This window comes from Stegostoma tigrinum, unplaced genomic scaffold (assembly GCF_030684315.1).
Source record: "Stegostoma tigrinum isolate sSteTig4 unplaced genomic scaffold, sSteTig4.hap1 scaffold_275, whole genome shotgun sequence".
NCBI lineage: Eukaryota > Metazoa > Chordata > Chondrichthyes > Orectolobiformes > Stegostomatidae > Stegostoma > Stegostoma tigrinum.
Window position 1 is genome coordinate 159486 of NW_026728203.1, and position 71438 is coordinate 230923.

The 71438-nt window shown below is 45.2% G+C and overlaps 4 protein-coding genes and 3 pseudogenes across 4 annotated transcripts in view; all 7 read right to left on the reverse strand.

Annotated features, from left to right (window-relative positions):
• LOC132208066 (ferritin, middle subunit-like) overlaps positions 1 to 482 on the reverse strand; it is a 2892-nt gene extending 2410 nt beyond the window's left edge. Inside the window, exon 1 of the mRNA XM_059643814.1 lies at positions 381 to 482. Coding sequence (XP_059499797.1) covers positions 381 to 482 — 102 coding nt within the window. The remainder of the gene's footprint in view (positions 1 to 380) is intronic.
• A 10857-nt stretch (positions 483 to 11339) lies between these two features.
• Positions 11340 to 13625, reverse strand: LOC132208064 (ferritin, middle subunit-like). Its single transcript, XM_059643812.1, has 4 exons — positions 13524 to 13625; positions 12408 to 12554; positions 11713 to 11838; positions 11340 to 11486 (listed from the first exon to the last, which is right to left on the reverse strand). Exons 1-4 carry the CDS (start codon positions 13623 to 13625, stop codon positions 11340 to 11342), a joined length of 522 nt encoding a protein of 173 aa, XP_059499795.1.
• Positions 13626 to 19276: 5651 nt separating this feature from the next.
• LOC132208067 (ferritin light chain-like) lies at positions 19277 to 22624 on the reverse strand. The gene is made up of 3 exons (XM_059643815.1): positions 22481 to 22624; positions 19647 to 19766; positions 19277 to 19423 (listed from the first exon to the last, which is right to left on the reverse strand). Exons 1-3 carry the CDS (start codon positions 22622 to 22624, stop codon positions 19277 to 19279), a joined length of 411 nt encoding a protein of 136 aa, XP_059499798.1.
• Positions 22625 to 24352: 1728 nt separating this feature from the next.
• Positions 24353 to 26555, reverse strand: LOC132208068 (ferritin heavy chain A-like; annotated as a pseudogene).
• Positions 26556 to 38700: 12145 nt separating this feature from the next.
• On the reverse strand, positions 38701 to 41669 carry LOC132208069 (ferritin, heavy subunit-like; annotated as a pseudogene).
• Positions 41670 to 45667: 3998 nt separating this feature from the next.
• Positions 45668 to 47574, reverse strand: LOC132208072 (ferritin, middle subunit-like; the record flags this gene model as incomplete). Its single annotated transcript, XM_059643816.1, has 3 exons — positions 47473 to 47574; positions 46357 to 46503; positions 45668 to 45787 (listed from the first exon to the last, which is right to left on the reverse strand). Coding segments are annotated over exons 1-3 (369 nt in total), but the record flags the coding sequence as incomplete, so codon positions are not given.
• Positions 47575 to 58302: 10728 nt separating this feature from the next.
• LOC132208070 (ferritin heavy chain A-like) lies at positions 58303 to 60506 on the reverse strand (annotated as a pseudogene).
• Positions 60507 to 71438: the final 10932 nt, after the last annotated feature.

Here is a 71438-nt window from a genome sequence, read left to right on the forward strand (position 1 = left end):
CCAGTCTGGCAAATGGGGCAAGGTTTAAACAAAAGGATACATTTGTGTCCTACCAGGGAAGGTTTTCTGAAGAAAAGGGATATAACCAAGTTAAATTTATCAGCAAAACCAGCTCAACCCTCCAGAGTTCAATGAAAACAATCACCAAGGGCTACACTGTCCCGAGATGGACAACTGGGGATCCACACCCAGGAGCCAGTTGTATATTGAGACAGTGTTCAAAACCTGAACAGAGAGTCAGTGTTAGGACTTGCACGAGATTGCATCAGGGGAAGGGCCACAGAAAACAATACATGCTACAGCTAAGTCATTAACCCAGCATAAAAACCCCAAACAGGTCAACACTGTTATCACACAGGCTTCAATTCCACAAAGCTCACCATGGAGAGGTAAACATAGGAGGAACAGAGCTCCAGGTTGATCTGCTTGTTAACAGCATCCTCACAGTCCTTGTGGTAGTTCTGACACACTTGGGAAACCATCTTCACTATTCCTGCTCACAATCACAAGGACAACTCTGGAACAAAGGCCTCAATCCCCAAAGCTGTTGTGTTTCTACTCCTGAGACAACCGGCACTCACCCAGAGGGAGACCGAACTGATGATGACTGACAGTTGCTGCTAGCCAATCAGGAACCACCCATGCATACAGGCACCAATTAGAGAGAGGGGGAGGGTGTGTTAAGCAGAGCTGATCAGAGGTGGAGATGAGAGCCAGGTCTGGATGGTTATTCTGTGATTGGAACAGCAGGAGGCCATTCGGCATCTCAAACCTTCTGCACCACTCACTCAGGTCATAGGTCATTTGGTTCTTTTTTAAAAGAAGTAAATATGGTTTGAGAAAAGATTGCTCGTTTTGTTTTTAAATTATGGTGGTTGTGATCAACTGCACAAGGGACTCATTGAGGAAGGGGAGTGTCAGTTTCTCAGCTTGTTGTGCTGGGATTTGGGAAAGAAAGGTGGGAAATTGGCTCGGGGTCATCGAAAATTGTCATAGTGTCAACTGTGGAAAAGACAGGAAGGATGTTCCTGATGATGGAAAAGTTTAGGACCAGGGGTCACAGCCTAAGTACACATTTAGGCCTGAGATGAGGAGAAATCTCTTCCCCAACAGAGTGGGGGGCCTGTGGAATTCTGTGCCACAGAAAACATTTGAGGCCAAAACTTTGAATGTTTTCCAGGAGCAGTTGGGTGTAGCTTTGAGGGCTGCAGGGATCAAAGAGTATGGAGAGAGAGAGTGAAGATGGGACTGAGTTAGGGGATCAGCCACAATCACATGGAATGGCAGAGCAGTCTGGAGGGGGCTGAATGGCCGAATCCAACAATTTTTTTTCGATGATTCTAAGTTTGTACAACCAGTGCAGCCAGGGTATTGTGATGCAGGGGTAATGTCCCTAGCTGTGGACCAGGAAGCCTTGGTCCAAGTCCATACCAGATCCAGAGATTTTGTAACATCTTTACAGGCAGAATTAGAAAACAACCAGAACAGGTGCAGGCACAAAGGACCGAATGGCCGCCTGCTGTGCCACAACAATTCTCCGATTCTGTGATGGGTCTGTACCTGAGCAGCATCTCCCTGCCTCCAGCTCCTGCCTGTGGATTGTCACCTCGCAGTGATGGAGAGCCTTGAGTGTTCTGTTGGTTCTGAGAGTGATACCTGAAGAGGATTTCACCTCCTGGCAGGGCCACCCAGGACGGTACGATCGAGGGGAGGGTCCTGGTAAAGTGCAATGCAAAACAAGTTCCCAACGGCCATCCAGGTGGAAGATAGGCGTGTGCTATCGTTGGCTGTGACAGTGGGTGAAGGTCAGCAGTGGGGGGATCCCCAGTCAACATTTCTTTGCCAGTGGAATTGGGCCTACCTTGTGTAAAGGACCATGTCTCTGCTGATGTGTAACAGCTTTCCCACATTAAAGGTGCCTTGTACAGGTGGAATTCAAACCCTGTCCCCAAACTCTCAGAATTTCCTGGGTGGAAATTCAGAGTGTTTTTCACAACAGGATGCCATTCAGCCCACCGTCCTGTAATAGCTTCTGAACGAGCTACCTGATTAGTCCCACTTTCCAGCCCTATTGCTGTCACTCTCTAAATTCGTCACTTCCAAGGACATATCCAACTCTTGTTTTGAAACCACCCATGGAATCGACCTCCGTCACTCTCCCAGGCAGCACATTCCAAATCCGAACAACTTTCTGAGCAAAGAGGTTTCTTCCCATTTCACTCTGATCTCCCCTACTGACAAACTATGACCCCTCGTGACTGACAAGTCAACTGCTGAAATCAGAATATCGTGTTTACTCTATTAAAATTGTTCATAGTTTTGATCACGTCAACAAGGTCGCCTCTCAATAAGGTCACCTGCCAGGAGATTTACCCCATTTTCCTGAATCTTTCCGTGTATCTAAAATTCCTCATTCCTGGGGTCATTCTAATAAATCTCCTTAAGTGGCTCAATCTCCATTAATAACAGCTTCATCCTGCCTGACCACTTTCAGATAACCACATACTTGAAACCGAAAGTCTCTGAGCTCCTGTACTCACATCAGATTTGTAACATTGAGCCTGTTTTGTCTTTCTGTGTTTCTTCGACGAAAATGCATTACTCACTTTTTTTTTTATGTCTTGAAATTGGAAAGTGATTGGCAACATCAAACCTTGTGCAGTAAATATCTGTGCGTGCAGATATTGTCCTTTCCACAAAGTAACTGTTTTTGACATGATCCTGGATGATGTAGTTCTCACGTGAAGATTGTCATCCCATTCTACGCACAGTCCAAGATGATCATTGAGAAGAAATGGGTTCTTTCCTCTCTACCCTGTCAAATCCGTTAGTCCTCTGAACAATATCAGTTACAGCCATCCCTTAACCTTCTACACAGAGGGACTGGACAAGCCATTATGATGAATTAACCATCTCTCTGTCCAGGTTACTTCCAGAAATTCTGTGCATAACCATTTTTGGGGTCATACCTGGCAGAACCGTGCACTCCGGCTGTGGTTGAACTGGAACTTGACAATTTCACCAAAACCTCTCCATTTGTTATTTGAACCCCTCAGAGATCAGGGCTAACATTAGTTTCGAGAATGTGGTAACTTGCCTTCTTGCATTACTGTTGTCCATTTGGTGTAGGCAAATCCATACTGCTGTTAGGGAGGGAATGTGGGGCTATGTTTCCAACGCCAGAGGAGCGGTGGCTTAGTGTAGCACGTGGAGAGGCATGGTGTTCCCACATATCCGCGGCCCTTGTCTGATGGAAAGTAGTTATGGTTTTAAGAAGTTGTCTGAGGAGCTTTGGTGGATTCCTACAGCATTTGGTAGATGGTATATAGTGCAGTCTCTGCATATGTCAGTGGTGGAAGGATTGACTAAAGTGGCTGCTCGTTTGCTGGAGGCTGTCAACATTCTGGAGTGTTAGACTGCTACCTGTTTTCCTGATTCTGTCTGACATCACTGAATTTCCTGCACATCATTCTCATTCCAGAAGAGATGGTCCAAACAAGCCTCTTCTGGTTCACTACTATCCTTGTTTGTAAGAAACTGCCATCCTTACCTGCTCTGGCTTATGTGTAACCCTACGGCCACAGCAAAGGGGTTTAATTTGAATTACTCATGGGCTGGGTGGGTAATCAGGGATGGATAATAAATGCTGCCTGTCAGTGATAGCCTGATCCTGTTAAAAGCCCTTGCACAAAGCAGTCACAATGTAATTCAGGGCTGATTGATAGTGATTAGGCCCCCAGCGTGCACTGTGTGGAGTCACAGATCAGCCAGTTGACAGCAGGAGATCTGATCTGCTTGAAAATTGAAACTGCTGATTTCTGCATTTGCTCTTTGCATTTTTGCTTGATTTTGCACCAGGCATCCTCTGTATTTGTCACCTCTTTGTGGCAGGGTAATAATAGAAATTGTCACACAGGGAACAAGGTGGGCACTGCTTCATTCCCAAAGCATTCCTCATCTTTCGCATTGTAAGACAAGGTAGATGTTTCCTTTCTCTTACATGTATAAAAAGGAGATACTGAAGAAACTAATTCCCTAGCTCAGGGAAGAGTGCAATAACCAATTGCTTCAGTCAAAAGAAAAAAAACTGTCGAACAGCATTGTATCTTACTCTTTGGGAGGAGGAATTTTACGATCTACAAAAATGATTAACACCTAGGCATTAGAACAAATTGCTGGAAAACACCTCACTGTCAGGCAACAAAATCAAACAAGAGATGATCACGTGTCTCATGGCCAGGTTCTGTTCAACCCTTCTCCCTCCCAATGCTGCCAAACCTGAGATTTCCCAGCAGGTTGTGTTCCTGGTTTCCAGAATCTCCTTATTTAAAAAAAGAGACCCAAACACATGGCCAAGGGCAGTGCATTGGATCAGTGCCAACCCTTTAGGCAAAGGACTGATTTCAGTCAGTGTATTGATTAGAAGCTGGTCCTGCAAACTTGTCCCTGTGAGTAGAGGTCAGTAATGCTGATTTATCTGTCAACAACCTTACCAGTTATGGAATTTCCAATAAAAGGATTGCCCACTCAATCCCCAGACACAGCAGAAAAATCAAACACTGAGCAAGTTACTGGGGCAGGCATTGAATCAAAGGATGTCACAAAAGAACAAAGGATTGATGATCAGACATGAAAACACAAAAAGCTCCAAGAACCAGAAGCTATGGAAATTACACACTGTACTCAGTTCCATGGTGAACACTATTTTAATTTGCTCAGAGCACAACTAGTCATTTAGTAGAATGAGGTCACCTTGTACAACAGATATAGATATTGACCCCTTTCAGCTGAGTGAGAGCCCGTCAAACAGGTACTCTCCCATGCCATTGTCAGGGGCTCCCAATCTCTTCAGGTTGGTGATGTGATCTCCCAACTTCTTGATCATCTTCACTTGCTCATTCAAGTCGTGCCTCTCCAGGAAGTCACACAGCTGGAAAGCAAAGAGGGGAACTGGTTAAATCTGACCAAATACAGCTTGGGAGACCTAACAGTGAAGTGATGTCATGGAGATTGCCAAATACACGTGAGCAAGTGCTCAGTTTTAGAAACTGGAGGATCTTGGTATAACCCAAGAAAACCCTCCACAATGTCAAATGAGATCTTGTGGCTAACGAAAAGGTCCAAGTGTCTGATTCCTGGTTTTATACAAAATCCCCGATTTAAATACACCACACTCACATGAGGGTCTGTGTGGCCAGAGGCCAGTTTGTGCAGATCCAGCAGACTCTGGTTCACAACCTTCTCCATCTGCAGAGCTCTGCATTGCCTCCAGACCATTGCCCCACTCATCCTGCTCTGGCTTCTGGAGGGAGGGAAGCAGGAACAGAAAGCACAGCTCAGCAGGCAGTTGTATCATTAGTCTACATCTGATCAGTTAGTTACCCCTCATCATTGTAGGGGAGGTACTACAGGCCAACTTGACCTTGGCAAAACACCTGCTGTATTTGGTACTGTTCTTGAAGGGGACATTTCTAAACAGATCCTGCTATGCTGTGATCAGAATGATCTCAAGGCATCAGAAACATCTTTAGATGTATAAAGGCTTCATACTGATGGTTTCAGCACCTGAAAGATTTCTGTTTTCCCTTTTGACACCTCATCTTGTCCAAAGCAACGGTGGACACTGATATTTGCTCACCATCCAGAATACTGGATGATCTCAATTGTCAACTGTTGTTCAATCACAAGTGCAAAAGTATTTCCTTTTAGTGAAGGGAATCTTATTGTGTGATCAACCCCCCATTCATACAGCATTTGTTCAGTCCTGAAGCTAAACTGATTGAGCTAGCCACAATTGAGTGGTATTTCACAAAAAGCAGAAAAAGAAAGCTTTGGAATCCAACCTTGATGTCCTGCAGGAGGATTCGGCCTCCACGTTTATTCTGGAAAGCCATCAGTTTCTCAGTGTGTTCCTGCTCCTCATGGGACTGCTCCTTGAAGAACTCAGCAAAGTGACGCAGGGCAACATCATCCTGGTCAAAGTAAGAGAACTGTGGGGAGAGAGAGAGAGAAAGGCAGGAAAGGGAAACATATCTGAAGTCAATCAGTGGCACTCCTCAAACAGAAACTAACCTGGTCACCATCTTGTTTCCACATTTAAGAACAAAGAAAATCACAGCACAGGAACAGGCCCTTTGGCCCTCCAAGCCTGCACCGATTGAGATCCTGTTTACGTCTGTCATCTCTTTTCTGCAGTCAGTATCCCTTTGCTCCCTGCCCATCCATGTACCTGTCCAGCTGGATCTTAACACACTAGCGTGACTTCGTCTACCACCTCCACAGGTTATGTGTGCCAGGCTCCCTCCAACCTCTGCGTAAAGAGCTTTCCAAGCATATCCACATGCTAAATTGCCCATAGCATTCAGAAGTATGGGGGATATAGGGGAATGTGTCTGGGTGGGATGCTTCAAGGGCCAGTGTGGACTTGGAGCTAACGGGCCTGTTTCCATACTGAAAGGAATCTAACCCAATCTCCCCTAAAAACATTGCTGCTCTTACTTTGAGCTCATGACCCCTGTAATTGAGTCCCCCACTCTAGGAAAAAGCTTCTTGCTATCCACCTTGTCTACACCCCTCATGAATTTGAGGGGATCAATCAGGACCACACCCCCAAATCTCCCACCTTCTCGTGAAAATAAGCCTCATCTACTCAACCTTGCTTTCTAGCTCACACCCTCCATACCAGACAACATCCTGGTGAACCTCCTCTGTACCCCTTCCAAAGCATTCACATCCTTTTGTTAGTGTGGCAACCAGAACTGGACATTTAATTACTGGAACATGATAGACAGGCAGAAACAAGAGGTCTTCTCCCATGGATTATAGCCAAAAGAGAGGACATAGAACCAGCCAATCAGGAACACTGCAGTGAATGAAGGGACACATGGATGAACAGAACCATGAATCGCAGTGAGCTCCAGCATTATCAACATCACCCACCTGAATAACCCCACTCTGTCCTACCTTCTCCCCAGCACTAAGTTCTAACTTGTTTCTTCAGTATTTCACATGTGGAGTGTGAGAACATACCACACTTGTCTTTCCTCCTGCTGAATAGCTAGGAGGATGTCTTCTGAGGAAGGGTCACTGGACCCAAAACATGAACTGATTTCTCTATAAGTCCTGCCAGATCTGTAAAGCTATTCCAGCTCTTTATGCTGTTCCTAATTTCCAGGAGTTGCTGTTCTTTTAGAACAGAAAAACTCATTTAGGGCCAGAGCAGAGGACAGCCTGGCAAATGGAGCAACATTTTAATAGTGCAAGTACATTTTGCACAGAAACATTCACACTAGGGAAAAGTGTTTCTTTCAAAAATTGCAACCAAATTTAAAGGAAAATATAGGTTTATCAGCAACACCAGCTCATCCCTTCAGAGCAAGGAGAAAAATCACAAAAGGGGTACATTGTCCAGAGATAACAAAGTGGCCATGGTCACCCAGGAGTCAGTTGCAATACAAGACAAACATGAAGTTTCCAACAGAGTCAGTGTGAACCATTTGACTGGATTCAGTCAGGGAAGGGCCACAGACCAAAACATATGCTACAACTAAATCATTAAACTAAGCAAGAAAATAAACCTAAGAGAGTCAATGCAAGTCTATCACAGGCTTCAATTTGAGGTCAGGTCCTCAATGTGACAAAGCTCACCATGGAGAGGTAAACATAGGAGGAATAGAGCTCCAGGTTGATCTGCTTGTTAACAGCATCCTCACAGTCCTTGTGGTAATTCTGACACACTTGGGTGACCATCTTGACTATCCCCACTGACTAAAACCAAAACCACTCAAGAAGTGAGTTGCTCTTCCACAAGCTCTGTATTTATACTCCTGGGGCCATCCTGCACTCACCCATGGAGGGGTAGAACTGATGATGACTGACAGTTGCTGCTAGCCAATCAGGAACCACCCATGCATACAGGCACCAATTAGAGAGAGGGGGTGGGTGTGTTAAGCAGAGCTGATCAGAGGTGGAGATGATAATCAGGTCTGGATGGTTATTCTGTGATTGGAATAGCAGGAGGCCATTCAGCATTTCAAACCTGCTGTCCCACTCAATCAGTTCATGGGTCATTTGTAGAACAAGGTGTTGAGCTGGATGAACACAGCAGGTCAAGCAGCATCAGAGGAACAGGAAAGCTGACGTTTCAGGTCTGGACACTTCTTCATAAATTATTTGGCTCTTTTTTAAAAAGAACTGCATTTGGTTTGAAAAAAGCTTGAACATTTTGTTTCTGAATTAAGGTGGTTGTGACAACTGCATGAGGAAGTCAATGAAGAAGAGGTGTCAGTTTCTCAGCCTGTTGTGCTGGGATATGAGACAGAAAGGTGGGAAATTGGCTCTGGGTCGTAGCAAACTGTGACAGGATCAGACGGGGCAAGGACAGGAAGGATGTTCCCAATGATGGGGGGAGTCCAGGATCAGGGTATCCTGATGTAAGAGGACTGGCTTGGACATTTAAGACAGAGAGGAATACAAACCCAAAATTTACAAAAGTTCCTGGGTGGACATTCAGAGGATTTTTAATGACAGAGACCATTGAGCCCATCATGTCCGTATCGGCTTCCGAAAGAGCTACCCACCTAGTCCCCATCTCCAGCCCTATGCCCTCTTTATTCATCACATCCAAGTATATATCCAGCTCTTGTTTTGAAGCCACCTATGGGATCTACCTCCGCCACTCTCCCAGGCATCACATTTCAAATCCTAACAATCTTCTGAATAGAGACCTTTGTCCTCATCTCAGAGCTCCATTACTGACAAATGGTGACCCCTCATTACTGCCATAATCAACTGGTGAAAACAGAATATCCTTCTTTACCCTGACAGAATTGTTCATTATTTTGATCACTTCAACAGAGTCACCTCTTAAACATTTATGCTCCAAGGAGATTTACCCCAATTTGTTTCATCTTTCCTTGTATCTAAAATCCCTCATTTCTGGTGTCATTCTTGTAAGTGGGCTTTGAACTCTGTCCAGGGCTTTAATGTCCTTCCTTAAATACCACACCCAGAACTGAACACAACACTGCAAATGTGGTCGAACCAATGATTTGTAGAGGTGTAACATCTATTCCTCACTTTTATTCTGTCTGCGTCTGTTTGAAAACACATTTCACAAAATCCTTCTTCATAGCAGCTTAGTCCCGCTCGGTCACTTTCCAATAATCATACACTTGAACCCAAAGTCCCTCTGCTCCTGCACTCACCTCAGATTTGTAACCTCAAGCCTGTTATGTCTTTCCATGTTTCTTCAACCAAAACGCATTCATCTTTTATTTTGAAATTTGAAAGCGATTGGCAACATCAAATCTTACTGAATAAAAAAATCTAACTGCTCATTCACATATTATCCTTTCCAAAGCAAAGCTGTTTTTGGCTTCATCATGGATGATTTACAGCTAATGCTCGGAATGTAATCATATTCCCCACTCGCAATCCTAGATGAGGATTGAAAAGAAGCAGGATCTCTGTCTATCCTCTCAAATTCACTTGGAAACTTCAAGCACAGACATCCTTTACACTTCCACACAGGGTGGGGGGGGGGGTGCGCTTGGGCAAACATTATCGTAATCAATTAAGCAGCTCTCTGCCCAGGTTCATTCTCGAAGTTTTGTGCATAACCAGCTTTGGGTCAAAACTGCTAGACCTGTGGAGTCCCCATGTAATTGAACTTGACAATTTCACCAAAGAACTTCCGTCCAGAGGTATGTGAACCACTCTGAGGTCAGGCTTAACATTAGATTAGAGAACATGGTGGCTTGCCTTCTTGAATTGCTGTTGCCCGTGTGGCGCAGGCAGATCCACAATGTTGCCTTTGAGGGAATTCCAGGATTCTGATCTACCAATGCTGGAGGAATGGGGTTATGTTTCCAACTCAGCACAACAAGTAGCTTGGTGTAGAAATTACAGAGCGTGATGTTCCCATGTATCAGATATCCTTCTCCCATGGCAAGTAATAGGGGCTTTAGAATGCTTTGGTGGATTTGTATAGGAATTGGGAGATGATACCCATTGCAGTCCCCACACATCAGTGTTGGAAAGAGGCAATCCAGTGGCTGCTTGGAGATGAAGCCAATCAAGTTTCTGGAGTGTTGGACTGTTCTCCTGATTCTGTCTGACAACACTCTGGAATTAACTTAATGCTAATCATTAGCTTAAGTGTCAAAAACCCATCCTTAACTGGTCTGCGTATGACCCTACAACTACACTAATTGTTTGACTCTGGCCTGGCCTTGGGACAACCAGACATGGATAATAAACACTATCCTTTTAATAAAAGGAGACCATCACAAATTAGGCAGCCATAGTGCAGCACATGTGCAGTCAGCTGCAGGAGCACTGATTTCATTGTAAATAAGGTAAAAATCTGAACTGCTGTTTTCTGCCAGTGGTAGTTTGGTTCCAGCTTTATTTTCACCATGTGCCCTTGGCATTTGTTATCTCTGCATTGCAGAGCAATGCTAGAAGTTCTACCACATGGGCTCCAAGGTGCGCACTGCTGCATTTCCAAATACAGGTCATTCTAAATGAAGAGAGAGACTGATACAAGGGAAAGCTGATTTTGCCATTCTCCGAGATGCGGCCACTGGACAAAGTCCTTCCACCACTGATAAGGCAGAAAGGGGAAAACGAGAGAGAAACCGATTCCCTACCTGTGGAAGCAATTGCTTATCAATAAAATCTGAAAAAAGCAGTGCATCTTTGATGCTAAATGTATTACTTGGTATTCCTGTTTGAAAGAGTGAATGTATGCACAAATATTAAATTCCAAGTGCAAGAACAAATTGCTGGAAAAACCTCACAGGTCTAGCAACACTTGTCAAAAGATGATGTGTCTCAGGTCCTGGGACCGAGAACAGTTTCCCCTGCGCAGAAGCTGCCAAACTGGAGATTTCCAGTAGCTGATTATCTCAACAAGACCTAAACATTGCACAGGGAAGGGCTGTAGCTCAGAGCCAAACATTTAGACAGGGGGCTGCTCAATCAGGGTATTGACTAGAAGCTGGTCCTGAAAAATTGATTCAGTACAACACTGCTTACTAGCCAAACCCAAAAACACCACAGGCTCAACACTGAATTTCCACTACAAGGATTGACCACTTAATTCCTATAGACAAGAGAAAAAAAGAGCAAACTACTGGGGCAGGCATTGAATCAAAGGTTAATCAGAAATAACAGGAGGATTTAATGATCAGGTGTCAAACAGCAATACCAAGAGCCAGAAGCAGCTGTGAAATTATGCAAAGTACTCAGTTCCATGGTGAACACTATAATTTGCACAGAGCACAACCAAATTATTTGGATTATGTCACCATAAACAAAGATATTATTGACCCCACTCAGCTGAGTGTGAGCCTGTCAAACAGGTACTCTCCCGTGCCATTGGCAGGGGCTCCCAGTCTCTTCAGGTTGGTGATGTGATCTCCCAGCTTCTTGATCATCTTCACTTGCTCATCCAGGTAGTGCCTCTCCAGGAAGTCACACAGCTGGAAGACAAAATTAATCCAGATGATCAAAAAGGTGTCTGAAAGTGACCTCCCATCACAGATGTGACCATCATCACCAAGCGGAGGTGGACTCAGGTGATGCCTTGGAAAGGTTTTGTTTTAACAGCCTGCCGGAGGCTGGGAGAAGGTAATTGGATTTTTAACCCAGAGAGTGCACAAACACACCACTTTCTTCCAAGGAAAGAGAAAGAGTTTACAAACTCACATGAGGGTCAGTGTTGCCAGAGGAGAGTTTGTGCAGATCCAGCAGACTCTGGTTCACACCCTTCTCCATCTGCAGAGCTCTCTGCATTGCCTCCAGACCATTGCCCCACTCATCCTGCTCTGGCTTCTGGAGGGAGGGAAGCAGGAACAGAAAGCACAGCTCAGCAGGCAGTTGTATCATTAGTCTACATCTGATCAGTTAGTTATCCCTCATCATTGTAGGGGAGGTACTGCAAACCAACTTGAATTGGAAGACGACAGCTAGATTTTGTACTGAGGGAATACAAATTTTGTAAACACATTCTACTGTGAATGTAGATTCTCTGAATTCACATGCAGAGAATGGGTACCAATGGAAGTAATTTCTGGCTTGACTATTGTGGCGTTAGAAACATCTTCCAGATTCAGAAAGGCTGGACACTGCTACTTTCCACACTGCAACAATTTCCTGTCTCAGCTTTTGTTACCTCATTCTGTCTAAAGGAGAGTCATTCACATTGATATCTACTCACTATTCTGGTGAGTCTCAATTGCCCTCATAAGTGCAGAGTATTTCCTTTCACCTAAAGGAATCCTATTTTGGTGAACAACCTCCCCTTCACAGTATTTGTTCAAGGCTAAAGCTAAATAGATGGAGATACCAGTAGATTGTAGCTGCTCACAAAAAGCTGTAAACAGAAGGCTTCAGAATCCAACCTTAATGTCCTGCAGGATGACTCGACCTCCACGTTTATTCTGGAATGCCATCAGTTTCTCAGAGTGTTCCCGTTCCTCATGGGACTGCTCCTTGAAGAACTCAGCAAAGTGATGCAGGGCAACATCATCCCGGTCAAAGTAAGAGAACTGTGGGAAGAGAGAGGCTAAAGGAAACTGTCTGAAATTCATGAATGACACTCCTCACTCAGGAACTAACCTGGGCACCATCTTGATTCCACATTTAAGTGGTTAAAAAACAGAAAGCAGGAAGTCACCTTCCATGGATGATGAAGGGGACAGCTGTCTATAGCCATTAGACATCTCTGCTCTGCAGGTTAGAAACACGATTGTTCAGGAGGTGGAGACCAGTTTGGCCCCTGTCCAACTGAATGAAGGGACATGTGTTCATTAACACAATGAGAAAGCTCAGTCAGCAGCCTCATTATCACTATCACCCACCTGAATAACCTCAGTGTCCTACCACCCACTCCACAGAATTTTAACTGCTTTGTTAGAGAGAGAGAAAAAAACCAGTCTGAAAATGTGCCCCTTTCCTCACATTGCATAGCTCAAAGCCACTTCTGAGAAAGGGTCAATGGACCCAGAGCTTGGATTTCTTCCAGCTCTGTAGAGCTTTTCTAGCTATTTTTGTTAGTGTTTAATGTCTCACAGCAGCTGTTCTTTTAGTTCAGGGAACTTTACACCTTGAGCACAAGACAGTCTGGTGAATAGGGCAAGGTTTTAAACAAAAAGGAGTATATTTGTGTCAGGAAAAGTTTCCACCAGGGAAGGCTTTTGTTGAGAAAAGGAATGCAACCAAGTTTAAAAAAGTTAGTTATTGACCAAAACCAGATCATCCTTCCAGAGTCAGATGAAAAATCACCAAAGGTTATATTGTCCAGAGACAGCAAGCTGGGCATCCACATCCAGGAGCCAGTTGGACACAAAGACAATGGTCAAGTTTTGAACAGAGAGTCAGTGTTAAGACCTGCACTAGATTGCAACAGGGGAAGGGCCACAGAAAATAATACATGTTACAGCTAATTCATTAACCCAGCGTAAAAACCAAACAGGTCAACACTATCATAGCACAAGCTTCAGTTCCACAAAGCTCACCATGGAGAGGTAAACATAGGAGGAATAGAGCTCCAGGTTGATCTGCTTGTTAACAGCATCCTCACAGTCCTTGTGGTAGTTCTGACACACTTGGGAAACCATCTTCACTATTCCTGCTCACAAGCACCAAGAAAACTCTAGAACTAAGTCTCTCTCTCCCACAGGCTCTTGTATTTATAGTCCTGGGACCATCCTGCAGTCACACAGAGAGGCAGAACTGATGATGACTGACAGTTGCTGCTAGCCAATCAGGAACCACCCCTGCATACAGGCACCAATGAGAGAGAGGGGGAGGGTGTGTTAAGCAGAGCTGATCAGAGGTGGAGATGAGAGCCAGGTCTGGATGGTTATTCTGTGATTGGAACAGCAGGAGGCCATTCGGCATCTCAAACCTTCTGTACCACTCACTCATGTCAGAGGTCATTTGGTTCTTTTTTAAAAGAAGGTGATTTGGTTTGAGAAAAGTTTTCACATTTTTTTATATTAAGGTGGTTGTGAGCAACTGCATGAGGGATTCAATGAGGAAGAGGGGCATCAGTTTCTCAGCTTGTTGTGCTGGGATTTGGGAAAGAAAGTTGGGAAATTGTCTCTGGGTCATCGAAAATTATAAGTGTCAGCTGTGGAAAAGACAGGAAGGATGTTCCTGATTATGGGGGAGTTCAGGACCAGGGTTTGCAGTCTAAGAATACATTTAGGACTGAGGTGAGGAGAAATCTCTTCACCTCGGGGGGGGGCGAAGCGGTGGAACCTGTGGAATTCTCTGCCACAGAAAAGGATTGAAGCCAAAACAGGAATTGGGGAGAGCTTTGAGGGCTGGATCAAAAGGGTGAGAATATGGTGCTGAGTAATGGAATCAGCCACAATCACATGAATGGCAGAGCAGGCTGCAAGGGATGAATGGCCGACTCAACATTTATTTTCTATGATTCTATGTTTGTGCAACCAGCGCAGCCAGGGTCTTGTGGTTTAGGGGTAATGTCCCTAGCTTTGGACCAGGAGGCCTTGGTACAAGTTCCTACCAGATCCAGAGATCTTAAATCATCTCTACAGGCAGATTTAGAAAACAACCAGAACAGGTACAGGCACAAAGGACCGAATGGCCTCCTGCTGTGCCATAACAATTCTCCGATTCTGTGGTGGGTCTGTACCTGAGCAGAATCTCCCTGCCTCCAGCTCCTGCCTGTGGATTGTCACCTCGCAGTGATGGAGAGCCTCGAGTGTTCTGTTGGTTCTCAGAGTGATACCTGAAGAGGATTTCACCTCGTGGCAGGGCCACCCTGGACGGTACGATCGAGGGGAGGGTCCTGACAAAGTGCAATGCAAAACCAGTCCCCAGCGGCCATCCAGGTAGAAGATTAGGTGTGTGCGATCGTTGGCTGTGACAGTGGGTGAAGGCCAGCAGTGGGGGGATCCCCAGTCAACATTTCTTTGCCAGTGGAACTGGGTCTACCTTATGTAAAGGACCATGTCTCTGCTGATGTGTAACAGCTTTCCCACATTAAAGGTGCCTTCTACAGGTGGAATTCAAACCCTGTCCCCAAACTCTCAGAATTTCCTGGGTGGAAATTCAGAGCGTTCTTCACAACAGGAGGCAGTTCAGCCCACCGTTCCTGTATTAGCTTCTGAAAGAGCTACCTGATTAGTCCCACTTTCCAGCCCTATCTCTGTCACTCTCTAAATTCGTCACTTCTAACGACATATCCAACTCTTGTTTTGAAACCACCCATGGAATCCATCTCTGTCACTCTCCCAGGCAGCACATTCCAAATCCGAACAACTTTCTGAGCAAAGAGGTTTCTTCCCATTTCACTCTGATCTCCCCTACTGACAAACTGTGAACTCTCGTCACTGACAAGTCAACTGCTGAAATCAGAATATCCTGTTTACTCTATCAAAATTGTTCATAGTTTTGATCACGTCAACAAGGTCACCTCTCAATAAGGTCACCTGCAAGGAGATTTACCCCATTTTCCTTAATCTTTCCGTGTCTCTAAAATTCCTCATTCCTGGGCTCATTCTGATAAATCTCCTTTGAACTCTTTTGCAGGTTCTTCTTGTCCTTCCTTGAATGCCACGCCCAGAACTGAGTACATAATTGAAATGTGGTCTAACCAATGATTTGTAGAGGTGTAACATCAATTCATTGCTTTTATACTCGATGCCTCAATTTGAAAACACAAGGTTCATAGAACAATACAGCGCAGAACGGGCCCTTCGGCCCTCGATGTTGCGCCGACCTGTGAGCTAATCCAAGCCCCACCTCCTACACCATCCCGTCATCATCCATATGCTTATCCAAGGACTGTTTAAATGCCCCTAACGTGGCTGAGTTAACTACATTGGCAGGCAGGGCTTTCCACGCCCTTACCACTCTCTGAGTAAAGAACCTGCCTCTGACAAATGTCTTAAATGTACCACCCCGCAATTTGTAGCTATGCCCCCTTGTACAAGTTGAAGTCATCATCCTCGGAAAAAGACTCTCACTGTCCACCCTATCTAATCCTCTGATCATCTTGTATGTCTCTATTAAATCCCCTCTTAGCCTACTTCTCTCCAATGAGAACAGATCCAAGTCCCTCAGCGTTTCTTCATAGGCCCTGCGCTCCAGACCAGGCAACATCCTGGTAAATCTCCTCTGCACCTTTCCCAATGCTTCCACATCCTTCCTGTAATGGGGTGACCAGAACTGCACGCAATATTCCAAATGAGGCCGCACTAGCGTTTTGTACAGTTGCAGCATGACATCACGGCTCCGGAACTCAATCCCTCTACTAATAAAACCTAACACACGGTAAGCCTTCTTATCAGCATCATCAACCTCGGTGACAACTTTCAGGGATCTATGTACATGGACACCAAGAGCCATCTGCACATCCACACTGCCAAGAATCTTTCCATTGACCCGGTATTCTGCCTTCCTGCTATTCCCCCAAAAGTGAATCAACTCACATTTATCTGCATTGAACTCCATTTGCCACCTTTCAGCCCAATTCTGCAGTTTATCCAAGTCTCCCTGCAACGTGCAACATTCTTCCACACCGTCCACCACTCCACCGACTTTAGTGTCATCTGCAAACTTACTAACCCATCCACCTATGCCTGCGTCCAAGTCATTTATAAAAATGACAAACAGCAGTGGTCCTAAAGCAGATCCTTGAGGCACACCACGAGTGACCTGACTCCAGGCTGGATATTTTCCATCAACCACCACTCGTTGCCTTCTCACAGAACGCCAGTTTCTAATACAAACTGCTAAATCTCCCTCAATCCTGTGCCTCTGTATTTTCTCCAATAGCCTACCATGTGTAGCCTTATCAAAGGCTTTACTGAAGTCCATGTACACCATGTCAACTGCCCTTCCCTCATCCACATGCTTGGTTCACCTCAGCCTTCTCAATAACAGCTTCATCTTGGCTGGTCACTTTCAGATAATCACATACTTGAAACCCAAAGTCTCTCTGCTCCTGTACTCACATCAGATTTGTAACATCGAGCCTGTTTTGTCTTTCTATGTTTCTCAAACAAAATGTGTTATTCACATATTTTTAGTGTTGAAATTAGAAAGTGATTGTCAAAGTCAAGCCTTACCCAATAAATATCTAACAGCACGTGCACATATTATCTTCTCCACAAAGAAGCTGTTTTTGACATTATCCTGGATGATTCAGTTGGAATGTGAAAACTATAATCCTATTTTGCACACAGTCCTCAATGACCATAGACAAGAAATAGATTCTGTCTGTTCACTCTGTCAAATCCATTAATCCTCTGAAATTTCAAACACGGCCATCCCTTAACCTTCTACACAGAGGGACTGGGACAAGCCGTTGTCATCAATGAACCAGCTCTCTGTCCAAGTTCATTGCAGAAATTCTGTGCATAACCATCTTTGGGTCGAAGCTGCTAGAACTGAGCACTCCAGCAGTGGTTGAGCTAGAACTTGACAATTTCACAAAAGAACCATCAGCCAGAGGTAGTTGAAACCCTCGGAGATCAGGCCTAACATTAGATGAGAGAATGTGGTGGCTTATGTTCTTGAATTGCTGTTGCCCATTTGGTGTAGGCAGATCCCCAATGCTGTTAGGGAGGGAATTCCAGGATTCTGATCCAGCAACCTAGGGGAATGGGACCATGTTTCCAACTCAGGATGGTGAATGGTTTGGTGTAGAATTTAGAGGCGGTTGTGTTCCATGTATTTGCTGCCCTTGTCCCATGGCAAGTAATGGGGGCTTTGGAAGGTGTTGTCTAAGGAGCTTTGGTGGATTTCTACAACATTTGGTGATAGTACACATTGCAGTCCCTGTGTGTCAGTGGTGGAAGGAGTGAATCTCGTGGCTGCTCTGAGCTGGCAACTCTTAAGCTTCTGGAGTGTTGGACTGATGCCCATTGTCCTGATTCTGTCTGAACAACTCTCTACGGGCATTAAGAACCTAAAAATGAGCATGCAATTCCTCGTCTGAATAAAATATCCTTTTCACTGAAGTCATTCAGGGAAGGGAACTGCCAAACTGCCATCCTTACCTGGTCTGGCCAGTATATGACACCAAGCCTAAAGCACTGTGGTTGACTAATTGTCCCATGGGCAGTTCAGAGAGAGGATAAATGCTGCCTGGTCAGTGACATCCTTATCCTGTCAAGGAATTGTCAGTGGTCACCCATTAGAAACCAGTGACTGATTGTGATTGACAGCAATGAGCTAGACCCAATGCAGCGTGTGTGGAGCCACATGGAGGCCAGATTACATCAGAAAGCTGATTTTCTTCACAATTAAATGTAAAGGAAATTGGAACTACTGACTTCTGCAAGTGGTATTTTGTTTTTAGCTTGATTTTCACCAGGTGTCCTCAGCATTTGTCACCTTTGCATTGCAGAGCAAGGACAGGAGTTACAGCAGATGCTTTAGAAGGTGGGCACTGCTTCATTGCCTAATAGAGGCCATAGTCATTAGCATTGTCAGGGAGAAAGCAGAGCTTTCATTCTACTGAATGGAAAGGACATACTAGAGAAACCAATTCTCTAGCTCAGGAAACATGTAAATGGTAAACAGTTGCAGAAAAGCAGGTGTACCTTGCACGATTGGTCAACTTTATATTCTTCTAATGAGGAATTTTGTGACCTATTAAAGTCAGTAGAATTGAAGCAAGAGAACAAGTAGGTGGAAAACACCTCATGGCCTGCCAACAAAATCAGTCAAGAGATAAACACGTGTCTCGTGTCCCGGTTCTGTTCAACACTTCTCACTACCAAACCTGAGATTTCCCAGCAGCTTTTGTTCCTGGTTTCCAGTGTCAGCTTGGTTTTTCCAAAAATGCTGAAGAGTGAGTGAATGGACAGGCCTTGGCAATGCCAATTGTTTAGGCACAGGACAGATTTCAGTCATGGTTTTGACCAGAAGCTGGTCCTGAAAAATTGTCCTGGGGAAGCGGAGGACAGATTTTGTTGTGGCATTGTCTGCAATGCAGATGTTTGCCAGTTGTGGCATTTCCAAGGTCAAGATTGCCCACTCAATCCCTACAGACAGACGCTCAGCAGAAGCAAACACCGAGCCAATAACTGGGGTAGGCAGTGAATCAAAAGGTTGTCAAAGAACAAAATCCATTTTGTGATCACTTGTTAAAACAGCAACCAGAAGCAGCTATGAAGTGACACAGTACTCAGTTCCATGGTGAACACTACTTTTATTTGCTCAGAGCACAACCAAAGCCATTCACGAGAATGAGGTCACCATGTACAACAGATATTATTGACCCCACTCAGCTGAGTGTGAGCCTGTCAAACAGGTACTCTCCCATGCCATTGGCAGGGGCTCCCAGTCTCTTCAGGTTGGTGATGTGATCTCCCAGCTTCTTGATCATCTTCACTTGCTCATCCAAGTAGTGCCTCTCCAGGAAGTCACACAGCTGGAAGACAAAATTAGTCCAGAGGATCAAAAAGGAGTCTGAAAGTGACCTCCCATGACAGATGTGACCATCACCACCACGTGGAGGTCCACTTAGGTGATGCCTTTGAAAGGTTTTAACAGCCAGCAGGAGGCTGGGAGAAGGTAATTGGATTTTTAACCCAGAGAGTGCACAAACACACCACTTTCTTCCAAGAAAGAGAGAGAAAAGTTTACAAACTAACATGAGGGTCAGTGTGGCTAGAGGAGAGTTTGTGCAGATCCAGCAGACTCTGGTTCACATCCTTCTCCATCTGCAGAGCTCTCTGCATTGCCTCCAGACCATTGCCCCACTCATCCTGCTCTGGCTTCTGGAGGGAGGGAAGCAGGAACAGAAAGCACAGCTCAGCAGGCAGTTGTATCATTAGTCTACATCTGATCAGTTAGTTATCCCTCATCATTGTAGGGGAGGTACTACAGGCCAACTTGACCTTGGTAAAACACATGCTGTATTTGGTACTGTTCTTGAAGGGGACATTTCTAAACAGATCCTGCTATGCTGTGATCAGAATGATATCAAGGCATCAGAAACATCTTCTCGATGTATAAAGGCTTCATACTGATGCTTTCGGCACCTGAAAGATTTCTGTTTTCCCTTTTGACACCTCATCTTGTCCAAAGCAGCGTTAGACACTGATATTTGCTCACCATCCAGAATGCTGGATGATCACAATTGCCAACTGTTGTTCAATCACAAGTGCAAAAGTGTTTCCTTTTAGTGAAGGGAATCTTATTGTGGTGAGCAACCCCCCATTCATACAGCATTTGTTCAGCCCTGAAGCTAAACAGATTGAGCTAGCCACAATTGAGTGGTATTTCACGAAAAGCTGCAAACAGAAGGCTTCAGAATCTAACCTTGATGTCCTGCAGGAGGATTCGGCCCCCACATTTATTCTGGAAAGCCATCAGGTTCTCAGCGTGTTCCTGCTCCTCATGGGACTGCTCCTTGAAGAACTCAGCCAAGTGACGCAGGGCAACATCATCCCGGTCAAAGTAAGAGAACCGTGGGGAAGAGAAAGGCAGGAAAGGGAAACATATCTGATGTTAATCAATGGCACTCCTCAATCAGAAACTAACCTGGTCACCATCTTGATTGCACACTTAAGAACAAAGAAAATCACAGCACAGGAGCAGGCCCTTTGGCCCTCCAAGCCTGCACCGATCGAGATCCTGTGTAAGTCTGTCATCTCTTTTCTAGGGTCAGTATCCCTTTGCTCCCTGCCCATCCATGTACCTGTCCAGATACATCTTAAAAGGACACTTGCGTGACTTCGTCTCCCACCTCCACATGCAACGTGTGCCAGGCACCCTTCAACCTCTGCGTAAAGAGCTTGCCACACATCCACATGATAAATTGCCCGTAGGGTTCAGAAGTGTGGGGGGTTTTGGTGGGATGCTTTAAGGGCCAGTGTGGACATTTTTGGCTAAAAGGGCCTGTTTCCACACTGTAGGCAATCTAACCAAATCCCCTCGAAACTTTGCTCTTATTTTGAACTCATGACGCCGAGTCATTGAATCCCCGACTCTGGGAAAAAGCTTCTTGCTATTCACCTTGTCTATAGTTCTCATGATTTTGTTGACCTCAGTCAGGTTCCCCCCCGACCCCATCACCCTTCTAATGAAAATAATCTTAAATGCATTCATCTTTTATGTTATAGAACAGAGAACATGACAGCACAGTACAGGCCCTTCGGCCCTTGACGTTGTGCCGACCTGTCATACCGATCTGAAGCTCATCTAACCTACACTATTCCATGTACGTCCATATGCTTGTCCAATGACAACTTAAATGTACTTAAAGTTGGTGAATTTACTACCGTTGCAGGCAAAACGTTCCACACCCTTGCTATTCTCTGAGTAAAGAAACTACCTCTGACATCTGTCGTATATCTTTCACCCCTCAATTTAAAGCTATGCCCCTCGTGCTCGCCGTCTCCGTCTTAGGAAAAAGGCTCTCCCTTTCCAACCTGTCTAACTCTTTGATTATCTTATATGCCTCAATTAAGTCACCTCTCAACCTTCTTTTCTCTAACGAAAACAGCCTCAAGTCCCTCAGCCTTTCCTCGTAAGACTTTCCCTCCATACCAGGCAACATCCCAGTAAACCTCCTCTGCACCCTTTCCAAAACTTCCACATCCTTCTTATAATGCGGTGACCAGAACTGTACACAATGCTACAAGTGCGGCCGCACAAGAGTTTTGTACAGCTGCAGCATAACCTCTTGGTTCCGGAACATGATCCCTGTGTTCATAAAAGCTAAAACACTGTATGCCTTCTTAACAACCCTGTCAACCTGGGTGGCAACTTTCAAGGATCTGTGTACATGGTCACCGAGATCTCTCTGCTCATCTACACGACCAAGAATCTTACAGTACTTTGCCTTCCGGTTCCTCCTACCAAAGTACATCACCTCACACTTGTCCGCATTAACCTCCGTTTGCCACCTCTCAGCCCAGCTCTGCAACTTATCTACGTCTCTCTGTAACCTACAACATTCTTCGTCACTATCCACATCTCCACCGACCTTAGTGTCGTCTGCAAATTTACTAACCCATCCTTCTACGTTTATAAAAATGACAAACAGCAGTGGACCCAACACGGACCCTTGCGGTACACCGCGAGTAACCGGTCTCCAGGATGAACATTTCCCATCAACCACCACCCTGTCTTCTTTCAGCAAGCCAATTTCTGATCCAAACTGCTATATCTCCCACAGTCTCATTCCTCCACATTTTGTACAATAGCCTAATCGAACGCCTTGCCGAAATGCATATACACCACATCAACCGGTTTTCTCTCATCTACCTGTTTGGTCATATGTTCTAATGGGAAAGTGATTGGCAACATCAATATCTTACCGAATAAATATCTAACTGCTCATTCACATATTATCCTTTCCAAAAAGCAGCTGTTTTTTGCTTTATCATGGATGATTTACTTCTACTACTAGGAATGTAATCATATTCCCCCCTCTCAGTCCTGGATGCGAATTGAAAAGAAGCAGGATCTCTCTATCTACCCTATCAAATCCATGAATCCACTTGTAAATTTCAAGCACAGACATCCCGTCCACTTCTACATCGAGGGACTTGGGAAAACGATTATCATCGGAGCCAATTAACTTTCTGCCCAGGTTCATTCCAGAAATTCTGTGCGTAAGCATCTTTGGATTGAACCTACTAGAACCGTGCACTCGAGATGGAGTTGAGCTAGAACTTGACAATTTCACAAAAGAAGAAGGCCCAGCCAGAGGTATTTGACCCGCTCTGAGATCATGCCCACCACAAGAGAATGGGGTGGCTTTCCTTCTTTAATTGCTGTTGCCTATTTGCTGTAGTCAGATCCACAATGTTCTTAGTGAGGGAATTCCAGGATTCTGATCCACCGACACTGGAGTGTTATGTTTCCAACTCAGGATGGCAGGTAGCGCGATGGAGAACTTAGAGGGGGTCGTTTTCCCCCGTGTCAGATGCCTTTCTCCCATGGCAACTAATTAGGGCTTTGGAAAGTCTTGTCTCAGGAGCTTTGGTGGATTTCTACAGCTTTTGGGAGGTGGTACACAGTGTACTCCGTGTGTGTCAGTGGTGCAAAGAATGAATCTAGTGGCTGCTGGAGGCCATCAAGTTTCTGGAGTGGTGGACTGATCTCCTAATTCTGTGCGACAACTCTCTGGAGTTCTAGAATTAAGAAGCTGATGAGGAGCATTATATTCAGTGTCAAAAACCCATCCTTACCTAGTCTGGCCTGCATATGACGCTGCAACCACAGCCATGTGTGTGACTCTGACCTGGCCTTGGGAACATTGGATAAATAAATGTCAGCTCAGAGACATCCTCATCCTTTAAATAAAGGAAACTGTCACCCCTGCGCATCAGTAATTAGGCAGCCATAGTGCATTGCAGGTGGAGGTACATGCCGGTCAGTGTACATCAGGAGAGCTTATTTCCTTGCTACGCACACAAACTGCTGCTTTCTGCTAGTGGCATTTGCATTCTAGCTTTATTTTTACTGAGCCTTTGGCATCTCTACATTGCAGATCAATGATAGAAGTTCTACCACAGGGGCTCCAAGGTGGGCACTGCTGCATTACGTAATGAGGATCATTTTCTGCTTCTAGACAGACTGATACACGAGAAAACAAATTTTGCCATTCTCCTACAATCAGGCAGTGCCCTTACTCCTTCCCCCACTGCAGCAAAAGAGAGTAAACAATTTCCCAGCTCTGGACACAATTGCTTATCTAAAATGCTAAAGATCAGTGCATCTTAGATGCTGGATGTTCCACTATATATTCCTGTTCAAAAGAGTGAAAGTATGCTCAAATCACTAGATTTGAAGTGCGACAAAAAAATTGCTGGAAAGCCTCACAGGTCTGGCAACATCTGTCACAAGATATGACTGTAGCTTGGGTCCTGGGACTGAGAACAGTTCTCTGCACAGATGCTCCCCAAACCTGCTATTTCCTGCCCCTACTTATTTACAAAAGAGACTTGAACATTGCCAAGGGCAGTGTCCAACAGTGAGACAGGGGGCTGGTTTCACTGAAGATATTGACTAGAAGCTGGTTTGGAATAAAAAGTCAATACAACACTGCTTACTAGCCAAAAAACCCAAATTGAACACTTGTGGAATTTCCACTGCGAGGATTGCCCACTTAATTCCTACAGACAAGAGAAAGGAGCAGACCACTGGGGCAGGCATTGAATCAAAGGTTAATCAGAACAGAAAAGGAATTAATGATCAGGTGTCAAACAGCAATACCAAGAGCCAGAAGCAGCTGTGAAATTATGCAAAGTACTCAGTTCCATGGTGAACACTACTTTAATTTGCTCAGAGCACAACCAAGTAACTAGCATTATGTCACCATGTACAACATACACATTGACCCCATTCAGCTGAGTGTGAGCCTGTCAAACAGGTACTCTCCCATGCCATTGTCAGGGGCTCCCAGTCTCTTCAGGTTGGTGATGTGATCTCCCAGCTTCTTGATCATCTTCACTTGCTCATCCAAGTAGTGCCTCTCCAGGAAGTCACACAGCTGGAAGACAAAATTAATCCAGAGGATCAAAAAGGTGTCTGAAAGTGACTTCACATGACAGATGTGACCATCACTACCACGTGGAGGTCCACTTAGGTGATGCCTTTGATAGGTTTTAACAGCCGGCAGGAGGCTTGGAGAAGGTAATTGGATTTTTAAACTGAGAGAGTGCACAAACATCACTTTCTTCCAAGGAAGAGAGAGAATAAAGTTTACAAACTCACATGAGGGTCAGTGTGGCCAGAAGCGAGTTTGTGCAGATCCAGCAGACTCTGGTTCACACCTTCTCCATCTGCAGAGCTCTCTGCATTGCCTCCAGACCATTGCCCCACTCATCCCGCTCTGGCTTCTGGAGGGAGGGAAGTGGGAACAGAAAGCAGAGTTCAGCAGGCAGTTGTATCACTATTGTGGTGTTAGAAACATCTTCCAGATTCAGAAAGGCTGGACACTGCTGCTTTCCACACTGCAACAATTTCCTGTCTTAGCTTTTGTTCCCTCATTCTGTCTAAAGGAGAGTCATTCACATTGATATCTACTCACTATTCTGGTTCATCTCAATTGCGGACTATTTCCTGTCACCTAAAGGAAGCCTATTTTTCTGAACAACCTCCCCTTCACTCAGTATTTGTTCAATGCTAAAGCTAAATAGAGGGAGATACCAGTCGATTGTAGCTGCTCACAAATAGCTGCAAAACAGAAGGCTTCAGAATCCAAACTTAATGTCCTGCAGGACAACTCGACCGCCACGTTTATTCTGGAATGCCATCAGTTTCTCAGTGTGTTCCCGTTCCTCATGGGACTGCTCCTTGAAGAACTCAGCAAAGTGATGCAGGGCAACATCATCCCAGTCAAAGTAAGAGAACTGTGGGGGGAGAGAGAGGTTAAAAGGAAACTGTCTGAAATTCGTGAATGACACTCCTCACTCAGGAACTAACCTGGGCACCATCTTGATTCCACATTTAAGTGGTTAAAAAAACAGACAAAAGCAGGAAGTCACCTTCCATGGATTATAACCCAAACAACAGATACTTAACCAGCCTTTGTGCAGATATTTCACCAGCATTCTGGAAATCAAGGACAAAAAGCAAATGCAATCCCTGGCCTGTGGTCAAGAGAGAGAGAGACGCATAGTGCCTGATGAAGTGGAGAGCTGTCTATAGCCATTAGACATCCCTGCTCTGCAGGTTAGAAACACTATTGTTCAGGAGGTGGAGACCAGTTCAGCCCCTGTCCAACTGAATGAAGGGACATGTGTTCATTAGCACAGCCAGAAATCTCAGTCAGCAGCCTCATTATCACCATCACCCACCTGAATAACCCCAGTGTCCTACCATCCACTCCACAGAATTCTAACTGCTTTGTTAGGGAGAGAAAAAAAAAAAATCACATTCATAGTGTGAAAATGTGCCTCTTTCCTCACATTGCATAGCTCAAAGCCACTTGAGAAAGGGTCAGTGGACCCAGAGCTTGGTTTTCAACCAGATGTTTAGAGCTTTTCTGTTGGTGTTTAGTGTCCATCAGCTGCTGTTCTTTTAGTTCAGGGAACTTTACATCTTGAGCACAAGACAGTCTGGTGACTAGGGCAAGTTTTCAAACAAAAAGGAGTATATTTGTGTCAGGAAAAGTTTCCACCAGGGAAGGCTTTTGTTGAGAAAAGGAATGCAACCAATTTTAAAATTTAGTTATTGACAAAAAACACATCATCCCTCCAGAGTTAGATGAAAAATCACCAAGGGTTACATTGTCCAGAGACAGCAAGCTGGGCATCCACATCCAGGAGCCAGTTGGACATGAAGACAATGGTCAGGTTTTGAACAGAGAGTCAGTGTTAAGACCTGCACTAGATTGCAACAGGGGAAGGGCCACAGAAAATAATACATGTTACAGCTAATTCATTAACCCAGCGTAAAAACCAAACAGGTCAACACTATCATAGCGCAGGCTTCAATTCCACAAAGCTCACCATGGAGAGGTAAACATAGGAGGAATAGAGCTCCAGGTTGATCTGCTTGTTAACAGCATCCTCACAGTCCTTGTGGTAGTTCTGACACACTTGGGAAACCATCTTCACTATTCCTGCTCACAAGCACCAAGAAAACTCTAGAACTAAGTCTCTCTCTCCCACAGGCTCTTGTATTTATAGTCCTGGGACCATCCTGCAGTCACACAGAGAGAGGCAGAACTGATGATGACTGACAGTTGCTGCCGGCCAATCAGGAACCACCCATGCATACAGGCACCAATGAGAGAGAGGGGGAGGGTGTGTTAAGCAGAGCTGATCAGAGGTGGAGATGAGAGCCAGGTCTGGATGGTTATTCTGTGATTGGAACAGCAGGAGGCCATTCGGCATCTCAAACCTTCTGCACCACTCAATCAGGTCATGGGTCATTTGGTTCTTTTCTAAAAGAAGTCAATTTGGTTTCAAAAAAGTTACACATTTTTTAAAAATTAAGGTGGTTGTGACCAACTGCATGAAGGATTCAGTGAGGAAGAGGGGCATCCATTTCTCAGCTTGTTGTGCTGGGATTTGGGAAAGAAGGGTGGGAAATTGTCTCTGGGTCATAGAAAATTATAACAGTGTCAGCTGTGGAAAAGACAGGAAGGATGTTCCTGATTATGGGGGAGGCCAGGACCCGGGTTTGCAATCTAAGGATACGTTTAGGACTGAGGGGAGGAGAAATCTCTTCACCTCGGGGGGCGGGGTGGTGGAACCTGTGGAATTCTCTGCCACAGAAAAGGATTGAAGCTAAAACAGGAATTGGGGAGAGCTTTGAGGGCTGGATCAAAAGGGATTGCAGAGAGGGTGAGAATATGGTGCTGAGTTATGGAATCAGCCACAATCACATGGAATGGCAGAGCAGGCTGGAAGGGATGAATGGCCGACTCAACATTTCTTTTCTATGATTCTATGTTTGTGCAACCAGCGCAGCCAGGGTCTTGTGGTTTAGGGGTAATGTCCCTAGCTTTGGACCAAGAGGCCTTGGTACAAGTTCCTACCAGATCCAGAGCTCTTAAATCAGCTCTACAGGCAGATTTAGAAAACAACCAGAACAGGTACAGGCACAAAGGACCGAATGGCCTCCTGCTGTGCCATAACAATTCTCCGATTCTGTGGTGGGTCTGTACCTGAGCAGGATCTCCCTGCCTCCAGCTCCTGCCTGTGGATTGTCACCTCGCAGTGATGGAGAGCCTCGAGTGTTCTGTTGGTTCTCAGAGTGATAAGTGAAGAGGATTTCACCTCCTGGCAGGGCCACCCTGGACGGTATGATCGAGGGGAGGGTCCTGATAAGGTGCAATGCAAAACCAGTTCCCAGCGGCCATCCAGGTGGAAGATAGGTGTGTGCGATCGTTGGCTGTGACAGTGGGTGTTGGTCAGCAGTGGGGGGATCCCCAGTCAACATTTCTTAACCTGTGGAACTGGGTCTACCTTGTGTAAAGGAGCATGTCTCTGCTGGCGTGTAACAGCTTTCCCACATTAAAGGTGCCTTCTACAGGTGGAATTCAAACCCCGTCCCCAAACTCTCAGAATTTCCTGGGTGGAAATTCAGAGCGTTCTTCACAACAGGAGGCCGTTCAGCCCACCGTTCCTGTATTAGCTTCTGAAAGAGCTACCTGATTAGTCCCACTTTCCAGCCCTATCTCTGTCCCTCTCTAAATTCGTCACTTCCAAGGACATATCCAACTCTTGTTTTGAAACCACCCATGGAATCGACCTCCGTCACTCTCCCAGGCAGCACATTCCAAATCCGAACAACTTTCTGAGCAAAGAGGTTTCTTCCCATTTCACTCTGATCTCCCCTACTGACAAACTGTGACCCCTCGTCACTGACAAGTCAACTGCTGAAATCAGAATATCGTGTTTACTCTATCAAAATTGTTCATAGTTTTGATCACGTCAACAAGGTCACCTCTCAATAAGGTCACCTGCAAGGAGATTTACCCCATTTTCCTTCATCTTTCCGTGTATCTAAAATTCCTCACTCCTGGGGTCATTCTAATAAATCTCCTTTGAACTCTTTTGAGGTTTTTCATGTCCTGCCTTGAATGCCACGCCCAGAACTGAGTACATAATGGAAATGTGGTCTAACCAATGATTTGTAGAGGTGTAACATCAATTCATTGCTTTTATACTCGATGCCTCAATTTGAAAACACAACGTTCACATAAGTGGCTAAATCTCCATTAATAACAGTTTCATCCTGCCTGATCACTTTCATATAATCACATACTTGAAACCAAAAGTCTCTGAGCTCCTGTACTCACATCAGATTTGTAACATCGAGCCTGTTTTGTCTTTCTGTGTTTCTTCTACGAAAATGCATTACTCACTTTTTTTATGTCTTGAAATTGGAAAGCGATTGGCAACATCAAACCTTGTGCAGTAAATATCTGTGCGTGCAGATATTGTCCTTTCCACAAAGTAACTGTTTTTGACATGGTCCTGGATGATGTAGTTCTCATGTGAAGATTGTCATCCCATTCTACGCACAGTCCGAGATGATCATTGAGAAGAAATGGGTTCTTTCCTCTCTACCCTGTCAAATCCATTAATCCTCCGAAAAATATCAATTACAGCCATCCTTTAACCTTCTACACAGAGGGACTGGACAAGCCATTATCATGAATTAACCATCTCTCTGTCCAGGTTACTTCCAGAAATTCCGTGCATAACCATCTTTGGGTCGAACCTGCCAGAACTGTGCACTCCGGCTATGGTTGAACAGGAACTTGACAATTTCACCAAAACCTCTCCATCCAGAGGTATTTGAACCCCTCAGAGATCAGGGCCAACATTAGTTTCGAGAATGTGGTGATTTGCCTTCTTGCATTACTGTAGCCCATTTGGTGTAATCAAACCCATACTGCTGTTAGGGAGGGAACGTGGGGTTACGATTCCAACGCCGGGTGATCGGTGTAGAATGTGGAGATGCGTGGTGTTCCTACATATCTGCAGCCCTTGTCCGATGGAAAGTAGTTATGGTTTCAAGAAGTTGTCTAAGGAGCTTTGGTAGATGGTATATATTGCAGTCTCTGCGTATGTCAGTGGTGGAAGGATTGACGAGAGTGGCTACTCGTTTGATGGAGGCTGTCAACATTCTGGAGTGTTAGACTGCTACCTGTTATCCTGAGTCTGTCTGACATCACTGAATTTCACGCACATCATTCTCATTCCAGAAGACAGGGTCCAAACAAGCCTCTTCTGGTTCACTAATGTCCTTGTTTGTAATAAACTGCCATCCTTACCTGATCTGGCCTATGTGTAACCCCACAGCAAAGGGTTTTAATTTGAATCACTCATGGGCTGGCTGGGTAATCAGAGATGGATAATAAATGCTGCCTGTCAGTGATATCCTGATCCTGTTAAAGCCCTTACACAAACCAGTCACATTGTAATTCAGGGCTGATTGATAGTGATTAGGCCCCCACAGTGCTCTGTGTGGAGTCACAGGTCAGCCAGTCGACAGCAGGAGAGCTGATCTGCTTGAAAATTGAACACAAAGGTAAAAATTGGAACTGCCAATTTCTGCACGTGGTATTTGCATTTTAGCTTGATTTTCCACCAGGCATCTGCAGTATTTGTCACCTCTTTGCAAGGTAGTAATAGAAATTATCACACAGGGAACAAGGTGGGCACTGCTTCATTCCCAACGCAGTTCCTAGTCATTAGCATTCTAAGACAAGGTAGATTTTTCTTTCTCCTACATCTAAGAAGGAAATACCGAAGAAACTAATTCAACAGCTCGAGGAACAGTGACATAAGCAATTGCTTATCAAAAGGGTAAAACCTGCAGCAAAGCAGTGTATATTACTCTTTAAAAGGAGGAATTGTACAATCTACTAAAGTCAGTAACATCTCGGCCTTACAACAAGTTGCTGGAAAACACCTCACTGTCAGTCAACACAAAAACAAAATCAAATGAAGAGATGATCACGTGTCTCATGTCCAGGTTCTGTTCAACCCGTCTCCCTCCCAATGCTGCCAAACCTGAGATTTCCCAGCAGGTTTTGATCCTGGTTTCTAGAAACTGCTTATTTTAAAAGAGACCCAAACACATGGCCAAGGGCAGTGCATTAGATCAGTGCCTAACCTTTAGGCAAAGGAATGATTTCAGTGTGTGTATTGATTAGAAGCTGGTCCTGCAAACTTGTCCCTGTGAGTACATGTCAGTAATGCTGATTTATCTGTCAACAACCTTACCAGTTATGGAATTTCCAATCAAAGGACTACCCACTGAATCCCCAGACACAGCCGAATCAAACACTGATCAAGTTACTGGGGCAGGCATTGAATCCAAGGTTGTCACAAAGAACAAAGGATTGATGATCAGACGTTAAAACACAAAGCTCCAAGAACCAGAAGCTATGAAAATACAACACTGTACTCAGTTCCATGGTGAACATGATTTTAATTTGCTCAGAGCACAACTAGTCATTGAGAAGAATTAAGTCACCATGTACAACAGATATAGATATTGACCCCACTCAGCTGAGTGTGAGCCTGTCAAACAGGTACTCTCCCATGCCATTGGCAGTGGCTCCCAGTCTCTTCAGGTTGGTGGTGTGATCTCCCAGCTTCTTGATCATCTTCACTTGCTCATCCAAGTAGTGCCTCTCCAGGAAGTCACACAGCTGGAAAGCAAAGAGGAGAACTGGTTAAATCTGACCAAATGCAGCTTGGGAGACCGAACAGTGAAGTGATGTCATGGAGATTGCCAAATACACGCAAGAAAGTGCTCAGTTTTAGAAACAGGAGGATCTTGGTATAACCCAAGAAAACCCTCCACAATGTCAAAGGAGATCTTGTGGCTAACAAAAAGGACCAAGTGTCTGATCCCTGTTTTTATTCAAAAAACCCAGATTTAAATACACCACACTCACATGAGGGTCCGTGTGGCCAGAGGCCAGTTTGTGCAGATCCAGCAGACTCTGGTTCACATCCTTCTCCATCTGCAGAGCACTCTGCATTACCTCCAGACCATTGCCCCACTCATCCTGCTCTGGCTTCTGGAGGGAGGGAAGCAGGAACAGAAAGCACAGCTCAGCAGGCAGTTGTATCATTAGTCTACATCTGATCAGTTAGTCATCCCTCATCATTGTAGGGGAGGTACTACAGGCCAACTTGACCTTGGCAAAACACATGCTGTATTTGGTACTGTTCTTGAAGGGGGACATTTCTAAATAAATCCTGCTATGCTGTGATCAGAATGATCTCAAGGCATCAGAAACATCCTTGAAGTATAAAGGCTTCATACTGATGCTTTCCACACCTGAAAGATTTCTGTTTTCCCTTTTGACACCTCATCTTGTCCAAAGCAACGGTAGACACCGATATGTGCTCACCATCCAGAATAAAGGATGATCACAATTGCCAACTGTTGTTCAATCACAAGTGCAAAAGTGTTTCCTTTTAGTGAAGGGAATCATATTGTGCTGAGCAACCTCCCATTCATACAGTATTTGTCTAATCCTGAACCTGATCATATTGAGATATCAGTCCATTGTATTGAGCTGAAAAAATTGAATCCAACCTTGATGTCCTGCAGAAGGACACGACCTCCACGTTTATTCTGGAATATGATCAGCTTCTCAGCATGTTCTCGTTCCTCATGGGACTGCTCCTTGAAGAACTCAGCAAAGTGACGCAGGGCAACATCATCCCGGTCAAAGTAAGAGAACTGTGGGGGAAGAAACAGGCAGGAAAGGGAAATGTATCTGAAATTCAATGGCACTCCTCAATCAGAAACTAACCCAGTCACCATCTTGATTCCACATTTAATGACAAAAGAGCTGTAGCACAGGAGCAGGCTTTGACCCTCCAACACTGCACCGAGCGACATCTGGTCTCAAATCGGTCATCTATTTTCAAAGGGGCTGTATCCCTTTGCTCCCTGCCCATCCATGTTCCTGTCCAGATAGATCTTAAGACACTAGTGTGACTGCGTCTACCACCTCCACAGGCAGTGTGTGCCAGGCACCCTCCAACCTGTGTAAAGAGCTTTCCAAACATATCCACATGATAAATTGCCTGTAGCATTCAGTGGTATGGGGGTGAAAGGGGAAATGGGTCTGGGTGGGATGCTTCAAGGGCCAGTGTGCACTGAGCTAAAGGGCCTGTTTCCACACTGAAAGGAATCTCACCCAATCTTCCCTGCTCTTACTTTGAGCTCATGACCCCTAGTAATTGAGTTCCCCACTCAAGGAAAAAGCTTCTTGCTATCCACCTTGTCTACACCCCTCATGAATTTGAGGAGCTCAATCAGGACCCCACCCCCAAATCTGCCACCTTCTCATGAAAATAATGCTCATCTACTCAACCTTTCTTCGTAGCTCACACCCTCCATACCAGGCAACATCCTGGTGAACCTCCTCTGCACCCCCTTCCAAAGCATTCACATCCTTTTGTTAGTATGGCAACCAGAACTGGACATTTAATTACTGGAACATGATAGACAGGCAGAAGGTCTTCTCCCATGGATTATAGAAGAAAGAGAGGACACACAACCAGCCGATCAAGGACGCAGCACTGAATGAAAGAGCACGTGGATGGACAGAGCCATGAATCATGGTGAACGCCAGCATTACAAACATCACCCACCTGAATAACCCCACTCTGTCCTACCATCGACTCAGCACTGAGTTCTAACTGGTTTCTTTTTCTGTAATTCAGATTTGGAGTATGAAAACATGCCACACTTGTCTTTCCTCCTACTGAATAGGAGGAGGACTTTTGGGGAAGAGTCACTGGACCCAAAACATGAACTGATTTCTCTAAATCCTGCCAGATCTGTAAAGCTATTCCAGCTATTTTTGTTGCTGTTTCTAATTTCCAGCAGTTGCTTTTCTTTTAGAAGAGAACTATTTCAGACCAGAGCAGCCTGGTGAATGGGGCAAAGTTTTAAGAGTGCAAGTACATTTTGCATAGAAATATTCACCAGGGAAATCTTCTCTTTAAAAGAAAATTGTAACCAAATTTAAGGAAAATATAGGTTTATCAGCAACATCAGCTCATCCCTTCAGAGGAAGGAGAAAAGTCATTAATGAGTACATTGTCCAGAGATAACAAAGTGGCCATTGTCACCCAGGAGTCAGTTGCAATACAAGACAAACTTCAAGTTTCCAACAGAGTCAGTGTGAACCATTTCACTGGGATTCAGTCAGGGAAGGGCCACAGACCAAAACACATGCTACAACTAAATCATGAAACTAGGCAAGAAAATAAACCTAAGAGAGTCAATGCAAATATATCACAGGCTTCAATTTGAGGTCAGGTCTTCAATGTCAGAAGGCTCACCATGGAGAGGTAAACATAAGAGGAAGGGAGCTCCAGGTTGATCTGATTGTTAACAGCATCTTCACAGTCCTCGTTAATAAAATGTGAGGCTGGATGAACACAGCAGGCCAAGCAGCATCTCAGGAGCACAAAAGCTGACGTTTCGGGCCTAGACCCTTCATCAGAGAGGGGGATGGGGGGAGGGAACTGGAATAAATAGGGAGAGAGGGGGAGGCGGACCGAAGATGGAGAGTAAAGAAGATAGGTGGAGAGGGTGTAGGTGGGGAGGTAGGGAGGGGATAGGTCAGTCCAGGGAAGACGGACAGGTCAAGGAGGTGGGATGAGGTTAGTAGGTAGTGGGGGGTGCGGCTTGGGGTGGGAGGAAGGGATGGGGGAGAGGAAGAACCGGTCAGGGAGGCAGAGACAGGTTGGACTGGTTTTGGGATGCAGTGGCTCGGGGGGGAAGAGCTGGGCTGGTTGTGTGGTGCAGTGGGGGGAGGGGATGAACTGGGCTGGTTTAGGGATGCAGTAGGGGAAGGGGAGATTTTGAAACTGGTGAAGTCCACATTGATACCATATGGCTGCAGGGTTCCCAGGCGGAATATGAGTTGCTGTTCCTGTAACCTTCGGGTGGCATCATTGTGGCAGTGCAGGAGGCCCATGATGGACATGTCATCAAGAGAATGGGAGGGGGAGTGGAAATGGTTTGCGACTGGGAGGTGCAGTTGTTTGTTGCGAACTGAGCGGAGGTGTTCTGCAAAGCGGTCCCCAAGCCTCCGCTTGGTTTCCCCAATGTAGAGGAAGCCGCACCGGGTACAGTGGATGCAGTATACCACATTGGCAGATGTGCAGGTGAACCTCTGCTTAATGTAGAATGTCATCTTGGGGCCTGGGATGGGGGTGAGGGAGGAGGTGTGGGGACAAGTGTAGCATTTCCTGCGGTTGCAGGGGAAGGTGCCGGGTGTGGTGGGGTTGGAGGGCAGTGTGGAGCGAACAAGGGAGTCACGGAGAGAGTGGTCTCTCCGGAAAGCAGACAGGGGAGGGGATGGAAAAATGTCTTGGGTGGTGGGGTCGGATTGTAAATGGCGGAAGTGTCGGAGGATGATGCGTTGTTTCCAGAGGTTGGTAGGGTGGTGTGTGAGAACGAGGGGGATCCTCTTGGGGGCGGGGTGTGAGGGATGTGTCTAACCCTAACCCTAACCCTAACCCTAACCCTATCGCTCTTCACAGTCCTTGTGGTAGTTCTGACACACTTGGGAGACCATCTTCACTATTCCCACTCACTAAAACCAAAACCACTCAAGAAGTGAGTTGCTCTTCCACAAGCTCTGTATTTATACTCCTGGGACCATCCTGTACTCACCCATGGAGAGGCAGAACTGATGATGACTGACAATTGCTGCTAGCCAATCAGGAACCACCCCTGCATACAGGCACCAATGAGAGAGAGGGGGTGGGTGTGTTAAGCAGAGCTGCTCACAGGTGGAGATGAGAGCCAGGTCTGGATGGTTATTCTGTGATTGGAACAGCAGGAGGCCATTCAGCATCTCAAACCTGCTGTCCCACTCAATCAGGTCATGGGTCATGGGTCATGGGTCATTTGTATAACAAGGTGTTGAGCTGGATGAACACAGCAGGTCAGGCAGCATCAGAGGAACAGAAAAGCTGATGTTTTAGGTCTGGACGCTTCTTCATAAGTTATTTGGCTCTTTTTTAAAAAGAACTGCATTTGGTTTGAAAAAAGCTTTAACATTTTGTTTCTAAATTAAGGTGGTTGTGACAAACTGCACGAGGAAGTCAATGAAGAAGAGGTGTCAGTTTCTCAGCCCGTTGTGCTGGGATATGAGACTGAAAGGTGGGAAATTGGCTCTGGGTCATAGAAAACTGTGACAGGATCAGACGGGGCAAGGACAGGAAGGATGTTCCCAATGGGGGGGGGGAGTCCAGGATCAGAGTATCCTGATGTAAGAGGACTGGGTTGGACATTTAAGACTGAGAGGAATACAAACCCAAAATTTACAAAAGTTCCTGGGTGGACATTCAGAGGATTTTTAATGACAGAGGCCATTCATCCCATCATGTCCGTATCGGCTTCCGAAAGAGCTACCCCCCTAGTCCCCCTCCCCAGCCCTATACCCTCTATATTAATCACATCCAAGTATATCTCCAGCTCTTGTTTTGAAGCCACCTATGGGATCTACCTCCGCCACTCTCCCAGGCATCACATTCCAAATCCTAACAACCTTCTGAATAGAGAGGTTTGTTCTCATCTCAGAGCTCCCTTCCTGACAAACTGTGACCCCTCATTACTGCCATAATCAACTGGTGAAAACAGAATGTTCTCCTTTACCCTGACAGAATTGTACATTATTTTGATCACTTCCACAGAGTCACCTCTTAAACATTTATGCTCCAAGGAGATTTACCCCAATTTCTTCCATCTTTCCTTGTATCTGAAACACCTCATTCCTGGTGTCATTCTCGTAAATGCCCTTTGAACTCTGTCCAGGGCTTTAATGTCCTTCCTTAAATACCATGCCCAGAACTGAACACAACACTGCACATGTGGTCTAACCCATGATTTGTACAGGTGTAACATCTATTCTTCGCTTTTATACTCTCTGCGTCCATTTGAAAACACACATTTCAAAAAAGCCTTCTCATAGCAGCTTTGTCCAGCTCGGCGTCTTTCCAGTAATCACATACTTGAAACTGAAAGTCCCTCTGCTCCTGTACTCGCCTCAGAATTGTAACATCGAGCCTGTTTTGTCTTTCTACGTTTGTTCAAGCAAAATGCATTCATCTTTTATGTTCAAATTGGAAAGCAATTGGCAACATCAAATCTGACCAAATAAAAATGTATCTGCTGATTCACATATTATCCTTTCCAAAACGAAGCTGTTTTTGGCTTTATCATAGATGATTTACTTCTAATGCGAGGATTGTAATCATATTCCCCACTCTTAGTCCTAGATGAGGATTGAAAAGAAGCAGGATCTCTCTATGTACCCTGTCAAATGCATTAATCCACTTTTGAAACTTGAAGCACAGACGTCCTTTACACTTCTACACAGAAGGACTTGGGCAAAGTATTATCATCGTAACCAATTAACTTTCTGTCCGGGGGTATTCCAGAAATTCTGTGCATAACCATCTTTGGGTCCAACCTGCTAGAACTGTGCACTCCAGATATGTTTGAACTAGAACAAAAGAACCTCCACGCTGAGATATTTGAACAGGTCCGAGATCAGGCCTAACATTAGATTCGCGAATGTGGTGGCTTGCCTTCTTGAACTGTTGTTGATTTAGTGGAGGCAGATCCCCAATGCTCCTGGTGAGGCAATTGCAGCATTTTGATTCACCAACACTGGATGAATGGGGGCTTTGGAAGGTGTTGTCTAAGAAGATTTGGTGGATTTCTACAGCATTTGTTAGACGGCACATATTGTAGTCCCTGTGTGTCAGTGGCGGAAAGAATGAATCTCGCGGCTGCTCTGAGCTGGAGGCTCTTAAGCTCCTGGCGTGTTGGACCGATACCCGTTGACCTGATTCTGTCTGAACAACTCTCTTCTGGCATTAAGAACCTAATAATGAGCTTGACAGTCATTGCTTGGAGCTGGAGGCCATCAAGTTTCTGGAGTGTTGGCCTGATCTCCTGATTCTATCTGACACCGCTCTGGAATTAAGAAGGTAATGAGGAGCATTCAATTCAGTGTCAAAAACCCATCCTTACCGAGCCTGGCCTGCATATGACCCTGCAAGCACAGCGATGTGTGCACCTCTGACCTGGCCTTGTGGCAATTTGAAATGGATAATAAATGCTGTCAGCTCCGAGACATCCACATCCTTTTAATAGAGGAGACTGTCACCCCTGAACATCAGGAACAAGGCAGGCACAGAGCAGTGCATGTGCTGGCACATGCAGGTCAGTTGAGAGCAGGAGAGCTGATTTCATTGAAAATAAAGAGCTAAAGATTGGAACTGCTGATTTCTCGTGGTATTTGGGTTCTAACTTTACTTTCACCTGGTGTTCTTAGCCTATGTAATCTTTACATTGCAGAGCACTGATAGAAGTTGTGCCACACCCGCTCCAAGGTGGGCACTGCTGCCTTGACTAACAGGTCATTCTCTCTGGCGAGTGCACGCGTGAGAGCCTGAGACAAGTGAAAACAAGTTTTCTCATTCTCTTACAGGCAGCCATTAGACTCACTCCTTCCACCAGTGATAAAGGAGCAAAGGAAATGGGAGCGAAACCACTTGTATCCTTTGTAGATAAGCAATTGCTAAAGAGATCAGTGCATCTTCCAGGCTAAATTTTTTTTCCTTTTATATTCTTGTTTGAAAAGTGAATGTATGCTCAAATCATTAGACTCCAAGTGCTAGAAAAAGTCACAGGTGTGGCAACATCTGTCAGGAGATGATAATGTGTCTCAGGTCTTGGGACTGAACAGTTCTTCCCCCAGGTGCAGCCAAACCTGTGATTTCCTGCAGCTGCTTATTCCAATGAGACCTAAGCATTGCACAGGGCAGGGCTCCAGTTCAGTTCCCAACACTTAGGCAGGGGACTGGTCTCAGTCAAGCTATTGACTAGAAGCTGGTCCTGAAAAGTTGTTTGGCTAGTAAACAGTGTTGTACTGACAAAAAAAACCCGAACACTTGTGGGATTTCCACTACATTGATTGCCGACTGAATTCGTACAGACAAAAGAGGAGCAAACTACTGGGGCAGGCATTGAATTAAAGGTTAATCAGAAGTAACAGAAAAGGATTTAATGATCAGGTGTGAAAACAGCAATACCAAGAGCCAGAAGCAGCTGTGAAATTATGCCAAGTACTCAGTTCCATGGTGAACACTATTTTGATTTGCTCAGAGCACAACCGAGTTACTAGCATTATGTCACCATGTACAACAGACACATTATTGACCCCATTCAGCTGAGTGTGAGCCTGTCAAACAGGTACTCTCCCATGCCATTGGCAGGGGCTCCCAGTCTCTTCAGGTTGGTGATGTGATCTCCCAGCTTCTTGATCATCTTCACTTGCTCATCCAAGTAGTGCCTCTCCAGGAAGTCACACAGCTGGAGAAAGCAAAGAGGGGAACTGGTTAAATCCAACAAAATACAGCTTGGGAGACCAAACAGTGAAGTGATGTCATGGAGATTGCCAAATACACTCGAGAAAGTGCTCAGTTTTAGAAACAGGAGGATCTTGGTATAACCCAAGAAAACCCTCCACAATGTCAAAGGAGATCTTGTGGCTAACGAAAAGGACCAAGTGTCTGATCCCTGTTTTTAAATTCAAAATGCCAGATTTAAATACACCACACTCACATGAGGGTCCGTGTGGCCAGAGGCCAGTTTGTGCAGATCCAGCAGACTCTGGTTCACATCCTTCTCCATCTGCAGAGCTCTCTGCATTGCCTCCAGACCATTGCCCCACTCATCCTGCTCTGGCTTCTGGAGGGAGGGAAGCAGGAACAGAAAGCACAGCTCAGCAGGCAGTTGTATCATTAGTCTACATCTGATCAGTTAGTTACCCCTCATCATTGTAGGGGAGGTACTACAGGCCAACTTGACCTTGGCAAAACACCTGCTGTATTTGGTACTGTTCTTGAAGGGGACATTTCTAAACAGATCCTGCTATGCTGTGATCAGAATGATCACAAGGCATCAGAAACATCTTTAGATGTATAAAGGCTTCATACTGATGGTTTCCACACCTGAAAGATTTCTGTTTTCCCTTTTGACACCTCATCTTGTCCAAAGCAACGGTGGACACTGATATTTGCTCACCATCCAGAATACTGGATGATCTCAATTGTCAACTGTTGTTCAATCACAAGTGCAAAAGTGTTTCCTTTTAGTGAAGGGAATCTTATTGTGTGATCAACCCCCCATTCATACAGCATTTGTTCAGTCCTGAAGCTAAACTGATTGAGCTAGCCACAATTGAGTGGTATTTCACAAAAAGCGGCAAAAGAAAGCTTTGGAATCCAACCTTGATGTCCTGCAGGAGGATTCGGCCTCCACGTTTATTCTGGAAAGCCATCAGTTTCTCAGCGTGTTCCCGCTCCTCATGGGACTGCTCCTTGAAGAACTCAGCAAAGTGACGCAGGGCAACATCAAACTGGTCAAATTAAGAGAACTGTGGGGAGAGAGAGAGAAAGGCAGGAAAGGGAAACATATCTGAAGTTAATCAGTGGCACTCCTCAATCAGAAACTAACCTGGTCACCATCTTGATTCCACATTTAAGAACAAAGAAAATCACAGCACAGGAACAGGCCCTTTGGCCCTCCAAGCCTGCACCGATTGAGATCCTGTTTACGTCTGTCAGCTCTTTTCTGCAGTCAGTATCCCTTTGCTCCCTGCCCATCCATGTACCTGTCCAGCTGGATCTTAACACACTAGCGTGACTTCATCTACCACCTCCACAGGTGGTGTGTGCCAGGCTCCCTCCAACCTCTGCGTAAAGAGCTTTCCAAGCATATCCACATGATAAATTGCCCACAGCATTCAGAAGTATGGGGGATATAGGGGAATGTGTCTGGGTGGGATGCTTCAAGGGCCAGTGTGGACTTGGAGCTAACGGGCCTGTTTCCATACTGAAAGGAATCTAACCCAATCTCCCCTAAAAACATTGCTGCTCTTACTTTGAGCTCATGACCCCTGTAATTGAGTCCCCCACTCTAGGAAAAAGCTTCTTGCTATCCACCTCGTCTACACCCCTCATGAATTTGAGGGGGTCAATCAGGACCACACCCCCAAATCTCCCACCTTCTAGTGAAAATAAGCCTCATCTACTCAACCTTGCTTTCTAGCTCACACCCTCCATACCAGACAACATCCTGATGAACCTCCTCTGTACCCCTTCCAAAGCATTCACATCCTTTTGTTAGTGTGGCAACCAGAACTGGACATTTAATTACTGGAACATGATAGACAGGCAGAAACAAGAGGTCTTCTCCCATGGATTATAGCCAAAAGAGAGGACATAGAACCAGCCAATCAGGAACACTGCAGTGAATGAAGGGACACATGGATGAACAGAACCATGAATCGCAGTGAGCTCCAGCATTACCAACATCACCCACCTGAATAACCCCACTCTGTCCTACCTTCTCCCCAGCACTAAGTTCAACTTGTTTCTTCAGTATTTCACATTTGGAGTGTGAGAACATACCACACTTGTCTTTCCTCCTACTGAATAGCTAGGAGGATGACTTCTGAGGAAGGGTCACTGGACCCAAAACATGAACTGATTTCTCTATAAGTCCTGCCAGATCTGTAAAGCTATTCCAGCTCTTTATGCTGTTCCTAATTTCCAGGAGTTGCTGTTCTTTTAGAACAGAAAAACTCATTTAGGGCCAGAGCAGAGGACAGCCTGGCAAATGGAGCAACATTTTAAGAGCGCAAGTACATTTTGCACAGAAACATTCACACTAGGGAAAAGTGTTTCTTTAAAAAATTGCAACCAAATTTAAAGGAAAATATAGGTTTATCAGCAACACCAGCTCATCCCTTCAGAGCAAGGAGAAAAATCACAAAAGGGGTACATTGTCCAGAGATAACAAAGTGGCCATTGTCACCCAGGAGTCAGTTGCAATACAAGACAAACATCAAGTTTCCAACAGAGTCAGTGTGAACCATTTCACTGGATTCAGTCAGGGAAGGGCCACAGACCAAAACACATGCTACAACTAAATCATTAAACTAAGCAAGAAAATAAACCTAAGAGAGTCAATGCAAGTCTATCACAGGCTTCAATTTGAGGTCAGGTCCTCAATGTGACAAAGCTCACCATGGAGAGGTAAACATAGGAGGAATAGAGCTCCAGGTTGATCTGCTTGTTAACAGCATCCTCACAGTCCTTGTGGTAATTCTGACACACTTGGGAGACCATCCGAACTATCCCCACTGACTAAAACCAAAACCACTCAAGAAGTGAGTTGCTCTTCCACAAGCTCTGTATTTATACTCCTGGGGCCATCCTGCACTCACCCATGGAGGGGTAGAACTGATGATGACTGACAGTTGCTGCTAGCCAATCAGGAACCACCCATGCATACAGGCACCAATTAGAGAGAGGGGGTGGGTGTGTTAAGCAGAGCTGATCGCAGGTGGAGATGATAATCAGGTCTGGATGGTTATTCTGTGATTGGAACAGCAGGAGGCCATTCAGCATCTCAAACCTGTTGCTCCACTCAATCAGGTCATGGGTCATTTGTATAACAAGGTGTTGAGCTGCATGAACACAGCAGATCAAGCAGCATCAGAGGAACAGGAAAGCTGACGTTTCAGGTCTGGACACTTCTTCATAAGTTATTTGGCTCTTTTTTAAAAAGAACTGCATTTGGTTTGAAAAAAGCTTTAACATTTTGTTTCTAAATTTAAGGTGGTTGTGACAAACTGCACGAGGAAGTCAATGAAGAAGAGGTGTCAGTTTCTCAGCCTGTTGTGCTGGGATATGAGACAGAAAGGTGGGAAATTGGCTCTGGGTCGTAGCAAACTGTGACAGGATCAGACGGGGCAAGGACAGGAAGGATGTTCCCAATGATGGGGGGAGTCCAGGATCAGGGTATCCTGATGTAAGAGGACTGGCTTGGACATTTAAGACAGAGGAATACAAACCCAAAATTTACAAAAGTTCCTGGGTGGACATTCAGAGGATTTTTAATGACAGAGACCATTGAGCCCATCATGTCCGTATCGGCTTCCGAAAGAGCTACCCACCTCGTCCCCATCTCCAGCCCTATACCCTCTTTATTCATCACATCCAAGTATATATCCAGCTCTTGTTTTGAAGCCACCTATGGGATCTACCTCCGCCACTCTCCCAGGCATCAGATTCCAAATCCTAACAACCTTCTGAATAGAGAGGTTTGTCCTCATCTCAGAGCTCCATTACTGACAAATTATGACCCCTCATTACTGCCATAATCAACTGGTGAAAACAGAATGTTCTCCTTTACCCTGACAGAATTGTTCATTATTTTGATCACTTCAACAGAGTCACCTCTTAAACATTTATGCTCCAAGGAGATTTACCCCAATTTGTTTCATCTTTCCTTGTATCTAAAATCCCTCATTCCTGGTGTCATTCTTGTAAGTGGGCTTTGAACTCTGTCCAGGGCTTTAATGTCCTTCCTTAAATACCACGCCCAGAACTGAACACACCACTGCAAATGTGGTCGAACCAATGATTTGTAGAGGTGTAACATCTATTCCTCACTTTTATTCTGTCTGCGTCTATTTGAAAACACACATTTCACAAAAGCCTTCTTCACAGCAGCTTAGTCCCGCTCGGTCACTTTCCAATAATCATACACTTGAACCCCAAGTCCCTCTGCTCCTGTACTCACCTCACATTTGTAACCTCAAGCCTGTTATGTCTTTCCCCTGTTTCTTCAACCAAAACGCATTCATCTTTTATGTTGAAATTTGAAAGCGATTGGCAACATCAAATCTTACTGAATAAAAAAAAATCTAACTGCTCATTCACATATTATCCTTTCCAAAGCAAAGCTGTTTTTGGCTTCATCATGGATGATTTACAGCTAATGCTCGGAATGTAATCATATTCCCCACTCGCAATCCTAGATGAGGATTGAAAAGAAGCAGGATCTCTCTATCTATCCTCTCAAATTCACTTGGAAACTTCAAGCACAGGCATCCTTCACACTTCTACACAGGGTGGGGGGGGCGCGCTTGGGCAAACATTATCATTGTAATCAATTAAGCAGCTCTCTGCCCAGGTTCATTCTCGAAGTTTTGTGCATAACCAGCTTTGGGGTCAAAACTGCTAGACCTGTGGAGTCCCCATGTAATTGAACTTGACAATTTCACCAAAGAACTTCTGTCCAGAGGTATGTGAACCACTCTGAGGTCAGGCTTAACATTAGATTAGAGAACATGGTGGCTTGCTTTCTTGAATTGCTGTTGCCCATGGGGCGCAGGCAGATCCACAATGTTGCCTTTGAGGGAATTCCAGGATTCTGATCTACCAATGCTGGAGGAATGGGTTTATGTTTCCAACTCAGCACAGCAAGTAGCTTGGTGTAGAAATTACAGAGCGTGATGTTCCCATGTATCAGATATCCTTCTCCCATGGCAAGTAATAGGGGCTTCAGAATGCTTTGGATTTGTATAGGAATTGGGAGGTGATACACATTGCAGTCCCCACACATCAGTGTTGGAAAGAGGCAATCCAGTGGCTGCTTGGAGATGGAAGCCAATCAAGTTTCTGGAGTGTTGGACTGTTCTCCTGATTCTGTCTGCCAACACTCTGGAATTAACTTAATGATAATCATTAGCTTAAGTGTCAAAAACCCATCCTTAACCAGTCTGGCCTGCGTATGACCCTACAACTACAGTAATTGTTTGACTCTGGCCTGGCCTTGGGACAACCAGACATGGATAATAAACACTATCCTTTTATTAAAAAGAGGCCATCACAAATTAGGCAGCCATAGTGCAGCACATGTGCAGTCAGATGCAGGTCACTCAGGAGCAGGAGCAATGATTTCATTGTAAGTAAATAAAGTAAAAATCTGAACTGCTGTTTTCTGCCAGTGGTAGTTTGGTTCCAGCTTTATTTTCACCATGTGCCCTTGGCATTTGTTATCTCTGCATTGCAGAGCAATGCTAGAAGTTCTACCACATGGGCTCCAAGGTGCGCACTGCTGCATTTCCAAATACAGGTCATTCTAAATGAAGAGAGAGAGACTGATACAAGGGAAAGCTGATTTTGCCATTCTCCGAGATGCAGCCACTGGACAAAGTCCTTCCACCACTGATAAGTCAGAAAGGGGAAAAGGAGAGAGAAACTGATTCCCTACCTGTGGAAGCAATTGCTTATCAAAAAAAACTGAAAAAAAGCAGTGCATCTTTGATGCTAAATGTTTTACTTGGTATTCCTGTTTGAAAGAGTGAATGTACGCACAAATATTAAATTCCAAGTGCAAGAACAAATTGCTGGAAAAACCTCACAGGTCTAGCAACACTTGTCAAAAGATGATGTGTCTCAGGTCCTGGGACCGAGAACAGTTTCCCCTGCGCAGAAGCTGCCAAACCGGAGATTGCCAGTAGCTGCTTATCTCAACAAGACCTAAACATTGCACAGGGAAGGGCTGTAGCTCAGAGCCAAACATTTAGACAGGGGGCTGCTCAATCAGGGTATTGACTAGAAGCTGGTCCTGAAAAATTGATTCAGTACAACACTGCTTACTAGCCAAACCCAAAAACACCACAGGCTCACTGAATTTCCACTACAAGGATTGCCCACTTAATTCCTATAGACAAGAGAAAAAAAGCAAACTATTGGGGCAGGCATTGAATCAAAGGTTAATCAGAAATAACAGGAGGATTTAATGATCAGGTGTCAAACGCAATACCAAGAGCCAGAAGCAGCTGTGAAATTATGCAAAGTACTCAGTTCCATGGTGAACACTACTTGAATTTGCACAGAGCACAACCAAATTATTTGGATTATGTCACCATAAACAAAGATATTATTGACCCCACTCAGCTGAGTGTGAGCCTGTCAAACAGGTACTCTCCCGTGCCATTGGCAGGGGCTCCCAGTCTCTTCAGGTTGGTGATGTGATCTCCCAGCTTCTTGATCATCTTCACTTGCTCATCCAAGTAGTGCCTCTCCAGAAGTCACACAGCTGGAAGACAAAATTAATCCAGAGGATCAAAAAGGTGTCTGAAAGTGACCTCCCATCACAGATGTGACCATCATCACCAAGCGGAGGTGGACTCAGGTGATGCCTTGGAAAGGTTTTGTTTTAACAGCCTGCCGGAGGCTGGGAGAAGGTAATTGGATTTTTAACCCAGAGAGTGCACAAACACACCACTTTCTTCCAAGGAAAGAGAAAGAGTTTACAAACTCACATGAGGGTCAGTGTTGCCAGAGGAGAGTTTGTGCAGATCCAGCAGACTCTGGTTCACACCCTTCTCCATCTGCAGAGCTCTCTGCATTGCCTCCAGACCATTGCCCCACTCATCCTGCTCTGGCTTCTGGAGGGAGGGAAGCAGGAACAGAAAGCACAGCTCAGCAGGCAGTTGTATCATTAGTCTACATCTGATCAGTTAGTTATCCCTCATCATTGTAGGGGAGGTACTGCAAACCAACTTGAATTGGAAGACGACAGCTAGATTTTGTACTGAGGGAATACAAATTTTGTAAACACATTCTACTGTGAATGTAGATTCTCTGAATTCACATGCAGAGAATGGGTACCAATGGAAGTAATTTCTGGCTTGACTATTGTGGCGTTAGAAACATCTTCCAGATTCAGAAAGGCTGGACACTGCTACTTTCCACACTGCAACAATTTCCTGTCTCAGCTTTTGTTACCTCATTCTGTCTAAAGGAGAGTCATTCACATTGATATCTACTCACTATTCTGGTGAGTCTCAATTGCCCTCATAAGTGCAGAGTATTTCCTTTCACCTAAAGGAATCCTATTTTGGTGAACAACCTCCCCTTCACAGTATTTGTTCAAGGCTAAAGCTAAATAGATGGAGATACCAGTAGATTGTAGCTGCTCACAAAAAGCTGTAAACAGAAGGCTTCAGAATCCAACCTTAATGTCCTGCAGGATGACTCGACCTCCACGTTTATTCTGGAATGCCATCAGTTTCTCAGAGTGTTCCCGTTCCTCATGGGACTGCTCCTTGAAGAACTCAGCAAAGTGATGCAGGGCAACATCATCCCGGTCAAAGTAAGAGAACTGTGGGAAGAGAGAGGCTAAAGGAAACTGTCTGAAATTCATGAATGACACTCCTCACTCAGGAACTAACCTGGGCACCATCTTGATTCCACATTTAAGTGGTTAAAAAACAGAAAGCAGGAAGTCACCTTCCATGGATGATGAAGGGGACAGCTGTCTATAGCCATTAGACATCTCTGCTCTGCAGGTTAGAAACACGATTGTTCAGGAGGTGGAGACCAGTTTGGCCCCTGTCCAACTGAATGAAGGGACATGTGTTCATTAACACAATGAGAAAGCTCAGTCAGCAGCCTCATTATCACTATCACCCACCTGAATAACCTCAGTGTCCTACCACCCACTCCACAGAATTTTAACTGCTTTGTTAGAGAGAGAGAAAAAAACCAGTCTGAAAATGTGCCCCTTTCCTCACATTGCATAGCTCAAAGCCACTTCTGAGAAAGGGTCAATGGACCCAGAGCTTGGATTTCTTCCAGCTCTGTAGAGCTTTTCTAGCTATTTTTGTTAGTGTTTAATGTCTCACAGCAGCTGTTCTTTTAGTTCAGGGAACTTTACACCTTGAGCACAAGACAGTCCGGTGAATAGGGCAAGGTTTTAAACAAAAAGGAGTATATTTGTGTCAGGAAAAGTTTCCACCAGGGAAGGCTTTTGTTGAGAAAAGGAATGCAACCAAGTTTAAAAAAGTTAGTTATTGACCAAAACCAGATCATCCTTCCAGAGTCAGATGAAAAATCACCAAAGGTTATATTGTCCAGAGACAGCAAGCTGGGCATCCACATCCAGGAGCCAGTTGGACACAAAGACAATGGTCAAGTTTTGAACAGAGAGTCAGTGTTAAGACCTGCACTAGATTGCAACAGGGGAAGGGCCACAGAAAATAATACATGTTACAGCTAATTCATTAACCCAGCGTAAAAACCAAACAGGTCAACACTATCATAGCACAAGCTTCAGTTCCACAAAGCTCACCATGGAGAGGTAAACATAGGAGGAATAGAGCTCCAGGTTGATCTGCTTGTTAACAGCATCCTCACAGTCCTTGTGGTAGTTCTGACACACTTGGGAAACCATCTTCACTATTCCTGCTCACAAGCACCAAGAAAACTCTAGAACTAAGTCTCTCTCTCCCACAGGCTCTTGTATTTATAGTCCTGGGACCATCCTGCAGTCACACAGAGAGGCAGAACTGATGATGACTGACAGTTGCTGCTAGCCAATCAGGAACCACCCCTGCATACAGGCACCAATGAGAGAGAGGGGGAGGGTGTGTTAAGCAGAGCTGATCAGAGGTGGAGATGAGAGCCAGGTCTGGATGGTTATTCTGTGATTGGAACAGCAGGAGGCCATTCGGCATCTCAAACCTTCTGTACCACTCACTCATGTCAGAGGTCATTTGGTTCTTTTTTAAAAGAAGGTGATTTGGTTTGAGAAAAGTTTTCACATTTTTTTATATTAAGGTGGTTGTGAGCAACTGCATGAGGGATTCAATGAGGAAGAGGGGCATCAGTTTCTCAGCTTGTTGTGCTGGGATTTGGGAAAGAAAGTTGGGAAATTGTCTCTGGGTCATCGAAAATTATAAGTGTCAGCTGTGGAAAAGACAGGAAGGATGTTCCTGATTATGGGGGAGTTCAGGACCAGGGTTTGCAGTCTAAGAATACATTTAGGACTGAGGTGAGGAGAAATCTCTTCACCTCGGGGGGGGGGCGAAGCGGTGGAACCTGTGGAATTCTCTGCCACAGAAAAGGATTGAAGCCAAAACAGGAATTGGGGAGAGCTTTGAGGGCTGGATCAAAAGGGTGAGAATATGGTGCTGAGTAATGGAATCAGCCACAATCACATGAATGGCAGAGCAGGCTGCAAGGGATGAATGGCCGACTCAACATTTATTTTCTATGATTCTATGTTTGTGCAACCAGCGCAGCCAGGGTCTTGTGGTTTAGGGGTAATGTCCCTAGCTTTGGACCAGGAGGCCTTGGTACAAGTTCCTACCAGATCCAGAGATCTTAAATCATCTCTACAGGCAGATTTAGAAAACAACCAGAACAGGTACAGGCACAAAGGACCGAATGGCCTCCTGCTGTGCCATAACAATTCTCCGATTCTGTGGTGGGTCTGTACCTGAGCAGAATCTCCCTGCCTCCAGCTCCTGCCTGTGGATTGTCACCTCGCAGTGATGGAGAGCCTCGAGTGTTCTGTTGGTTCTCAGAGTGATACCTGAAGAGGATTTCACCTCGTGGCAGGGCCACCCTGGACGGTACGATCGAGGGGAGGGTCCTGACAAAGTGCAATGCAAAACCAGTCCCCAGCGGCCATCCAGGTAGAAGATTAGGTGTGTGCGATCGTTGGCTGTGACAGTGGGTGAAGGCCAGCAGTGGGGGGATCCCCAGTCAACATTTCTTTGCCAGTGGAACTGGGTCTACCTTATGTAAAGGACCATGTCTCTGCTGATGTGTAACAGCTTTCCCACATTAAAGGTGCCTTCTACAGGTGGAATTCAAACCCTGTCCCCAAACTCTCAGAATTTCCTGGGTGGAAATTCAGAGCGTTCTTCACAACAGGAGGCAGTTCAGCCCACCGTTCCTGTATTAGCTTCTGAAAGAGCTACCTGATTAGTCCCACTTTCCAGCCCTATCTCTGTCACTCTCTAAATTCGTCACTTCTAACGACATATCCAACTCTTGTTTTGAAACCACCCATGGAATCCATCTCTGTCACTCTCCCAGGCAGCACATTCCAAATCCGAACAACTTTCTGAGCAAAGAGGTTTCTTCCCATTTCACTCTGATCTCCCCTACTGACAAACTGTGACCCCTCGTCACTGACAAGTCAACTGCTGAAATCAGAATATCGTGTTTACTCTATCAAAATTGTTCATAGTTTTGATCACGTCAACAAGGTCACCTCTCAATAAGGTCACCTGCAAGGAGATTTACCCCATTTTCCTTAATCTTTCCGTGTCTCTAAAATTCCTCATTCCTGGGCTCATTCTGATAAATCTCCTTTGAACTCTTTTGCAGGTTCTTCTTGTCCTTCCTTGAATGCCACGCCCAGAACTGAGTACATAATTGAAATGTGGTCTAACCAATGATTTGTAGAGGTGTAACATCAATTCATTGCTTTTATACTCGATGCCTCAATTTGAAAACACAAGGTTCATAGAACAATACAGCGCAGAACGGGCCCTTCGGCCCTCGATGTTGCGCCGACCTGTGAGCTAATCCAAGCCCCACCTCCTACACCATCCCGTCATCATCCATATGCTTATCCAAGGACTGTTTAAATGCCCCTAACGTGGCTGAGTTAACTACATTGGCAGGCAGGGCTTTCCACGCCCTTACCACTCTCTGAGTAAAGAACCTGCCTCTGACAAATGTCTTAAATGTACCACCCCGCAATTTGTAGCTATGCCCCCTTGTACAAGTTGAAGTCATCATCCTCGGAAAAAGACTCTCACTGTCCACCCTATCTAATCCTCTGATCATCTTGTATGTCTCTATTAAATCCCCTCTTAGCCTACTTCTCTCCAATGAGAACAGATCCAAGTCCCTCAGCGTTTCTTCATAGGCCCTGCGCTCCAGACCAGGCAACATCCTGGTAAATCTCCTCTGCACCTTTCCCAATGCTTCCACATCCTTCCTGTAATGGGGTGACCAGAACTGCACGCAATATTCCAAATGAGGCCGCACTAGCGTTTTGTACAGTTGCAGCATGACATCACGGCTCCGGAACTCAATCCCTCTACTAATAAAACCTAACACACGGTAAGCCTTCTTATCAGCATCATCAACCTCGGTGACAACTTTCAGGGATCTATGTACATGGACACCAAGAGCCATCTGCACATCCACACTGCCAAGAATCTTTCCATTGACCCGGTATTCTGCCTTCCTGCTATTCCCCCAAAAGTGAATCAACTCACATTTATCTGCATTGAACTCCATTTGCCACCTTTCAGCCCAATTCTGCAGTTTATCCAAGTCTCCCTGCAACGTGCAACATTCTTCCACACCGTCCACCACTCCACCGACTTTAGTGTCATCTGCAAACTTACTAACCCATCCACCTATGCCTGCGTCCAAGTCATTTATAAAAATGACAAACAGCAGTGGTCCTAAAGCAGATCCTTGAGGCACACCACGAGTGACCTGACTCCAGGCTGGATATTTTCCATCAACCACCACTCGTTGCCTTCTCACAGAACGCCAGTTTCTAATACAAACTGCTAAATCTCCCTCAATCCTGTGCCTCTGTATTTTCTCCAATAGCCTACCATGTGTAGCCTTATCAAAGGCTTTACTGAAGTCCATGTACACCATGTCAACTGCCCTTCCCTCATCCACATGCTTGGTTCACCTCAGCCTTCTCAATAACAGCTTCATCTTGGCTGGTCACTTTCAGATAATCACATACTTGAAACCCAAAGTCTCTCTGCTCCTGTACTCACATCAGATTTGTAACATCGAGCCTGTTTTGTCTTTCTATGTTTCTCAAACAAAATGTGTTATTCACATATTTTTAGTGTTGAAATTAGAAAGTGATTGTCAAAGTCAAGCCTTACCCAATAAATATCTAACAGCACGTGCACATATTATCTTCTCCACAAAGAAGCTGTTTTTGACATTATCCTGGATGATTCAGTTGGAATGTGAAAACTATAATCCTATTTTGCACACAGTCCTCAATGACCATAGACAAGAAATAGATTCTGTCTGTTCACTCTGTCAAATCCATTAATCCTCTGAAATTTCAAACACGGCCATCCCTTAACCTTCTACACAGAGGGACTGGGACAAGCCGTTGTCATCAATGAACCAGCTCTCTGTCCAAGTTCATTGCAGAAATTCTGTGCATAACCATCTTTGGGTCGAAGCTGCTAGAACTGAGCACTCCAGCAGTGGTTGAGCTAGAACTTGACAATTTCACAAAAGAACCATCAGCCAGAGGTAGTTGAAACCCTCGGAGATCAGGCCTAACATTAGATGAGAGAATGTGGTGGCTTATGTTCTTGAATTGCTGTTGCCCATTTGGTGTAGGCAGATCCCCAATGCTGTTAGGGAGGGAATTCCAGGATTCTGATCCAGCAACCTAGGGGAATGGGACCATGTTTCCAACTCAGGATGGTGAATGGTTTGGTGTAGAATTTAGAGGCGGTTGTGTTCCATGTATTTGCTGCCCTTGTCCCATGGCAAGTAATGGGGGCTTTGGAAGGTGTTGTCTAAGGAGCTTTGGTGGATTTCTACAACATTTGGTGATAGTACACATTGCAGTCCCTGTGTGTCAGTGGTGGAAGGAGTGAATCTCGTGGCTGCTCTGAGCTGGCAACTCTTAAGCTTCTGGAGTGTTGGACTGATGCCCATTGTCCTGATTCTGTCTGAACAACTCTCTACGGGCATTAAGAACCTAAAAATGAGCATGCAATTCCTCGTCTGAATAAAATATCCTTTTCACTGAAGTCATTCAGGGAAGGGAACTGCCAAACTGCCATCCTTACCTGGTCTGGCCAGTATATGACACCAAGCCTAAAGCACTGTGGTTGACTAATTGTCCCATGGGCAGTTCAGAGAGAGGATAAATGCTGCCTGGTCAGTGACATCCTTATCCTGTCAAGGAATTGTCAGTGGTCACCCATTAGAAACCAGTGACTGATTGTGATTGACAGCAATGAGCTAGACCCAATGCAGCGTGTGTGGAGCCACATGGAGGCCAGATTACATCAGAAAGCTGATTTTCTTCACAATTAAATGTAAAGGAAATTGGAACTACTGACTTCTGCAAGTGGTATTTTGTTTTTAGCTTGATTTTCACCAGGTGTCCTCAGCATTTGTCACCTTTGCATTGCAGAGCAAGGACAGGAGTTACAGCAGATGCTTTAGAAGGTGGGCACTGCTTCATTGCCTAATAGAGGCCATAGTCATTAGCATTGTCAGGGAGAAAGCAGAGCTTTCATTCTACTGAATGGAAAGGACATACTAGAGAAACCAATTCTCTAGCTCAGGAAACATGTAAATGGTAAACAGTTGCAGAAAAGCAGGTGTACCTTGCACGATTGGTCAACTTTATATTCTTCTAATGAGGAATTTTGTGACCTATTAAAGTCAGTAGAATTGAAGCAAGAGAACAAGTAGGTGGAAAACACCTCATGGCCTGCCAACAAAATCAGTCAAGAGATAAACACGTGTCTCGTGTCCCGGTTCTGTTCAACACTTCTCACTACCAAACCTGAGATTTCCCAGCAGCTTTTGTTCCTGGTTTCCAGTGTCAGCTTGGTTTTTCCAAAAATGCTGAAGAGTGAGTGAATGGACAGGCCTTGGCAATGCCAATTGTTTAGGCACAGGACAGATTTCAGTCATGGTTTTGACCAGAAGCTGGTCCTGAAAAATTGTCCTGGGGAAGCGGAGGACAGATTTTGTTGTGGCATTGTCTGCAATGCAGATGTTTGCCAGTTGTGGCATTTCCAAGGTCAAGATTGCCCACTCAATCCCTACAGACAGACGCTCAGCAGAAGCAAACACCGAGCCAATAACTGGGGTAGGCAGTGAATCAAAAGGTTGTCAAAGAACAAAATCCATTTTGTGATCACTTGTTAAAACAGCAACCAGAAGCAGCTATGAAGTGACACAGTACTCAGTTCCATGGTGAACACTACTTTTATTTGCTCAGAGCACAACCAAAGCCATTCACGAGAATGAGGTCACCATGTACAACAGATATTATTGACCCCACTCAGCTGAGTGTGAGCCTGTCAAACAGGTACTCTCCCATGCCATTGGCAGGGGCTCCCAGTCTCTTCAGGTTGGTGATGTGATCTCCCAGCTTCTTGATCATCTTCACTTGCTCATCCAAGTAGTGCCTCTCCAGGAAGTCACACAGCTGGAAGACAAAATTAGTCCAGAGGATCAAAAAGGAGTCTGAAAGTGACCTCCCATGACAGATGTGACCATCACCACCACGTGGAGGTCCACTTAGGTGATGCCTTTGAAAGGTTTTAACAGCCAGCAGGAGGCTGGGAGAAGGTAATTGGATTTTTAACCCAGAGAGTGCACAAACACACCACTTTCTTCCAAGAAAGAGAGAGAAAAGTTTACAAACTAACATGAGGGTCAGTGTGGCTAGAGGAGAGTTTGTGCAGATCCAGCAGACTCTGGTTCACATCCTTCTCCATCTGCAGAGCTCTCTGCATTGCCTCCAGACCATTGCCCCACTCATCCTGCTCTGGCTTCTGGAGGGAGGGAAGCAGGAACAGAAAGCACAGCTCAGCAGGCAGTTGTATCATTAGTCTACATCTGATCAGTTAGTTATCCCTCATCATTGTAGGGGAGGTACTACAGGCCAACTTGACCTTGGTAAAACACATGCTGTATTTGGTACTGTTCTTGAAGGGGACATTTCTAAACAGATCCTGCTATGCTGTGATCAGAATGATATCAAGGCATCAGAAACATCTTCTCGATGTATAAAGGCTTCATACTGATGCTTTCGGCACCTGAAAGATTTCTGTTTTCCCTTTTGACACCTCATCTTGTCCAAAGCAGCGTTAGACACTGATATTTGCTCACCATCCAGAATGCTGGATGATCACAATTGCCAACTGTTGTTCAATCACAAGTGCAAAAGTGTTTCCTTTTAGTGAAGGGAATCTTATTGTGGTGAGCAACCCCCCATTCATACAGCATTTGTTCAGCCCTGAAGCTAAACAGATTGAGCTAGCCACAATTGAGTGGTATTTCACGAAAAGCTGCAAACAGAAGGCTTCAGAATCTAACCTTGATGTCCTGCAGGAGGATTCGGCCCCCACATTTATTCTGGAAAGCCATCAGGTTCTCAGCGTGTTCCTGCTCCTCATGGGACTGCTCCTTGAAGAACTCAGCCAAGTGACGCAGGGCAACATCATCCCGGTCAAAGTAAGAGAACCGTGGGGAAGAGAAAGGCAGGAAAGGGAAACATATCTGATGTTAATCAATGGCACTCCTCAATCAGAAACTAACCTGGTCACCATCTTGATTGCACACTTAAGAACAAAGAAAATCACAGCACAGGAGCAGGCCCTTTGGCCCTCCAAGCCTGCACCGATCGAGATCCTGTGTAAGTCTGTCATCTCTTTTCTAGGGTCAGTATCCCTTTGCTCCCTGCCCATCCATGTACCTGTCCAGATACATCTTAAAAGGACACTTGCGTGACTTCGTCTCCCACCTCCACATGCAACGTGTGCCAGGCACCCTTCAACCTCTGCGTAAAGAGCTTGCCACACATCCACATGATAAATTGCCCGTAGGGTTCAGAAGTGTGGGGGGTTTTGGTGGGATGCTTTAAGGGCCAGTGTGGACATTTTTGGCTAAAAGGGCCTGTTTCCACACTGTAGGCAATCTAACCAAATCCCCTCGAAACTTTGCTCTTATTTTGAACTCATGACGCCGAGTCATTGAATCCCCGACTCTGGGAAAAAGCTTCTTGCTATTCACCTTGTCTATAGTTCTCATGATTTTGTTGACCTCAGTCAGGTTCCCCCCCGACCCCATCACCCTTCTAATGAAAATAATCTTAAATGCATTCATCTTTTATGTTATAGAACAGAGAACATGACAGCACAGTACAGGCCCTTCGGCCCTTGACGTTGTGCCGACCTGTCATACCGATCTGAAGCTCATCTAACCTACACTATTCCATGTACGTCCATATGCTTGTCCAATGACAACTTAAATGTACTTAAAGTTGGTGAATTTACTACCGTTGCAGGCAAAACGTTCCACACCCTTGCTATTCTCTGAGTAAAGAAACTACCTCTGACATCTGTCGTATATCTTTCACCCCTCAATTTAAAGCTATGCCCCTCGTGCTCGCCGTCTCCGTCTTAGGAAAAAGGCTCTCCCTTTCCAACCTGTCTAACTCTTTGATTATCTTATATGCCTCAATTAAGTCACCTCTCAACCTTCTTTTCTCTAACGAAAACAGCCTCAAGTCCCTCAGCCTTTCCTCGTAAGACTTTCCCTCCATACCAGGCAACATCCCAGTAAACCTCCTCTGCACCCTTTCCAAAACTTCCACATCCTTCTTATAATGCGGTGACCAGAACTGTACACAATGCTACAAGTGCGGCCGCACAAGAGTTTTGTACAGCTGCAGCATAACCTCTTGGTTCCGGAACATGATCCCTGTGTTCATAAAAGCTAAAACACTGTATGCCTTCTTAACAACCCTGTCAACCTGGGTGGCAACTTTCAAGGATCTGTGTACATGGTCACCGAGATCTCTCTGCTCATCTACACGACCAAGAATCTTACAGTACTTTGCCTTCCGGTTCCTCCTACCAAAGTACATCACCTCACACTTGTCCGCATTAACCTCCGTTTGCCACCTCTCAGCCCAGCTCTGCAACTTATCTACGTCTCTCTGTAACCTACAACATTCTTCGTCACTATCCACATCTCCACCGACCTTAGTGTCGTCTGCAAATTTACTAACCCATCCTTCTACGTTTATAAAAATGACAAACAGCAGTGGACCCAACACGGACCCTTGCGGTACACCGCGAGTAACCGGTCTCCAGGATGAACATTTCCCATCAACCACCACCCTGTCTTCTTTCAGCAAGCCAATTTCTGATCCAAACTGCTATATCTCCCACAGTCTCATTCCTCCACATTTTGTACAATAGCCTAATCGAACGCCTTGCCGAAATGCATATACACCACATCAACCGGTTTTCTCTCATCTACCTGTTTGGTCATATGTTCTAATGGGAAAGTGATTGGCAACATCAATATCTTACCGAATAAATATCTAACTGCTCATTCACATATTATCCTTTCCAAAAAGCAGCTGTTTTTTGCTTTATCATGGATGATTTACTTCTACTACTAGGAATGTAATCATATTCCCCCCTCTCAGTCCTGGATGCGAATTGAAAAGAAGCAGGATCTCTCTATCTACCCTATCAAATCCATGAATCCACTTGTAAATTTCAAGCACAGACATCCCGTCCACTTCTACATCGAGGGACTTGGGAAAACGATTATCATCGGAGCCAATTAACTTTCTGCCCAGGTTCATTCCAGAAATTCTGTGCGTAAGCATCTTTGGATTGAACCTACTAGAACCGTGCACTCGAGATGGAGTTGAGCTAGAACTTGACAATTTCACAAAAGAAGAAGGCCCAGCCAGAGGTATTTGACCCGCTCTGAGATCATGCCCACCACAAGAGAATGGGGTGGCTTTCCTTCTTTAATTGCTGTTGCCTATTTGCTGTAGTCAGATCCACAATGTTCTTAGTGAGGGAATTCCAGGATTCTGATCCACCGACACTGGAGTGTTATGTTTCCAACTCAGGATGGCAGGTAGCGCGATGGAGAACTTAGAGGGGGTCGTTTTCCCCCGTGTCAGATGCCTTTCTCCCATGGCAACTAATTAGGGCTTTGGAAAGTCTTGTCTCAGGAGCTTTGGTGGATTTCTACAGCTTTTGGGAGGCGGTACACAGTGTACTCCGTGTGTGTCAGTGGTGCAAAGAATGAATCTAGTGGCTGCTGGAGGCCATCAAGTTTCTGGAGTGGTGGACTGATCTCCTAATTCTGTGCGACAACTCTCTGGAGTTCTAGAATTAAGAAGCTGATGAGGAGCATTATATTCAGTGTCAAAAACCCATCCTTACCTAGTCTGGCCTGCATATGACGCTGCAACCACAGCCATGTGTGTGACTCTGACCTGGCCTTGGGAACATTGGATAAATAAATGTCAGCTCAGAGACATCCTCATCCTTTAAATAAAGGAAACTGTCACCCCTGCGCATCAGTAATTAGGCAGCCATAGTGCATTGCAGGTGGAGGTACATGCCGGTCAGTGTACATCAGGAGAGCTTATTTCCTTGCTACGCACACAAACTGCTGCTTTCTGCTAGTGGCATTTGCATTCTAGCTTTATTTTTACTGAGCCTTTGGCATCTCTACATTGCAGATCAATGATAGAAGTTCTACCACAGGGGCTCCAAGGTGGGCACTGCTGCATTACGTAATGAGGATCATTTTCTGCTTCTAGACAGACTGATACACGAGAAAACAAATTTTGCCATTCTCCTACAATCAGGCAGTGCCCTTACTCCTTCCCCCACTGCAGCAAAAGAGAGTAAACAATTTCCCAGCTCTGGACACAATTGCTTATCTAAAATGCTAAAGATCAGTGCATCTTAGATGCTGGATGTTCCACTATATATTCCTGTTCAAAAGAGTGAAAGTATGCTCAAATCACTAGATTTGAAGTGCGACAAAAAAATTGCTGGAAAGCCTCACAGGTCTGGCAACATCTGTCACAAGATATGACTGTAGCTTGGGTCCTGGGACTGAGAACAGTTCTCTGCACAGATGCTCCCCAAACCTGCTATTTCCTGCCCCTACTTATTTACAAAAGAGACTTGAACATTGCCAAGGGCAGTGTCCAACAGTGAGACAGGGGGCTGGTTTCACTGAAGATATTGACTAGAAGCTGGTTTGGAATAAAAAGTCAATACAACACTGCTTACTAGCCAAAAAACCCAAATTGAACACTTGTGGAATTTCCACTGCGAGGATTGCCCACTTAATTCCTACAGACAAGAGAAAGGAGCAGACCACTGGGGCAGGCATTGAATCAAAGGTTAATCAGAACAGAAAAGGAATTAATGATCAGGTGTCAAACAGCAATACCAAGAGCCAGAAGCAGCTGTGAAATTATGCAAAGTACTCAGTTCCATGGTGAACACTACTTTAATTTGCTCAGAGCACAACCAAGTAACTAGCATTATGTCACCATGTACAACATACACATTGACCCCATTCAGCTGAGTGTGAGCCTGTCAAACAGGTACTCTCCCATGCCATTGTCAGGGGCTCCCAGTCTCTTCAGGTTGGTGATGTGATCTCCCAGCTTCTTGATCATCTTCACTTGCTCATCCAAGTAGTGCCTCTCCAGGAAGTCACACAGCTGGAAGACAAAATTAATCCAGAGGATCAAAAAGGTGTCTGAAAGTGACTTCACATGACAGATGTGACCATCACTACCACGTGGAGGTCCACTTAGGTGATGCCTTTGATAGGTTTTAACAGCCGGCAGGAGGCTTGGAGAAGGTAATTGGATTTTTAAACTGAGAGAGTGCACAAACATCACTTTCTTCCAAGGAAGAGAGAGAATAAAGTTTACAAACTCACATGAGGGTCAGTGTGGCCAGAAGCGAGTTTGTGCAGATCCAGCAGACTCTGGTTCACACCTTCTCCATCTGCAGAGCTCTCTGCATTGCCTCCAGACCATTGCCCCACTCATCCCGCTCTGGCTTCTGGAGGGAGGGAAGTGGGAACAGAAAGCAGAGTTCAGCAGGCAGTTGTATCACTATTGTGGTGTTAGAAACATCTTCCAGATTCAGAAAGGCTGGACACTGCTGCTTTCCACACTGCAACAATTTCCTGTCTTAGCTTTTGTTCCCTCATTCTGTCTAAAGGAGAGTCATTCACATTGATATCTACTCACTATTCTGGTTCATCTCAATTGCGGACTATTTCCTGTCACCTAAAGGAAGCCTATTTTTCTGAACAACCTCCCCTTCACTCAGTATTTGTTCAATGCTAAAGCTAAATAGAGGGAGATACCAGTCGATTGTAGCTGCTCACAAATAGCTGCAAAACAGAAGGCTTCAGAATCCAAACTTAATGTCCTGCAGGACAACTCGACCGCCACGTTTATTCTGGAATGCCATCAGTTTCTCAGTGTGTTCCCGTTCCTCATGGGACTGCTCCTTGAAGAACTCAGCAAAGTGATGCAGGGCAACATCATCCCAGTCAAAGTAAGAGAACTGTGGGGGGAGAGAGAGGTTAAAAGGAAACTGTCTGAAATTCGTGAATGACACTCCTCACTCAGGAACTAACCTGGGCACCATCTTGATTCCACATTTAAGTGGTTAAAAAAACAGACAAAAGCAGGAAGTCACCTTCCATGGATTATAACCCAAACAACAGATACTTAACCAGCCTTTGTGCAGATATTTCACCAGCATTCTGGAAATCAAGGACAAAAAGCAAATGCAATCCCTGGCCTGTGGTCAAGAGAGAGAGAGACGCATAGTGCCTGATGAAGTGGAGAGCTGTCTATAGCCATTAGACATCCCTGCTCTGCAGGTTAGAAACACTATTGTTCAGGAGGTGGAGACCAGTTCAACCCCTGTCCAACTGAATGAAGGGACATGTGTTCATTAGCACAGCCAGAAATCTCAGTCAGCAGCCTCATTATCACCATCACCCACCTGAATAACCCCAGTGTCCTACCATCCACTCCACAGAATTCTAACTGCTTTGTTAGGGAGAGAAAAAAAAAAAAATCACATTCATAGTGTGAAAATGTGCCTCTTTCCTCACATTGCATAGCTCAAAGCCACTTGAGAAAGGGTCAGTGGACCCAGAGCTTGGTTTTCAACCAGATGTTTAGAGCTTTTCTGTTGGTGTTTAGTGTCCATCAGCTGCTGTTCTTTTAGTTCAGGGAACTTTACATCTTGAGCACAAGACAGTCTGGTGACTAGGGCAAGTTTTCAAACAAAAAGGAGTATATTTGTGTCAGGAAAAGTTTCCACCAGGGAAGGCTTTTGTTGAGAAAAGGAATGCAACCAATTTTAAAATTTAGTTATTGACAAAAAACACATCATCCCTCCAGAGTTAGATGAAAAATCACCAAGGGTTACATTGTCCAGAGACAGCAAGCTGGGCATCCACATCCAGGAGCCAGTTGGACATGAAGACAATGGTCAGGTTTTGAACAGAGAGTCAGTGTTAAGACCTGCACTAGATTGCAACAGGGGAAGGGCCACAGAAAATAATACATGTTACAGCTAATTCATTAACCCAGCGTAAAAACCAAACAGGTCAACACTATCATAGCGCAGGCTTCAATTCCACAAAGCTCACCATGGAGAGGTAAACATAGGAGGAATAGAGCTCCAGGTTGATCTGCTTGTTAACAGCATCCTCACAGTCCTTGTGGTAGTTCTGACACACTTGGGAAACCATCTTCACTATTCCTGCTCACAAGCACCAAGAAAACTCTAGAACTAAGTCTCTCTCTCCCCCAGGCTCTTGTATTTATAGTCCTGGGACCATCCTGCAGTCACACAGAGAGAGGCAGAACTGATGATGACTGACAGTTGCTGCCGGCCAATCAGGAACCACCCATGCATACAGGCACCAATGAGAGAGAGGGGGAGGGTGTGTTAAGCAGAGCTGATCAGAGGTGGAGATGAGAGCCAGGTCTGGATGGTTATTCTGTGATTGGAACAGCAGGAGGCCATTCGGCATCTCAAACCTTCTGCACCACTCAATCAGGTCATGGGTCATTTGGTTCTTTTCTAAAAGAAGTCAATTTGGTTTCAAAAAAGTTACACATTTTTTAAAAATTAAGGTGGTTGTGACCAACTGCATGAAGGATTCAGTGAGGAAGAGGGGCATCCGTTTCTCAGCTTGTTGTGCTGGGATTTGGGAAAGAAGGGTGGGAAATTGTCTCTGGGTCATAGAAAATTATAACAGTGTCAGCTGTGGAAAAGACAGGAAGGATGTTCCTGATTATGGGGGAGGCCAGGACCCGGGTTTGCAATCTAAGGATACGTTTAGGACTGAGGGGAGGAGAAATCTCTTCACCTCGGGGGGCGGGGTGGTGGAACCTGTGGAATTCTCTGCCACAGAAAAGGATTGAAGCTAAAACAGGAATTGGGGAGAGCTTTGAGGGCTGGATCAAAAGGGATTGCAGAGAGGGTGAGAATATGGTGCTGAGTTATGGAATCAGCCACAATCACATGGAATGGCAGAGCAGGCTGGAAGGGATGAATGGCCGACTCAACATTTCTTTTCTATGATTCTATGTTTGTGCAACCAGCGCAGCCAGGGTCTTGTGGTTTAGGGGTAATGTCCCTAGCTTTGGACCAAGAGGCCTTGGTACAAGTTCCTACCAGATCCAGAGATCTTAAATCAGCTCTACAGGCAGATTTAGAAAACAACCAGAACAGGTACAGGCACAAAGGACCGAATGGCCTCCTGCTGTGCCATAACAATTCTCCGATTCTGTGGTGGGTCTGTACCTGAGCAGGATCTCCCTGCCTCCAGCTCCTGCCTGTGGATTGTCACCTCGCAGTGATGGAGAGCCTCGAGTGTTCTGTTGGTTCTCAGAGTGATAAGTGAAGAGGATTTCACCTCCTGGCAGGGCCACCCTGGACGGTATGATCGAGGGGAGGGTCCTGATAAGGTGCAATGCAAAACCAGTTCCCAGCGGCCATCCAGGTGGAAGATAGGTGTGTGCGATCGTTGGCTGTGACAGTGGGTGTTGGTCAGCAGTGGGGGGATCCCCAGTCAACATTTCTTAACCTGTGGAACTGGGTCTACCTTGTGTAAAGGAGCATGTCTCTGCTGGCGTGTAACAGCTTTCCCACATTAAAGGTGCCTTCTACAGGTGGAATTCAAACCCCGTCCCCAAACTCTCAGAATTTCCTGGGTGGAAATTCAGAGCGTTCTTCACAACAGGAGGCCGTTCAGCCCACCGTTCCTGTATTAGCTTCTGAAAGAGCTACCTGATTAGTCCCACTTTCCAGCCCTATCTCTGTCCCTCTCTAAATTCGTCACTTCCAAGGACATATCCAACTCTTGTTTTGAAACCTCCCATGGAATCCACCTCCGTCACTCTCCCAGGCAGCACATTCCAAATCCGAACAACTTTGAGCAAAGAGGTTTCTTCCCATTTCACTCTGATCTCCCCTACTGACAAACTGTGACTTCACGTCACTGACAAGTCAACTGCTGAAATCAGAATATCCTGTTTACTCTATCAAAATTGTTCATAGTTTTGATCACGTCAACAAGGTCACCTCTCAATAAGGTCACCTGCAAGGAGATTTACCCCATTTTCCTTCATCTTTCCGTGTATCTAAAATTCCTCACTCCTGGGGTCATTCTAATAAATCTCCTTTGAACTCTTTTGAGGTTTTTCATGTCCTGCCTTGAATGCCACGCCCAGAACTGAGTACATAATGGAAATGTGGTCTAACCAATGATTTGTAGAGGTGTAACATCAATTCATTGCTTTTATACTCGATGCCTCAATTTGAAAACACAAGGTTCACATAAGTGGCTAAATCTCCATTAATAACAGTTTCATCCTGCCTGATCACTTTCAGATAACCACATACTTGAAACCGAAAGTCTCTGAGCTCCTGTACTCACATCAGATTTGTAACATCGAGCCTGTTTTGTCTTTCTGTGTTTCTTCTACGAAAATGCATTACTCACTTTTTTTATGTCTTGAAATTGGAAAGCGATTGGCAACATCAAACCTTGTGCAGTAAATATCTGTGCGTGCAGATATTGTCCTTTCCACAAAGTAACTGTTTTTGACATGGTCCTGGATGATGTAGTTCTCATGTGAAGATTGTCATCCCATTCTACGCACAGTCCGAGATGATCATTGAGAAGAAATGGGTTCTTTCCTCTCTACCCTGTCAAATCCATTAATCCTCCGAAAAATATCAATTACAGCCATCCCTTAACCTTCTACACAGACGGACTGGACAAGCCATTATCATGAATTAACCATCTCTCTGTCCAGGTTACTTCCAGAAATTCTGTGCATGACCATCTTTGGGTCGAACCTGCCAGAACTGTGCACTCCGGCTATGGTTGAACAGGAACTTGACAATTTCACCAAAACCTCTCCATCCAGAGGTATTTGAACCCCTCAGAGATCTGGGCCAACATTAGTTTCGAGAATGTGGTGATTTGCCTTCCTGCATTACTGTAGCCCATTTGGTGTAGGAAAATCCATACTGCTGTTAGGGAGGGAACGTGGGGTTACGATTCCAACGCCGGGTGATCGGTGTAGAATGTGGAGATGCGTGGTGTTCCTACATATCTGCAGCCCTTGTCCGATGGAAAGTAGTTATGGTTTCAAGAAGTTGTCTAAGGAGCTTTGGTAGATGGTATATATTGCAGTCTCTGCGTATGTCAGTGGTGGAAGGATTGACGAGAGTGGCTACTCGTTTGATGGAGGCTGTCAACATTCTGGAGTGTTAGACTGCTACCTGTTATCCTGAGTCTGTCTGACATCACTGAATTTCACGCACATCATTCTCATTCCAGAAGACAGGGTCCAAACAAGCCTCTTCTGGTTCACTAATGTCCTTGTTTGTAATAAACTGCCATCCTTACCTGATCTGGCCTATGTGTAACCCCACAGCAAAGGGTTTTAATTTGAATCACTCATGGGCTGGCTGGGTAATCAGAGATGGATAATAAATGCTGCCTGTCAGTGATATCCTGATCCTGTTAAAGCCCTTACACAAACCAGTCACATTGTAATTCAGGGCTGATTGATAGTGATTAGGCCCCCACAGTGCTCTGTGTGGAGTCACAGGTCAGCCAGTCGACAGCAGGAGAGCTGATCTGCTTGAAAATTGAACACAAAGGTAAAAATTGGAACTGCCAATTTCTGCACGTGGTATTTGCATTTTAGCTTGATTTTCCACCTGGCATCTGCAGTATTTGTCACCTCTTTGCAAGGTAGTAATAGAAATTATCACACAGGGAACAAGGTGGGCACTGCTTCATTCCCAAGGCAGTTCCTAGTCATTAGCATTCTAAGACAAGGTAGATTTTTCTTTCTCCTACATCTAAGAAGGAAATACCGAAGAAACTAATTCAACAGCTCGAGGAACAGTGACATAAGCAATTGCTTATCAAAAGGGTAAAACCTGCAGCAAAGCAGTGTATATTACTCTTTAAAAGGAGGAATTGTACAATCTACTAAAGTCAGTAACATCTCGGCCTTACAACAAGTTGCTGGAAAACACCTCACTGTCAGTCAACACAAAAACAAAATCAAATGAAGAGATGATCACGTGTCTCATGTCCAGGTTCTGTTCAACCCGTCTCCCTCCCAATGCTGCCAAACCTGAGATTTCCCAGCAGGTTTTGATCCTGGTTTCTAGAAACTGCTTATTTTAAAAGAGACCCAAACACATGGCCAAGGGCAGTGCATTAGATCAGTGCCTAACCTTTAGGCAAAGGAATGATTTCAGTGTGTGTATTGATTAGAAGCTGGTCCTGCAAACTTGTCCCTGTGAGTACATGTCAGTAATGCTGATTTATCTGTCAACAACCTTACCAGTTATGGAATTTCCAATCAAAGGACTACCCACTGAATCCCCAGACACAGCCGAATCAAACACTGATCAAGTTACTGGGGCAGGCATTGAATCCAAGGTTGTCACAAAGAACAAAGGATTGATGATCAGACGTTAAAACACAAAGCTCCAAGAACCAGAAGCTATGAAAATACAACACTGTACTCAGTTCCATGGTGAACATGATTTTAATTTGCTCAGAGCACAACTAGTCATTGAGAAGAATTAAGTCACCATGTACAACAGATATAGATATTGACCCCACTCAGCTGAGTGAGAGCCTGTCAAACAGGTACTCTCCCATGCCATTGGCAGTGGCTCCCAGTCTCTTCAGGTTGGTGGTGTGATCTCCCAGCTTCTTGATCATCTTCACTTGCTCATCCAAGTAGTGCCTCTCCAGGAAGTCACACAGCTGGAAAGCAAAGAGGAGAACTGGTTAAATCTGACCAAATGCAGCTTGGGAGACCGAACAGTGAAGTGATGTCATGGAGATTGCCAAATACACGCAAGAAAGTGCTCAGTTTTAGAAACAGGAGGATCTTGGTATAACCCAAGAAAACCCTCCACAATGTCAAAGGAGATCTTGTGGCTAACAAAAAGGACCAAGTGTCTGATCCCTGTTTTTATTCAAAAAACCCAGATTTAAATACACCACACTCACATGAGGGTCCGTGTGGCCAGAGGCCAGTTTGTGCAGATCCAGCAGACTCTGGTTCACATCCTTCTCCATCTGCAGAGCACTCTGCATTACCTCCAGACCATTGCCCCACTCATCCTGCTCTGGCTTCTGGAGGGAGGGAAGCAGGAACAGAAAGCACAGCTCAGCAGGCAGTTGTATCATTAGTCTACATCTGATCAGTTAGTCATCCCTCATCATTGTAGGGGAGGTACTACAGGCCAACTTGACCTTGGCAAAACACATGCTGTATTTGGTACTGTTCTTGAAGGGGGACATTTCTAAATAAATCCTGCTATGCTGTGATCAGAATGATCTCAAGGCATCAGAAACATCCTTGAAGTATAAAGGCTTCATACTGATGCTTTCCACACCTGAAAGATTTCTGTTTTCCCTTTTGACACCTCATCTTGTCCAAAGCAACGGTAGACACCGATATGTGCTCACCATCCAGAATAAAGGATGATCACAATTGCCAACTGTTGTTCAATCACAAGTGCAAAAGTGTTTCCTTTTAGTGAAGGGAATCATATTGTGCTGAGCAACCTCCCATTCATACAGTATTTGTCTAATCCTGAACCTGATCATATTGAGATATCAGTCCATTGTATTGAGCTGAAAAAATTGAATCCAACCTTGATGTCCTGCAGAAGGACACGACCTCCACGTTTATTCTGGAATATGATCAGCTTCTCAGCATGTTCTCGTTCCTCATGGGACTGCTCCTTGAAGAACTCAGCAAAGTGACGCAGGGCAACATCATCCCGGTCAAAGTAAGAGAACTGTGGGGGAAGAAACAGGCAGGAAAGGGAAATGTATCTGAAATTCAATGGCACTCCTCAATCAGAAACTAACCCAGTCACCATCTTGATTCCACATTTAATGACAAAAGAGCTGTAGCACAGGAGCAGGCTTTGACCCTCCAACACTGCACCGAGCGACATCTGGTCTCAAATCGGTCATCTATTTTCAAAGGGGCTGTATCCCTTTGCTCCCTGCCCATCCATGTTCCTGTCCAGATAGATCTTAAGACACTAGTGTGACTGCGTCTACCACCTCCACAGGCAGTGTGTGCCAGGCACCCTCCAACCTGTGTAAAGAGCTTTCCAAACATATCCACATGATAAATTGCCTGTAGCATTCAGTGGTATGGGGGTGAAAGGGGAAATGGGTCTGGGTGGGATGCTTCAAGGGCCAGTGTGCACTGAGCTAAAGGGCCTGTTTCCACACTGAAAGGAATCTCACCCAATCTTCCCTGCTCTTACTTTGAGCTCATGACCCCTAGTAATTGAGTTCCCCACTCAAGGAAAAAGCTTCTTGCTATCCACCTTGTCTACACCCCTCATGAATTTGAGGAGCTCAATCAGGACCCCACCCCCAAATCTGCCACCTTCTCATGAAAATAATGCTCATCTACTCAACCTTTCTTCGTAGCTCACACCCTCCATACCAGGCAACATCCTGGTGAACCTCCTCTGCACCCCCTTCCAAAGCATTCACATCCTTTTGTTAGTATGGCAACCAGAACTGGACATTTAATTACTGGAACATGATAGACAGGCAGAAGGTCTTCTCCCATGGATTATAGAAGAAAGAGAGGACACACAACCAGCCGATCAAGGACGCAGCACTGAATGAAAGAGCACGTGGATGGACAGAGCCATGAATCATGGTGAACGCCAGCATTACAAACATCACCCACCTGAATAACCCCACTCTGTCCTACCATCGACTCAGCACTGAGTTCTAACTGGTTTCTTTTTCTGTAATTCAGATTTGGAGTATGAAAACATGCCACACTTGTCTTTCCTCCTACTGAATAGGTAGAGGACTTTTGGGGAAGAGTCACTGGACCCAAAACATGAACTGATTTCTCTAAATCCTGCCAGATCTGTAAAGCTATTCCAGCTATTTTTGTTGCTGTTTCTAATTTCCAGCAGTTGCTTTTCTTTTAGAAGAGAACTATTTCAGACCAGAGCAGCCTGGTGAATGGGGCAAAGTTTTAAGAGTGCAAGTACATTTTGCATAGAAATATTCACCAGGGAAATCTTCTCTTTAAAAGAAAATTGTAACCAAATTTAAGGAAAATATAGGTTTATCAGCAACATCAGCTCATCCCTTCAGAGGAAGGAGAAAAGTCATTAATGAGTACATTGTCCAGAGATAACAAAGTGGCCATTGTCACCCAGGAGTCAGTTGCAATACAAGACAAACTTCAAGTTTCCAACAGAGTCAGTGTGAACCATTTCACTGGGATTCAGTCAGGGAAGGGCCACAGACCAAAACACATGCTACAACTAAATCATGAAACTAGGCAAGAAAATAAACCTAAGAGAGTCAATGCAAATATATCACAGGCTTCAATTTGAGGTCAGGTCTTCAATGTCAGAAGGCTCACCATGGAGAGGTAAACATAAGAGGAAGGGAGCTCCAGGTTGATCTGATTGTTAACAGCATCTTCACAGTCCTCGTTAATAAAATGTGAGGCTGGATGAACACAGCAGGCCAAGCAGCATCTCAGGAGCACAAAAGCTGACGTTTCGGGCCTAGACCCTTCATCAGAGAGGGGGATGGGGGGAGGGAACTGGAATAAATAGGGAGAGAGGGGGAGGCGGACCGAAGATGGAGAGTAAAGAAGATAGGTGGAGAGGGTGTAGGTGGGGAGGTAGGGAGGGGATAGGTCAGTCCAGGGAAGACGGACAGGTCAAGGAGGTGGGATGAGGTTAGTAGGTAGTGGGGGGTGCGGCTTGGGGTGGGAGGAAGGGATGGGGGAGAGGAAGAACCGGTCAGGGAGGCAGAGACAGGTTGGACTGGTTTTGGGATGCAGTGGCTCGGGGGGGAAGAGCTGGGCTGGTTGTGTGGTGCAGTGGGGGGAGGGGATGAACTGGGCTGGTTTAGGGATGCAGTAGGGGAAGGGGAGATTTTGAAACTGGTGAAGTCCACATTGATACCATATGGCTGCAGGGTTCCCAGGCGGAATATGAGTTGCTGTTCCTGTAACCTTCGGGTGGCATCATTGTGGCAGTGCAGGAGGCCCATGATGGACATGTCATCAAGAGAATGGGAGGGGGAGTGGAAATGGTTTGCGACTGGGAGGTGCAGTTGTTTGTTGCGAACTGAGCGGAGGTGTTCTGCAAAGCGGTCCCCAAGCCTCCGCTTGGTTTCCCCAATGTAGAGGAAGCCGCACCGGGTACAGTGGATGCAGTATACCACATTGGCAGATGTGCAGGTGAACCTCTGCTTAATGTAGAATGTCATCTTGGGGCCTGGGATGGGGGTGAGGGAGGAGGTGTGGGGACAAGTGTAGCATTTCCTGCGGTTGCAGGGGAAGGTGCCGGGTGTGGTGGGGTTGGAGGGCAGTGTGGAGCGAACAAGGGAGTCACGGAGAGAGTGGTCTCTCCGGAAAGCAGACAGGGGAGGGGATGGAAAAATGTCTTGGGTGGTGGGGTCGGATTGTAAATGGCGGAAGTGTCGGAGGATGATGCGTTGTTTCCAGAGGTTGGTAGGGTGGTGTGTGAGAACGAGGGGGATCCTCTTGGGGGCGGGGTGTGAGGGATGTGTCTAACCCTAACCCTAACCCTAACCCTAACCCTAACCCTATCGCTCTTCACAGTCCTTGTGGTAGTTCTGACACACTTGGGAGACCATCTTCACTATTCCCACTCACTAAAACCAAAACCACTCAAGAAGTGAGTTGCTCTTCCACAAGCTCTGTATTTATACTCCTGGGACCATCCTGTACTCACCCATGGAGAGGCAGAACTGATGATGACTGACAATTGCTGCTAGCCAATCAGGAACCACCCCTGCATACAGGCACCAATGAGAGAGAGGGGGTGGGTGTGTTAAGCAGAGCTGCTCACAGGTGGAGATGAGAGCCAGGTCTGGATGGTTATTCTGTGATTGGAACAGCAGGAGGCCATTCAGCATCTCAAACCTGCTGTCCCACTCAATCAGGTCATGGGTCATGGGTCATGGGTCATTTGTATAACAAGGTGTTGAGCTGGATGAACACAGCAGGTCAGGCAGCATCAGAGGAACAGAAAAGCTGATGTTTTAGGTCTGGACGCTTCTTCATAAGTTATTTGGCTCTTTTTTAAAAAGAACTGCATTTGGTTTGAAAAAAGCTTTAACATTTTGTTTCTAAATTAAGGTGGTTGTGACAAACTGCACGAGGAAGTCAATGAAGAAGAGGTGTCAGTTTCTCAGCCCGTTGTGCTGGGATATGAGACTGAAAGGTGGGAAATTGGCTCTGGGTCATAGAAAACTGTGACAGGATCAGACGGGGCAAGGACAGGAAGGATGTTCCCAATGGGGGGGGGGAGTCCAGGATCAGAGTATCCTGATGTAAGAGGACTGGGTTGGACATTTAAGACTGAGAGGAATACAAACCCAAAATTTACAAAAGTTCCTGGGTGGACATTCAGAGGATTTTTAATGACAGAGGCCATTCATCCCATCATGTCCGTATCGGCTTCCGAAAGAGCTACCCCCCTAGTCCCCCTCCCCAGCCCTATACCCTCTATATTAATCACATCCAAGTATATCTCCAGCTCTTGTTTTGAAGCCACCTATGGGATCTACCTCCGCCACTCTCCCAGGCATCACATTCCAAATCCTAACAACCTTCTGAATAGAGAGGTTTGTTCTCATCTCAGAGCTCCCTTCCTGACAAACTGTGACCCCTCATTACTGCCATAATCAACTGGTGAAAACAGAATGTTCTCCTTTACCCTGACAGAATTGTACATTATTTTGATCACTTCCACAGAGTCACCTCTTAAACATTTATGCTCCAAGGAGATTTACCCCAATTTCTTCCATCTTTCCTTGTATCTGAAACACCTCATTCCTGGTGTCATTCTCGTAAATGCCCTTTGAACTCTGTCCAGGGCTTTAATGTCCTTCCTTAAATACCATGCCCAGAACTGAACACAACACTGCACATGTGGTCTAACCCATGATTTGTACAGGTGTAACATCTATTCTTCGCTTTTATACTCTCTGCGTCCATTTGAAAACACACATTTCACAAAAGCCTTCTCATAGCAGCTTTGTCCAGCTCGGCGTCTTTCCAGTAATCACATACTTGAAACTGAAAGTCCCTCTGCTCCTGTACTCGCCTCAGAATTGTAACATCGAGCCTGTTTTGTCTTTCTACGTTTGTTCAAGCAAAATGCATTCATCTTTTATGTTCAAATTGGAAAGCAATTGGCAACATCAAATCTGACCAAATAAAAATGTATCTGCTGATTCACATATTATCCTTTCCAAAACGAAGCTGTTTTTGGCTTTATCATAGATGATTTACTTCTAATGCGAGGATTGTAATCATATTCCCCACTCTTAGTCCTAGATGAGGATTGAAAAGAAGCAGGATCTCTCTATGTACCCTGTCAAATGCATTAATCCACTTTTGAAACTTGAAGCACAGACGTCCTTTACACTTCTACACAGAAGGACTTGGGCAAAGTATTATCATCGTAACCAATTAACTTTCTGTCCGGGGGTATTCCAGAAATTCTGTGCATAACCATCTTTGGGTCCAACCTGCTAGAACTGTGCACTCCAGATATGTTTGAACTAGAACAAAAGAACCTCCACGCTGAGATATTTGAACAGGTCCGAGATCAGGCCTAACATTAGATTCGCGAATGTGGTGGCTTGCCTTCTTGAACTGTTGTTGATTTAGTGGAGGCAGATCCCCAATGCTCCTGGTGAGGCAATTGCAGCATTTTGATTCACCAACACTGGATGAATGGGGGCTTTGGAAGGTGTTGTCTAAGAAGATTTGGTGGATTTCTACAGCATTTGTTAGACGGCACATATTGTAGTCCCTGTGTGTCAGTGGCGGAAAGAATGAATCTCGCGGCTGCTCTGAGCTGGAGGCTCTTAAGCTCCTGGCGTGTTGGACCGATACCCGTTGACCTGATTCTGTCTGAACAACTCTCTTCTGGCATTAAGAACCTAATAATGAGCTTGACAGTCATTGCTTGGAGCTGGAGGCCATCAAGTTTCTGGAGTGTTGGCCTGATCTCCTGATTCTATCTGACACCGCTCTGGAATTAAGAAGGTAATGAGGAGCATTCAATTCAG

Bases quoted from the DNA above. Each gene is read 5' to 3' on its own strand.
- LOC132208064 (XM_059643812.1), bottom strand. From the start codon at position 13,625: ATGGTTTCCCAAGTGTGTCAGAACTACCACAAGGACTGTGAGGATGCT. The intron at 12,555-13,523 runs GTGAGCTTTGTG...CTCTTCCCACAG, and splicing joins CCTATGTTTACCTCTCCATG to TTCTCTTACTTTGACCGGGA. The intron at 11,487-11,712 runs GTGAGTTTGTAA...TTTGTCTTCCAG, and splicing joins CTGGCAACACTGACCCTCAT to CTGTGTGACTTCCTGGAGAG.
- LOC132208067 (XM_059643815.1), bottom strand. From the start codon at position 22,624: ATGCTTACGCACAGAATTTCTGGAATGAACCTGGGCAGAAAGTTAATT. The intron at 19,767-22,480 runs GTAGATAGAGAG...CTCCAGAAGCCA, and splicing joins GGATTCATGGATTTGATAGG to GAGCAGGATGAGTGGGGCAA. The intron at 19,424-19,646 runs GTTAGTTTGTAA...TTTGTCTTCCAG, and splicing joins CTAGCCACACTGACCCTCAT to CTGTGTGACTTCCTGGAGAG.